Below are 60948 nucleotides of genomic sequence, written 5' to 3'. Positions count from 1 at the left end.
ACCAAAAACACTAGGCAGTAACTTGAAGCTGTATGAAGAAGTAAAGATCTCAATAGCAGTAAATACATGGGCAATTTAAAAAGCTAATATTAATGTAACAATAATTTGTAACTCTGCTTTTTGTTTTCTACATGATTTAAGGACTAGCACATTTAAAAGAATTATTTGTTTATGTTTTGAGGGACACAATGCATAAAGATGTCATTTTGTGATAGCAACAACTGAAAGGGGTGGGGTCAGAGCTGTAAAGGAGCAGAGTTTTTGTATGTTATTGAAGTTAAACTGGTATAAATTCAAGTTAGAGTTTTATAACTTTAGGATACCAAATGTAATCCCCAGGGTAACCACAAAGAAAATAGTTATACACAAAAGGAAATGAGAAAGAATTTTAACATTTCACTACAAAATATCAACTAAACACAAAAGAAGAAAGAAATGCAGGAAATGAGGGACAAAAAGCTATAAGGCATATAGAAAACAAATAGCAAAAGGACAGAAGTAAGTCCCTCCTTATCAGTAACTACTTTAAATGTAAATAGATTAAATTCTCCAATCAAAAGACAGAGATTGGCAGAATGGATAAAAACATATGATCCAACTATATGCTGTTTACAAAAGACTCACTTCAGATCCAAAGACACAAATATGTTGAAAGTGAAAGGATGGAAAAAGATACTTCATGCAAATAGAAACCAAAACAGGGCAGGAGTGGCTATACTAATATCAGACAAAATAGATTTTAAATCCAAAAATGTTACAAGAGACAAAGAAGGACATTGTATGTTGATAAAAGCTTCAATACAGCAAGAAGATATGACAATTATAAACATTTATGCATTTAATAGCAGACCATCAAAAGCCATGAAGCAAAACCTGATAGAATCAAAGAGAGAAATAGATGGTTCTACAATACTAGTTGGAGACTTCAGTACCCACTCTTCCTTACACTTAGCTGAATCCACCCCCCTTCCCCCCATGCAGAGGCTGATGAGGCTTGTCTTCAACACAGAGGATGCTTGAGGCTCAACCTGGTTCAGCATAATGAGTCTTAGTCATGGGTGTCATCAGGATTTTGTTTGCTCTGAATCTACAATCATAGGGCAATCCCAATATTGAGAAATTACTGTTTATGATATTTGGTGGGGGAGGGGCGAGCCACTTTTATATTGCTAGTAAGGTGAGGTGGGTTTGGGAGGTGATAGCTAAAGGGTACCAGGTTTCTTTTTGAGGTGATGAAAATGTTGTAAAATTGACTGTGGTTATGGTTGCACAAAACTGTGAATATACCCAAAGCCACTGAATTCTACACTTTAAATAGGTGAATTGTATGTTACATGAATTATATTTCAATAAAGCTATTTTTAAAAAGGTGAGTTCACAGACTTAGAGAACAAACTTATGGTTACCAGTGGGGAAGGGTGGGAGGGAGGGATAGATTGGGAATTTGGGATTGACATTTACACACTGCTATATTTAAAATAAAATGCCTAAAAATAAAAAAATAAAAAGGTGAGTTCGCAACACCAAGGTGCATGGGATATACTGTGTAAAGATATGTATTAAAGATGATTCAAACAATGTGGGGGAAGGTTTTGAGAATTCCATAAAATGTCCCATTTATTGGGGGAATGGCTTTATTAATATATTTTAAAATAATTCTGATAGTTTCCCATGATATTTGACTCAAATCGGTAGTGACTTATTCATGACTTTGCATATTACCCTGTTATCTCTACAGATATACATTACTGGAGTTGGACACGTTTCAGCTTAAAATGTATGTCTCAGTAAAGAGCAGTCCTAACATTGAATAGCAGTGGGCCCCTGCTAAGCTGGTGACTGGCTGACTACCTGGGCCCACGTTGTGCAGTTCACTGGTCTTTGTGGTTTTTACCTTGCATTTTCTGGCTTAAAGCTTTTCCCTTCTGAAATCATGAATTTAGATCTACAGTCAAAAATCTTTTTTTTTAATTGAAGTATAGTTGATTTACAGTATTGTGTTAGTTTCAGGTGTACAGCATAGTGATTCAGTTTTGTTTGTTTTCCAGATTATATTCCATTATAGGTTATTACAAGATATTGAATATAATTCCCTGTGGTATATAGTAAGTCCTTGTTGCTTATCTATTTTATGTATAGTAGTTTATATCTGTTAAACCCATACCCCTAATTTGTCCCTCCCGCCCTCCCTCTCCCCTTTGGTAACCATAAATTTGTTTTCTATGTCTGTGAGTCTGTTTCTGTTTTTCATATACATTCATTTGTATTATTTTTAATTTTTAAAATTTGTATTTATTTATTTGTATTTTTGGCTGCATTGGGTCTTCGTTGCTGCGTGCAGGCTTTCTTTAGTTGCAGAGAGTGGGGACTACTCTTCCTTGTGGTGTTGTGTGGGCTCCTCATTGTGGTGACTTCTCTTGTTGCGGAGCACGGGCTCTAGGCGTGCAGGCTTCAGTAGTTGTGGCTTGCGGGCTCTAGAGCGCTGACTCAGTAGTTGTGGTGCATGGGCTTAGTTGCTCCGCGGCATGTGGGATCTTCCCGGACCAGGGCTCGAACCCATGTCCCCTGCATTGGCAGGCGGATCCTTAACCACTGTGCCACCAGAGAAGCCCTGTATTATTTTTTAGCTTCCACATATGAGTGGTATCATATAGTATTTGTCTTTCTCTTTCTGACTTATTTCACTAAGCATAATATTCTCTAGGTCCATTAACCCCTAGTTGGCCTCATCATTTGCAAATATTTTCTCCTATTCTGTAGGTTGTCTTTTCATTTTGTTGAAGGTTTCCTTTGCTGTGCAAAAGCTTGTAAGTTTAATTATGTCCCACTTGTTTATTTTTGCTTTTATTTCTTTTGCCTTGGGAGACTGATCTAAGAAAATATTGCTACAATTTATGTCAAAGAACGTTTTGCCTATGTTCTCTTCTAGGAGTTTTATGGTGTCATGTCTTATATTTAGGTCTTTAAACCATTTTGAGTTTATGTTTGTATATAGCTTGAGGGAGTGTTCTAATTTCATTGATTTAGACGTAGCTGTCCAGTTTTCCCAACACCACTTGTTGAAGAGACTGTCTTTTCTCCATTGTATAGTCTTCTCTCCTTTGTCATAGATTAATTGACCATAGGTATGTGGGTTTATTTCTGGGTTCTCTATTTTATTCCATTGAACTCTATGTCTGTTTTTGTGCCAGTACCACACTGTTTTGATTACTGTAGCTTTGTAGTATAGTCTGATGTCTAGAAGGGGTAGGCCTCCAGCTTTGTTCTTTTTCCTCAGGATTGCTTTGGCAATTCTGGGCCTTTGTGGTTCTATATAAATTTCAGGATTATTTATTCTAGTTCTGTGAAAAATGTTATGGGTATTTTGATAGGGATTGCATTAACTCTGTAGCTTGCTTTTGGTAGTATGGCCATTTAAACAATATTAATTCTTCCAATCCAAGAGCATGGAATATCTTTCCATTTCTTTGAATTGTCTTCAATTTTCTTTTTTTTAAATTAATTAATTTTTAAAATTTCTTGGTTTTCTTTTTTTTACAAATTTATTTATTTTATTTATTTATTTTTGGCTGTGTTGGGTCTTCATTGCTGCGTGCAGGCTTTCTCTAGTTGTGGCGAGTGGGGACTACTCTTCGTTGCGGTGTGTGGGCTTTTCATTGCAGTGGCTTCTCTTGTTGTGGAGCATGGGCTCCAGGCATGTGGCCTTCAGTAGTTGCAGCACACAGGCTCTAGAGCACAGGCTCAGTAGTTGTGGCTCACGGGCTTAGTTGCTCCGTGGCATGTGGGATCTTCCTGGACCAGGGATGGAACCCATGTCCCCTGAATTGGCAGGTGGATTCTCAACCACCGTGCCACCAGGGAAGACCCTCTTTCTTTTTCAAGTTTTTATTGGAGTATAGTTGATTTACAATATTGTGTTAGTTGTCTTGAATTTTCTTTATCAGTGTTTTGTAGTTTTCAGCATATAGGTCTTTTGCCTCCTTGGTTAGGTTTATTCCTAGGTTTTTTGTTTGTCTGTTTTTGTTTTCATTTTTACTTTCTATGCTCAAAGATCTTGAAGGGAATCATTGAGGTGTCATTTCTCAGTCCATTTGGAAGTATTGCTTCATTTAAATAGTGAACAGCTTCACTTCTAAGAAACATACAGTATAGAAATGCGCAGAGCTTCTTCCCTCTTATGATACTCGGAATGTGAAATTTTGGAACTGGAAGGATTCTTAGAGACCTTGTGCAACTCTCTGTTTTTACAGCTGAGGAAACTGAGGCCCAGAGAAGTGAAGTATTGATATAAGGAAATCACCAGGTATTGGGCAAGCTGAGACTAAACCTCCTGACTCATGGCTTGTTTCATATTCTATACCTTCTGGTGCCTATGAAAGCTGAAAAGAAAATAAAACCCAAAATACTCATCTCCCTGGTCTCCCCAAACCCAAACTCAACAACCTGTTTCTAAAATCAAGTTGTAACAGTTTCTGAATCACAGAGCAGGGGTAGCCCCATCCTATCACTGAGGAAGTATGACCCTCTCAGCAGGGAAGCTGCTGCTCTGACAGGTGAAAGGACCCCAATTACCCACCAGGGACCAGCCCACAAGCTCCTCCTTCACAAGTGACAGAGGCTGGAAGAGTGCTCTCTCCCTCCATAAAGTAGGCTAATTGCGGCTTCCTTGCTAGCCTCCACACTCGCTCTGTGCCAAGCTCTGGCTCCCACCCAGCTCCTCCTTAAGGTGGAGCCAAACCCCAGACTCCCTTGTCCCAGGAGCTGGTCCAGAAAGGACTTAGAGTCAGCAAGAGGAGCTCTATACCACAGCCTGGGGGACCCTGGCTGCCCAAGCTCCAGCTTCCTGGGTGAGTGGCCAGACCTCTCCTCTGTAGAGACCTGCCCCAGCTCAGCATAGAAAGGACAAGGTAGGGAAAGGACAGGTTAGTAGTGTCACTGAGGAATATATAAATATACCACTATACCAATTTAATGAGAATATACTAGTGCTGGAAGTAAGGTGTGAAGAAAGAGAGCTTGCTCTGGCTGACCACTCCTTCTTCTGACACTGGGAGGAATTCTGAGTGTCATGTGCCTTAAGTTCAGACAAGAAATAAGCTCCTGGGATCCTGGGACCACACAACTGACGCCTGGGCCTCTGCACTCCAACAGGTGCTGCTGGATTGGGAGAGTATGAGCAGGTGCAGGTGACTTTTCTTCACAGGGAGGTTTTGCAAGGTTTCTCCACTCTTCCCTTCCTTGGGAGGAGCAGTGCCTGGTGTGTCCAGCGATGGCCTCTCTTGTGCTTTGAGATTTATTATCAGAATTGCCAGGATGGGTTGGTCAATTCTTTGATTACTTATGGTAGCTTTTTCTGGCCAGTTTTCAAAGGGAAGGCAGGACATGTGGGATCCCACCTCTTTCTGTAGAAGGCCTATGTGTACCCCAGACACAGGTTCACCCCTCAACCTTTGAGCCCCCCAAAATGAGTCACCGTCAAGGGCAAGGTGACACTCATTCATTCCCTGCAAGCCTATACTTTCATATGTTGTAGCAACATTTCTCAAAATGAAGAACTCATGGATGCCCAAGCTATGCCTGCAGACCCCTAGGGGATGCCCAGGCCTAGTTAGAGAAATGCATTAAGTTAAATTCTTTTCTTTCACTTGATCAATTAGCATGAACAACACTGTAAACACAAAGAGAAACTCGGACCCTGAAGACAGATGGCACCACGTGACTATAGGTAGTCATCCCTATGTGACTCAGAAGGTACTGAGGCTGATTTTGATTTTTTTTTAAATTATTTATTTATTTGGTTGCGCTGGGTCTTAGTTGCGGCACGTGGGATCCTCTTTGCTGAATGCAGGATCTTTGTTGCAGTGTGTGGGATCTTTAGTAGCGGCATGCAGGGTCTAGTTCCCTGACCAGGGATCAAACCCGGGCACCCTGCACTGGGAGTGCAGAGTCTTAACTGCTGGACTACCAGGGAAGTCCCTGATTTTGATTTATTTTTTTTTAAGTTGTCAGAATGAAACAAAAATTTAAAAACTCCTTTTAGAACTCATGGACTTTAACCCACTCCAGCTCCCCCCTGCTCCCCCAGAACTTTCAGGGATTTCCAGATGCCATTTTGAGGAACAGGATTGTAGAAGAGTCTTTCCCCTATCAAGCAAGGCCTCCCTCTAAGGAAAGAGCAAGAGGTGGCCTGGTTTGAGCTGTGGCCCTATAGCAGGATCACACTAAACAAAGGAAACCCACTGACCACACAGTTCTGAGTTGGGAGGGCCTTGGAAACCCGTTCTTCAAAGGCCATCTGATTCATGACTCTATTGTCAACATCCCATTCCATTCCTGGACAGTTCCTGCTAATGCAATGTTTTTGCAGCCAGAGTTGGCTGATCTAGAATTTTCACTGATTGGTTTTGCTCTTGACATCTGGGACCATGTTGAATTTTTTTAAAAAGCCCCCAAAATATTGGGGCAGAGGGTGCGTAGGCCTGATTTGAGCTCCTTTCTTTTTTTATATAAATGGATACAAGAAGTTCATTGGAGCAGCCAATGAATGTACTGATTTGCTTCTGAAAAATGTACAGATGGGTGAGATGGGAGTTTGGAGAAGTACAGATGGTGAAGTCTTTTCATTTGGATTTGTCACTGAGCAGAGACCTGGAGTTGCTGAGCGTGTCGAGACTCACAAATGCAAACACAGGGAAGAAGAGTGATAACAGACACATGGCAGGCACAGCCAGCAGGGAATGTGTTTCTGTAGGGTTCAGACACACAAAGAAGGACACAACCAGGGGTGGGGTAGAAACTTCAGCACAAGTCCCTGGTGTCCTCCCCTGGGGACAGAGCTGAGTGCTCAGGGATGGTGGAAGACTCAGTGATGTTTCCAGATGAAACTGCTCCTGCCGCCCCCACAACCCTTAAAGAATGGGTCCTGTCTCTGCCCTTGGGTTGCTGAGCCAGGCTTTGCTCTCTGAAGTTTGCGTGGGGCTTGAGCAAGTGAGTGTTTCAGTACTGTTGCTTCTTTTGAAATCAGTTTTCTTTAAGGTGCCACCTACATGTAGATATTGTAACTTTGCTTTTCTGGGTTCTCACTATCGAAAATTTAGTACAGAATTCTAAGCACAAACGTACGTCTACAGAGTCTTATTTTTATAAGCATCTGCTGGCCTCTGTCACATTGTTTTCAACCAAAACAGCTTTTTAGGGCCGCTAAGTGATGTGGTTAGAGTCTTCAGGATAAACCAATAATGAGATTCCTTGGCCACTAGATTGTTATGTAAAATATTTGAAATTTGTAAGCTTTTCTGTTGGCCCATGAAACTCAATCATCACGTGAATTTACATGCCAGCGGTATATTTGAAAGGCATACACGGGATAGGTGTTGACTTTTTAGAGGCGTGGTGGGTTACTTGTGCCTGGGTAACCCAGGTTCCCTTGGCTACTGTTGATAAGATGGAGACACACCTGGCTGGCCTCGTGGTAGAGCACCCTTTGGCTGCCTCAGTGGGGAAGCCTAAGGTGGTAGAACGTTTTGGTCCACACCATCATTGCACCCCATTCCTTCAGCGGCTTGAGGCTCAGAACCTCCCACTGTGCTGTGACCTGTGGAGAGGGGAGAACCCACAATCTTCTTTGGCTGGGGATCCTGCCTTCTTCCCTGCTGTGTCTCAGATGGACAGGAGACAGTTCCACCCATTCCTTTGGCAGGGCTGAGTTCTGTGGGTAGGTCCACCTACTTAGTGAAAAAAGAACCTGCTTCTAGAACCATGCCTCATACTAGAAAGCGGTCCTTCATCAGACAAGTACACCACCACAGTCATTGAGGAGGACTCTGTATGTGAAAATTCGGCTACGGCTGGGCTGCTTGCTGCCTGGTGGCAGGTGGGCAGGGAGGAGCCTGTCACCCATAGCTTCCATGGGCACTGCCTAAATGACCAGTGACCTCCCCAGCCCAGATGTGCACAGGGCATCACTGTTCTGTCCTCGGGACTGTGAGAAGGGGCTGGGCCACGTTTGTCAAACATGGAGACAGGGGCAGACTTAACTATTCCCTATTCCCCACTGGACATCCTTCCTGTGAAGTAATTTTGAATACTGGTGGCTGAAGAACTTAACAGGATACTTTATACTGATGTTGACATGGGAGCCAGTTGTGGCTGAATGGCCACAGCAGGTTCAGTGGCCATCTTTTCACACCCTCACACAAACCATCTCTGCTAGAGAGAGGCCATGGGGTGGGATGAACCATGGGGCTGAGCTAATATAGTATTTTTGCATTATCATCAGATACAGGAGAAGCATAACAGGACAGGAGGTGATGATGGAAGGGCAAATCTCTTAAGGTGGTGTCCTCCAGGCAACATTATAAGGCATTAAATATTTTGTGTGAAAGCGAGGCTTTGAGACATTCAGAGAAGGCGGTCACAGTGTCCATGAACTAGCTCCCCACTAACCAGGGGCACAGGCTCCACCCTATACGTGCTCCCCCAGGGGCTACTTTCCCTGAGGGACTAAGTGCAAAGCTCTTACTCTTCATTGTCTTCTTCCTTTCAATCCCATTATTCCTAACACTGTATCTAACTCCAAGGAATTTGATTTTTGAATCACAACTCCAAAACCTCTTATTTGAAGGGTAATTTCAATTTATTAACAAACCAGAGAAAACAGCACAGAATGACTGTGAAAGACCAAGAAAGATGGATAGGGCTTCGTTCTGCCCAACTCTCCTGCGTGTGCCAGCATAAACCTTCCCTGTGCCTCCCGGATGGTGCCCCTCAGATGGGGAGAGGCCAGCCCTTCAGGGGCAGGGGGAGCACAGTTCTTCTCTGCTTCTGCATGATGGGTGGGAAACTCTCTCTCCACTCCCCCCCCCCACAGAAAGTTTCCCTCTGCAGGACCATAAACCTGCACATCTAAGACCTAAAAAACACAGCTCTTGAAAAATATTTTTCCAATTTGCAGCTATACTTTTTCACACCTTTGGATTCATTTTTATTTTGTTTGAAACAGCACATCTAGAGACAAATTGCTAACCCAGCCCATTAGAAACTATTGTTCTTTTCTCTGCTGCTTAATAGTCTAGATCCAGGTTGATCCCTGCCACATGCCAAAGAGAAACTAGTAAGACCTTTTGTTAGAGTTTTTAAAAGCATGAACATAATCTCACTTGATCCTCACAGCAGCCCTGGGAGGTAGGCAGGTGGGCATGATGGTTCCAGGATCCAGAGGACAAAATTGTAACTGATGGAGCTGGGAACCAAACCCATGTCCTCTGACCCCTGGTCCAGGGCTCCTTCCATTCCACAAGATGAACTGGGCCCACCTAGATGAGCAGGGCAGCTTTTCTGCTTAGAATAGATGAGACGTCCTTTGGGCTTGCAAACAAAGGAGATTTTAAGTACAGACCTCAGCAGAGAGCTTAGGTGACAAACACACCCGAGCTCAATCTAGCATCAACATCGGAGGGATGAACAGGACAGAACATGGGCATCTTTGACAAGGGTTTCTTCTTGTTTTCCTGATTCTCACCTGGAACACGCTGGGTTCTGTAACATGAACGCAGCCAAGTCCAGGAGGAGGGAGGGCATTCAGAGGACTTTCTCATCTAGCAATTTATTGATTCCTTCACACATCCTCTTGAGGTTGGGCCTACAGTCTCCATCCAGGCTATAAAGGGTGGAGAGGAACTCCATATCAGCAAAGTGGTTGAAGACATGGTTGATGCGCCCGTGGGTCCTGGGTGTCAGGTGCCTCTGTACCAGTTCATGCACCAGGTCCTTGCACTCATGTAGGAGCTTGGAGAGCACATTTCTATCGAAGGTGTATTCTACCTCATAGAAGCTGACGATTGTCATGGCCGTCTGGTTCAGTTTCTTCCTGAGCTTCTCCACGATAACAACCTCCTCCTGGCTGAACTGGTTGTTCCGGTAGAGGATCCCAATTTTGATCGCCACCTTGATTAAGTCTTTCATGATCTTGTGGGCTTCCTTCTTGTTGTGTGTGTGCTCTTTGGTGACTTTGTAGAGCTCATCAAAGATCTCGCTGCTGGTGTCATCAATCAGCATGTTGGCCACAGTTTTACTGGCTATTTTGCTCAGAATCTTCTTCTGGGCTTGAAGGGCAAGGTTCTTTGAACTAAAAACATCAGGACCTATGGTAAGAAAAGAAATAAAAGTTATAGAAATACTGGAACTGTTTATTATGTTTCTACAAGTGAAACATACTAACTTGAACTTATGTTCTTACAGCAAAAATTCATGCCTTCATACCCCACAACTCTTTTATGAAACCCCACCCCAGCCTGGTTACTCCACTGTGCTCGCCACATGACATGCTTGTTTACCGTCTTGAACCTTTTAAATTGTGCTCTTTCCTCTCTAGACGTGGTCTCCTCATGTCCGGGCCAAATCTCACGCTTTTGACTTACTTCATGCAAAAAGCCTCCTTAACTCTATTTGCTCACGAAGAACTCCCTACAATGATTATTGCACAGGAAACTATTCAGTTTTGCAAATTTACAGGAGGAAATTATTGCTTAATGATAAGAATGTAGCACCAATGCCAACCCCATTCTTAGGACAGACCTGGGTGGTTGATCATGGTAGTATTTTTTGACTGAGTCTCAGAATTCATATTTCATTGAGTCTAAGATGTATTTTTTTTCCTGTTTGATATCTTGGAAATTGGGATGTGCCTCATAGTCACTGTTCCCAGGTGGTAGTTGTGCTGTGGTTGCATTACCTGTGTGTGCATCAGTTTACACAATAGGTGACAGATTTGGAATAAAAGCCATGAGTAGTCTTGTAAGAAATGTTGCTCACCAGTGTTCTCGATGGCACACAGAACCACATTTTGTGGGTAACACAGACATCAACAGTTCCAAGCAAAGATGCTTCAGCTGAGTACAGAAGTACCCTGAATGTGAGGAAGCTTAGAAAAACCAAAGCCACTTTATTTCCCCGTTACTTTCCACTTTATGAACGAATGAGAATATATGTTAAAAGAAATAACACTATGTACACGTAAGTCTAAAAGGGATCTTTCAATAAGTATAAAATAAAAATTCTAAGCAATAAGAAAGCAATCATTTGCAGTTTAATTGGCAGCATTTTCTTCTTTCTTAAGAGCATAAAAGGCATCTTATAATCAATGGTGTCTTAGATTGGATCGAATACTCCATGAAGTCACCAGTTAGCTGGAACTGATATTTGACAGTCAGCAGTACGTGTGTGCATCGTTCTTATCTTCTCAAGGACATTCAAGTCGCTGGAGGACAAAGACAACATCTCCTAGCTCAGTTCTGGGTGCAGGGATGGAATGGTGTTTGTTAAGTTAAATGCCAGAGTAACACTGCAGAAGAATAAATTTTCCTTTGAGAACTGATGGCTCTAGGATCCCTAGAGTTTTTGTCCAGTGCTCTGTGGCAACATGGAAGTGACAGGCAGCATGGACAGACAGGTGGCCACACATACTAGCTTTTGCAATCCTGTCTGGCCCCTCCCCAACTCATATCCCATCCCCTCTGCCCACCGCAGACCCATCCCCTCAGTGGAATGCCATTAATCCCTGGTGCTTAGATCTTGCAGACATGGACTCAGTAAACACTTAAACACAATTCAGACATACGACCCAACACTTCCTCCACCCGCATATCCCCTCATGGACTGACTCCCTCCCTCCCAGCCCAGCCTTGCTCCCTCAGCCCTGGGTCTTTCCAGGACAGCTACTTCTGCTCACGGACCTCTCCCAGCTGTAAGCTGCAGGGTCATGGCCTGGAGTGGGGTCACTAAAGTAGGATCAGAAGAACTAAAGCAGCAGGCACCACAGGTCTCCCACAGCCCCAGGAAGCTCTCTCCTAAAAGCCCGAGACCATAGACTCTTTAAGCAACTTTGGAGCAAGTGACCCTGATACAGCCAGGATTTTCCCTTCAGCTTCAGTGTGAAGGGAATAAATAGTAATTCTTGACTTTTCCTTACGGTGAGATTTATGCCCTTTCAGAGTTTGAGACAAATAATATTTCTGCCTGGTCTGATCATCTACCGTGGTCAGCCAGACCTTTGTGTAAATAACCTTTGTTCCAAAAACATCAAATTCCTCCTCCCCAAACAAATATTTACCAGCATTAAGGATGTTTAAAAGATTGTGCTGTATGCTTTGAAATCAGTTCCACAGGAGAAACTTAAAGACTTTGAGCTTTGGCCCTGTCACCAAAATAAGTGTATGCCTCCTGAGGTGATTATTTTGATGGGAATCTACATGGATCTGTTCTGGAGTATCAAAAAATGAGTCATTTCTTTGTAGACACAACTCCTAAAAACTGCTTGAGAAGAAGGTATTTGAAGAGGTTCTCTGGAAATGCAGCACACATGCATTTACACAGAAGCAACGGATCAACTGTGTGTCCACTGGAATGGAAGCTCTGTGGGAGCAGGGATTTGTGTCCAAGCCCCACTGGACATCCCAAGCCCAGTGCATTACTGGTCCATGGCAGCTGTTGTTGAATGAGGAAGCACTGGCTCTGTGCCAGGCACTTCATGGCTTTAACCCTAAGAGCTGGGTGAAGCTGGTGTTTTTAACCAAGGCTTCCCTGCTAGCCGGATTCCAAACCCTGCTCTTTTTACCACCAGCATTCCCAAAAGTTTTCTCCAGAACAGTGGTCATCACACCTTTTGCTCTTACAGCCCCATAAGAATTTTGAAAAGCTAGTACCTCCTTGCATATTTTTTAACTTGACAGAAAGTATTTTTCACCTTATGGTTAAATAGTTAGAATTTCTAAGTAGATTAAATGTCTAGATATTGTAAGTATTGATACTTTAAAATCAATGTGTTAAATTATTCTTTTAAAAGTGTCCAATGTACATACCACATACCACAGTGATACAACATCCATTATTGCCCATTTTAAAATGACAGTAGCAAGCTCTCCTTTAAAAATTAGAGCTGCTGGGGCTTCCCTGGTGGCGCAGTGGTTGAGAGTCTGCCTGCCGATGCAGGGGACACGGGTTCGTGCCCCTGTCTGGGAGGATCCCACATGCCGTGGAGCGGCTGGGCCCGTGAGCCATGGCCGCTGAGCCTGCGCGTCCGGAGCCTGTGCTCTGCAACGGGAGAGGCCACAACAGTGAGAGGCCCGCGTACCGCAAAAAAAAAAAAAAAAAAAAATAGAGCTGCTGCCATAAACAAGACAAAAAGACAACCTTCAGAATGGGAGAAAATATTTGCAAAAGGAGCAACTGACAAAGGATTAATCTCCAAAATATACAAGCAGCTCATGCAGCTCAATGTCAAAAAAAAAAAAAAAAACCCAATCCAAAAATGGGCAGAAGACCTAAATAGACATTTCTCCAAAGAAGACATACAGACTGCCAACAAACACATGAAAGGATGCTCAACATCACTAATCATTAGAGAAATGCAAATCAAAACTACAATGAGGTATTACCTCACACCGGTCAGAATGGCCATCATCAAAAAATCTACAAACAATAAATGCTGGAGAGGGTGTGGAGAAAAGGAACCCTCTTGCACTGTTGGTGGGAATGTAAATTGATACAGCCACTATGGAGAACAGTATGGAGGTTCCTTAAAAAACTAAAAATAGAACTACCATATGACCCAGCAATCCCACTATTGGGCATATACCCTGAGAAAACCATAATTCAAAAAGAGTCATGTACCACAATGTTCACTGCAGCTCTATTTACAATATCCAGGACATGGAAGCAACCCAAGTGTCCATCGAAAGATGAATGGATAAAGAAGATGTGGCACATATATACAATGGAATATTACTCAGCCATAAAAGGAAACAAAATTGAGTTATTTGTAGTGAGGTGGATGAACCTAGAGACTCATACAGAGTGAAGTAAGTCAGAAAAACAAATACCGTATGCTAACACATATATATATGGCATCTAAAAAAAAAGGTTCTGAAGAACCTAGGGGCAGGACAGGAATAAAGACACAGACGTAGAGAATGGACTTGAGGACATGGAGATGGGTAAGGGTAAGCTGGGACGAAGTGAGAGAGTGGTATGGACATATATACACTACCAAATGTAAATAGATAGCTAGTGGGAAGCAGCCACGTAGCACAGGGAGATCAGCTCAGTGCTTTGTGTCCATCTAGAAGGGTGGGATAGGGAGGGTGGGAGGGGGATGCAAGAGGGAGGGAGGGGATATGAGGATATATGCATATGTATAGCTGATTCACTTTGTTATAAAGCAGAAACTAACACACCATTGTAAAGCAATTATACTCCAATAAAGATGTTAAAAAAAAATTAGAGTTGCTACATTATTCTTTTTTCTCCTTGAAATTGTATCTCTATTCTATGACATCCAGAAACTTTAACTTAATATCTGTTTTTATGCTTGAAAATGTTTTATTTGATCAATCCGTCATAATTCTCTATAACCAAAGGATCCATACATATTGAAATTTAAATTAAAAGACGATTCCAGTGATCAAAATCTCCAATCCTTAAAAAAATGCCTTCTGGAGTGAGTTATTCTAATTATCTTGGGTACAAGTATTAAACTTTTGATAAATACTAAACATAAAAAATAAAGTTTTATTGGAAATGTACCTCCAAATGAGATGGGTAGGGGCAGGTTATGGAGCTTTGATTAGGAGAGGCATCACCAACACCAAAGCTTCACATCATCCCTTTGTCTGACCAGGTTTTCCAACCCAGGAAAATGTATTTGTCCCAATAAGGTTCCTTATGGGCGGGAACCCCATGACTGAAACATTGGAAAGAAGGAAGGTTCACCACCCTTTGACCTCAGATTGTTGCTCTGACAGATGAATTTAGAAAAGAGTATTGCGGCTTCCTTGGTGGCGCAGTGGTTAAGCATCCGCCTGCCAACACAGGGGACACAGCTTCAAGTCCTGGTCTGGGAAGATCCCACATGCCACGGAGCAGCTAAGCCCGTGTGCCACAACTACTGAAGCCTGCGCGCCTAGAGCGTGTGCCCCACAACGGGAAGCCACCGCAATGAGAAGCCCTCACACCGCAACCAAGAGTAGCCCCTGCTCGCCGCAACTAGAGAAAGCCCACACGCAGCAACGAGGACCCAATGCAGCCAAAATAAATTTATATAAGAAAAGAGTACTAAAGTGACAAAGAGGAATTGGATTTATAAATCAATTCCCCCAAAACTCTCCTTATCTGCTCATCGCATGGAAAGTCTCTGGTCTCTCTGTGGTGCACACACCAGTTTGAGTCCTGCTCTTCTGTAAGAGCAGCAGCATTCCATGAGATGTTAAGTGGTGTTCTTTGGGGGGATGGGGTGGGGGAGGGGAGTAAAGAGGTTTTTTTTTTTTAAAGGTTATACTCCATTTATAATTATAAAATATTGGCTATATTCCCCATGTTGTACAATATATCCTTGTAGCTTATTCTTTTTTTTTTTTTTTTTTTTTTTGTGGTACGCGGGCCTCTCACTGTTGCGGCCTCTCCCACCGCAGAGCACAGGCTCCGGACGCGCAGGCCCAGCGGCCATGGCTCACGGGCCCAGCCGCTCCGCGGCATATGGGATCCTCCCAGACCGGGGCACGAACCCGTATCCCCTGCATCGGCAGGCGGACTCTCAACCACTGCGCCACCAGGGAGGCCCGTAGCTTATTCTTTGCATAATAGTTTGTACCTCTGAATTCTCTACCCCTATCTTGCCCCTCCCCTCTTCCCTCTCCCCACTGGTAACCATTAGTCTGTTTTCTGTATCTGTGAGTCTGCTTCTTTTTTGTTATATTCACTAGTTTGTTGTTATATGTTTTAGATTCCACATATGAGTGATATCATACCGTATTTGCCTTTCCCTGACTGACTCATTTCACTTCTCATAGTACTCTCTGAATAAAGTTTCTTGATCAAATAAGCTTGGAAAACACTGGGTTAAGCAACATTAAACAGAATCTTGTAAGACTTTAAAAATATTTCTTTAGGGCTTCCCTGGTGGCGCAGTGGTTGAGAGTCCGCCTGCCGATGCAGGGGACACGGGTTCGTGCCCCTATCCCGGAAGATCCCACATGCCGTGGAGCGGCTGGGCCTGCGAGCTACGGCCGCGGGGTCTGTGTGTCCGGAGCCTGTGCTCCGCAACGGGAGAGGCCACAGCAGTGAGAGGCCCGCGTACAGCAAAAAAAAAAAATAAAAAAAATAAAAATAATAATAATAATAATAAAAAATATTTCTTTAATTGATTAGGGTGTTTTATCAACTGTCAGAGAGGCGTGGGTATGGTAGGCAGAATCATGGCCCCCAAAGATGTCCACATCCTAGTCCTGGAACCTGTGCGTGTGTTATCTTATCTGGTAAAAGAGACTTTGCAGACATGACTAAGTTAAGGATTTGGGGATGGAGAAATCACCCTGGATTAGCCAGTGAGTCTGATGCAATCACAGGAGTCTTTATCAGTGAAAGAGAGAGAGAGAGAGTCAGAAAAGGAGATGTGGTGATGGAGGAGAGGATCGAAGGGATGTAAAATGGCTGGCTTCAAAGATGGAGGAGGGAACCACCAGCCAAGGAACACAGGCAGCCTCTAGAAGCTGAAAAAGGCAAGGGAACAGATTACCCCCTAGAGCCTCCAGAAAAAATGCAGCCCTGCTGACACAATGATTTTCAGACCTGTATAACTCATTTAGGATTTCTGATCTCTAAAGCTGTGAGATGATAAATTTATGTTGTTTTAAATCACTGAGTTTGTTACAGTAGCTCTAGGAAACTAGTTCAGGTGAGTAGAGTGTGGTAAAGCATTTCCCAATTTTATCTGGTCAGGAAACTCTGGTTTATTCGTTGTTGCTTTTTTGTTTTTTGGCGCACTGCAAGGCGTGCGGGATCTTAGTTCCCTGACCAGGGATTGAACCTGTGCCCCCTGCAGTGGAAGCACAGAATCTTAACCACTGGACCGTCAGGGAAGTCCCAGAAAACTGTGTTATTTATTTATTTATTTTTTGTTTGTTTTGCGGTACGCGGGCCTCTCACTGTTGTGGCCTCTCCCGTTGTGGAGCACAGGCTCCAGACGCACAGGCTCAGCGGCCATGGCTCATGGGCCCAGCCGCTCCGCGGCATGTGGGATCTTCCCGGACCGGGGCACGAACCTGTGTCCCCTGCATCGGCAGGTGGACTCTCAACCACTGTGCCACCAGGGAAGCCCCCAAAACTGTGTTTTTTGAGTAGAGTTACCAACTGCCCTGATTTGCCAGGATTGAGAGGTTTCCTGCATGGTGGACTTTCAGGGCTAAAATTGGAAAAGTCCAGGCAACTTGGGACAAGTTGGTCACCCTATTCCTGAGTGCATATTATCATTGACCTAAAAAATGAAGAACAGGGAAGTAACAAAGGAAAAATTCTAGAGGGAGGAAGATGATACATACCTAATATTGAAGATCCTATCATCTCAGCAGGGTAAGCTGTATATTCTTGTTGCCACACTTACCACCCTTCTCTACTTTTTAATTCTAGAGTCAATCTTAAACGTTTTTTTTTTTTTTTTGGTCTCTTTTGGGCCAAGATTTCTTTTGTCCCTTGGTTGCTCTGCAATTATTGAGCATTTACTGCTTGTTCAACTCTGTAAGGAGTGCTATGGGGGACGTCCTCCCCCCTCCCCCAATATTTAATTGGGTCCTACTCTGAATATGGTCCTGCAGGGAGGCGAGATATAGACAAATGAAACAAAATACTTAAACATGTGAAACAGCCCAAATTGCCATGAGTGAGAACAGCTGGGGGAAGCTCTATGGGCTCTGAAGGTAGACTTGATGTGGATAGGTGGGGATGGCTACAATGTCAGGAAGTGGTTTCTAAAGTTATCCAAACAGGCCAGCAATTTCCCCCAAATCACAAAGGCCTTGGGTGGTTTCCCTCATATGTTCTCAGCGATTTCCCTTGTAAAAGAACATGTTATTTACCTACAAAGGGACTTGAGGTACAAGCTTCTATGGTGAGGGCTCAGGAGGGTCACAGGTATCAAATCTCTGAAGCCTAACAATCAAGAGGCTAGAGCAGAGGAATTACAGATCATCAAATTATAAGGGAAGCTTTAACAAAAAACAACAAGCAAGTAGATTCCCACACTTACTCCAGACTGTTAGTATCAAAATCTTTAGGAGTAAGGCCAGTAATCACAAGCTCTCTAACATTCAGCATGATTCTGACATGCTGAAGGTAGGGCCCACTGATCACGGCATGCCCCAATGTGTATCTTACAGAATACTAGTCCCATCAGATGTTCCAGGGGAGAAGGTTTTGTGGTGAGCTAAATGAGTTTGTAGATGACTACACATTGTGGCTGGCTTTTCATGGTGTGCCATACCAGGTAGCTTATTAAAGGCTCTGAGAAGTCCTGTAGTAAAGATACCTGTGTAGTTTTGTTATTTATTTGATGAAATAACATCAAGACACCAATCTGGTCAACTCTGACAACTCCCAGGGGGAGGGCTGGAGAGCCAGTAAGTACTGTTTCCAACACACACACACACGATTTAAGGGAGAGTGTGTGCACTGAGGGAGAGCTGGGTGGGGCAGACTTTTTGTAGATGGAAATCTTGGGCTTGTTTCCTTCCATCCATCCTTCTGTCTCCACCTTTTGCAGAGCGACCATGTTGGTGACCCATCAGGGAGAAACACTACGGGCTGAGAGGAAGAGTGTGAGCTTTGGAAGCCAAAGTCAGGAGTGCAATTGGGATACCTGGGGAAACAGGCCTAACTGGCATGCACATGTTTGTTTGTGGGAAACACCGAGAAGATCTAGGATAGGTTGTGGCAAAAACTATTCTCTTTTTCTTGTGTACAAGCCTTAAGAAGGCTCTTTTAGCCAGCGATGATTCTCTTAACCATTTTTGAACAAAAGTTCCCATTTCCCAGCCATGAAAAAGTAAGGGATTGCTTACAGTAGCTTAGAATCCTGAGAATGGAAATAAAAACATGATTATGCAGCTATTATTATGCAGCTCACCTAACTAGCACAAAGAGAGGAGTCTGAGGAAGCTGCAAAGTTCATCCTTGTAGGGAAAAACAGGGGCTTCCTTAAACCAAGTCTGATGGAGGAGCTCAGATGAAAGGATTATGGAGTCAGTGCTCTGAGAATAAGCACCCTTGGAACATTACAAGGAAAGAAAAAGTACCAGAACTGTGTTGGGAAAATGGAGTGACAATGGGAGTGAACTAGTTTGAAGACAGAAGACAAAAGATAATTTACATGGGCCCTTCACTGCATGGAAAAATGCTGGGGCTAGCCTGAGCTGATGCTTCTATAAATGATGTTCAGCTGTAGCACAAGTGATGTTTCCACGTTTCTAGAAAACACTAAGCTCTCCCGGATGGTGAAATGCCAAGCTGATGGTGATAAACAGCAGGAAGATCTTACCAAGCCAAGGGTGCGTGGGCAGAAAAGAGGCAGATGAACTTCAGCATGGTAAGGGCAAAGTAATACATTCTGGGGAAAATAAATGACGGTTATGAAAGATGATAGGCTCTCAGCTGTCAGTTACAGCCCAGAGAGGAGCTCTGAGCATCAAGCCAGGATGGATTGTGGCAGAGAGGGGCTAGGGGACAGACTCAGCTCTTCTCTCCTTACTCTCAGGACTTGGTAACTTCTCTACCTCAGGTTAAGGAGTGTGCGGAAAACTTGCATATGAGGATGGACAGCTGTTTCAAAATTATAAAGTTATCTGTAGTAGCACTCACACAATATCACTTCACTTCTGTAAACAGCTTAGGATAATGGCAAGGAAGAGAGTTAGCTAAAAATGTTAAGTAGAAGTTAGGGGTGGAGACGGTACCCTGAGAAAAACCATCTGTGGTGTTTAATAAGCACCATCTGTCAAAGTCAAAGGTCCAGAGTACAAGGAAGGTGGGAGGGGAGTCTCCAGGGCATGGGGAGGGGAAGACCTTGGCAGAGGGTGATTTGTGGTAGTCCAAGTTTCTGGCACTCAATCACTTACATTTAACTGTTGGAAATAAAGTTCAAGCAAGCTTCCTTGAGACGGAGCAGCCTTACAAACTATTTTGAATGTGAACTTTCACAATGAGCACCTATCCTTCTGCTCACCTGCACATGCACCCAGAAAAGCTGATTGGGCCAGTCATGTCCCTTAAGCTCCATCCTTCACAGCCAATAAGGGGCCAGGAGCTGGGGGAGATTAACACCCTCCCCCCTCCCTTCCTGCTTCCTTGTCGGTTCTCTGGATGAATGATAAGGAAGGGGTTGGCTCTGGGGGTGAGGTGGTCTGCAGGATGGGATATCCATGACAAGGATACAACACCTTCTAGAGAAGACATTGCCTCTGCTTAAGTTCTAGGTCCCTATGTAGCTATGGGAACAAAACTACTAAGGAACCTTAAGTCGTTTTTTGAAATGCAAACCTAACACTGTTACAGTTTCCAGAAAGACTAATTGAGGTGTTGCATCTCAAGTGGAGTCAAACTGGAGAACATTTTCCTTCCCTTGTATATATATAAGACTGTGGTTTGTATACTGCCGGAGTATTAAAGAAAAAAGACGGCACCGGAGGAGGTACAATGAAGTGAAATGGTCAAGGGATGGTAGGATCTTTGAGTTAGAGACAAGCAAAATCTTGATCCTTCCCTCCCCCCACAGAAAATGATCAAAGCTTGGCAGCTCATGAAAAATGCCTTTTAGGTCTAATCCCTTTCATACTTCATACTTGAATGAGATGGCATTTTCTAGGCTTAAGAAAGGTATTTTGGGATAATTTAAAAGGTAATCACAGTAAAACTCAGATGACCTAGGAGGGATAGGAAATAGACTTTTCTGACTGGGGGTTAATCCAGCACACCCTTGAGGCCCTCTTAGGTTTGGTCTCTTCCCCACCCTCCGAGAGAGCCTTGAGGACATGTCCCCTGGGCTCACCCCTGATGCTGAGAAGACCTGAGGTCCCCAGATTTCCACTGCCTGCAATAAGAAGCAAGCAGCTTGTGGGTCCTGTGAGTGGGTCACCGTGACTTGAAGGGCAGCAGCTTCCGCCAGGCACCCTGAGGGCGTGTGCAAAATGAAAACATTAGAACCTTTATTTCTGTTTCCTTGTTTTCTAATGAGATGGGTTACGCTTTACTAATATTTAACATTCAGGCTAACCTTGGGACCCACTGGTGTGTGGCATTCTAAGGAAAGAGGGGAAGATCCCCCTGTTTCCCCGGGGGTGGGGGAGTATTTTAGTGTGTCTCTCTCATTTGTTTGTTCCCTTTCAGCAGTTCTGATTTTTTTTTGTGGCATGTTTGCGTGTGCTTGGTTAAATAGACTCACTGATTATATTATTTAGTTCTAACTAAACTAACCCTTATGAAATGGACCAATGATTTCAAAAGATTCCTGCAAGAAACAAAACTGAGGCCTGAAGACAATACACTAATCATGCCAACACAAGTGAATGGCAAGAAAATGGCAGAGCTGACGATTATCCTCCTCATCATAAGAGCTCTTCTGCAGCCAAATTATAAGGTAAAAGCAATGATCTAGTCAGATCAAACAAGAAATGGGCTATAAAAATTTCAAAAATTCTAATAAGATGATTTGAAATATGGATTTTACACACTTTTACTTGCCTCGAGATATTCCCCAAGGCAGCAGGAAGCCACAGCAATTAGCAAGACAGACATACTGTGATTTTGATCTTAGCTTGTCCTGTGGGTGATGGGGAGAGGCAATAAGGAACAGACTATGTGACTTTGGGGGAGAGGGATGCATCAGAGGTGATGCTGAGTGCTTCTACTAGCTTGGGAGATGTGGGGTGAGGAACACTAGGCAGCACCAACTGAAACAGGCATCTGGGAGCGTGTGTGGGGAAGATGACTTCAGTCCTGAGCACGCTGAGTTCGAGGGGTTCCGGGGGGGCATCTAGGTAGAGATGGTCACATGAGCCTGTACAGTAGGCACCTCCAACTCAACATGTTCTACCCTGAGCTCCCCATTTCCCCATTTAAACCATGTCCCTATCCATCAAGCAATAGATGGTGAAAAGACCTAGTTTCCCTAAATAATTAGCCAATTAAAGACGCAGACGTAGAGGATGGACTTGAGGACACGGGGAGGGGGAAGGGTAAGCTGGGATGAAGTGAGAGAGTGGCATGGACATATATACACCACCAAAGGTAAAACAGATAGCTAGTGGGAGGCAGCCGCATAGCACAGGGAGATCAGCTCGGTGATTTGTGACCACCTAGAGGGATGGGATAGGGAGGGTGGGAGGGAGACGCAAGAGGGAGGGGACATGGGGATATATGTATACATACAGCTGATTCACTTTGTTATACAGCAGAAACTAACACACCATTGTAAAGCAATTATACTCCAATAAAGATGTTAAAAAAAAAAAGATCCCGAGGGATAAACAGGTTATTCCTTTAAGATGCAAATTCCTACTTCAGTGGTTAAAATGTACTCTCTGTTCAAAGCTTGCTGGGGATCAAGTTAGTCAGAGCCACACGGTAGCCCTCCTAGGGCTTCTCTCTCCCCTTCGTGGCCCACCACCAAATCGCCCCTCCTTCCCCACCAAGAAAATGGATTATTTTAAAATGAGGGTAGGAAGTGAGAGGCCGGCTTGGGTACAGTAGGATTGGGGTGGAGGGTGGAAGGAGGAAGGACTGAATTGCTAGAGACAGCCAAATGCAGGGGAGGGGGTGTTGCATTAGCCAGTCTTCACCACTTTGCATTCCCCTTCATGTGGCCAGTCGTCCTGCCTCTAGCTCAGGCTTGGGTGCCCCTGAAATCTTGCCTTTGGGTCAGGCCTGGGAACAGGCACAGAGTTTTGCTTTGCCCTGGGTGGCTGGCTGCTCAGTCCTAGAGATTCATTCATCCAGCAGTCAGGAGTGAGGATTTGAGTGTTTTGGGGGGACCAGATATGATGAAATTTCCTAGCTAATACTGGATGTTTTAGGGTGCTGAGAAAGGACATACAAAAGCAATAGTAGACAAAACAGGGTGTTTCTTATAGGAAAGCAGATTCAGATCATTGTGACACCTTACAGTGAGTAATTACACTTTAAAACCAGCATTTGATGACCTTCAAGATGAAGACTTTTTTTTTCATTTCAAAAAACTTTCCTGGGCCTTGAAATAACATCGTTTCAGGTGAAGTGAAGAAATGTTGGCAGGGTCAGCTGTAAGACCTTCCAGCTCATTATCTCATTTTGTCGTAGATGCCCCCAATCCACCCATCCATTCGCACTGAGGGATTCACAGTTCAATTAATAATCATGTCAGAGATGTTAACTACTGAGCACAGATTATGTACCTGAGGCAGTATACACTATGTATTTGATCCTCACAAGAGGTCTGCAAAAGAAAGACTGTAACAAGTTCCATTTTATAGATAAGGAAACTGAGGAACAGCAGATTTAAGTAATTCATTCAAAGCTACCAGGCTAGTAAGAGAGCTGCAGTTGAGCCAAATCAAATCTAGACAAAGCCTGCAATCTTTCCCTTCCTGCATCTGCTTTTAGAAGATTTTCCCTGGCTCCCTAATGACTGTGATTTCTCACTTATTTGAGACATTAATTATGCCTCAATTCAAATTCCTATCTAGCAACAAGATTTACATTTCATCATTTTTTTCTTAAATACGAAAAAAGCCAGTCTTATGATGTGATAGAACAATACTACCGACTCATCAGAACTTGCAGGTAGATGCAGCTCTCATCTTTAGAGGGCATATATGCTATATATTTGAACAGAGTTGCAGAGTGGTTTTGTTTTTCATATTGATTTTACAGCTAGCTCTGAAAAGTGAATGAGTGATAATTTTACTTACCAGAGCTAACTGAAGCAGATACTTGTGAAGTCACTGTGTGGGGGGGCGGGGGGCGGGGTGAATCATCTCCAACTCAACAGGTTAATTTTGGAGATCTGAGAGATATTTTTGTCTCACTGCAGTAGAAGAGCAATCATCACTAAAAACAACATCTACTTACATGATTTCTTTAAACAAAGCTTATTCATCCCCTCCCCCACTCTCTTTTTTTTTTTAAAGAACGCTTTTTTTTTTTTAATTAATTAATTTATTTTTGCTGTGTTGGGTCTTAGTTTCTGTGCGAGGGCTTTCTCTAGTTGTGGCAAGCGGGGACCACTCTTCATCGCGGTGCGCGGGCCTCTCATTATCGCGGCCTCTCTTGTTGCGGAGCACAGGCTCCAGACGCGCAGGCTCAGCAGTTATGGCTCACGGGCCTAGCCGCTCCGCGGCACGTGGGATCCTCCCAGACCAGGGCTCGAACCCGTGTCCCCTGCATTAGCAGGCAGACTCTCAACCACTGCGCCACCAGGGAAGCCCCCCCCACTCTCTTTTGCATCTAAAAAAAACTAGTTTCTCTCTGAATAGTAGGTCATACTCAGGCATAACAAAATAAAAATAGTCTATGTATACAGTGCATTATGCACAGTAATTCATTGTATCCTTGCAACAACTTAACGTGCATGTACTAGTATCACTACCACCACCATCATCATCATCATCATCATCATCATCATCATCATCATCATCAATTTACATCCAAGGAAACCACGCAAAGGGAGATTAAGCAGCTTGTTTAAAACGACCATTTAGGAAGCGGCAGAGCTCGATTCGGACCCAGGCAGGCTGCCCCAGAGTCCCGTGCTTCAACCCGCCACACTAAACTGCCATTCCTGAGGTGATAAACATCAATTAGTTTGAATGTTTTTTTGAATTATTGCCCATTTTAAGATGGAGATTGAGCTGGTTTTTTCCTCAGAAGAATTAATGTTTTAAAAAACCAGGAAGCATTTCAAATATACAGACACAACAGAAGATAATATAACAAACTCTACTTGTATGGCCACCACCCAGATGGAACAAATCTTAATATTCTGCCCTCAAAGACAGAGGCGGGGGTGAAGCCCTCTTTGTTTTCAACTCCCTTTCTTTTGTTTTCAACTCCCTTTCTTTCCCTTCTATCTCCTCAGATCTAATTGCACTTCAGAAGTCGAGGTGTCTTTTTGCCTCATCCATGTTTTTATACGTTTGCCTCATGAGTATGCATGCATCAGCATTATATTGTTCAGGGTGTTTGTAAACTTCAGATAAAGGTGTCACATTGCACAGATCCTTCTGCATCTCTTCATTCAACATCTTTCTTGCAAGATTTATCTAATTAGTCATTTCATTGCTTATATGAATATATTCTTTATCCATGTTTCCTATTGATGGACATTTACATTATTTCCACTTTCTGCAAGCAAATAAGTCCACAGTCGTGTCTCCTTGTGCACACACACAATAGCCTCCCAGGTTCCACACCTAGAACACAACTCCCGAGTCCTGTAGCACAGCTGCCAATTGCTTCCAGCGAGATTGCACTAATTTTCACTCCCAGCAGCAGTGTGTGAGTTCCTGTGGATCTTCTTCCTCATCAACACTTCAGATAGTCCACCTTTAAAATTTTTGCCAATTTGCTAAGTACAAAATGGTATCTTGTTTCAATATGCCTTTTCCTGATTGTTACTGAGATTCAATATATTTTTGTGTATATTGAGCAGGCAGGTCTTTCTCATCTGTGAATTGCTTATTCACGTAGTCATTTCCCCCTAATTGGATTGTATGTCTTTTTCTTGTTAATTTGTAGGAGTTTTTATGTATTATGGATTCTAATTCTTTGCTGATCACATGACTTGCAAAAATCTCCTCCCAGTCTGTAGCATTACCTTTTAACTTTATTTATCGTGTCTTTAACTGTATAGAAATTAAAATTTTTACTCTAGTTAAATTTAACTAATTTATCAGTCTTTCCCTTTATGGTTAGTGGTTTTTATATTTTGTGTTAAAAGAATCCTTTCCTGCCATGAGTTGATAAATGAGTCTTAAGTTTTAAGGTTTTGCTTTTCACATTTAGGTCTTTAATCCATCTGGAAATTATTTGGGGATGTTGTAGGAGGTACATTTTTCTCCTCATAATTTATTCAATGTATTGAATAGTTCATCCTTCTGCTACTGATCTGTTAGGCCACCTTTTTCTTAACAAGTTCCCTTACTGCATGGGTCTGAGTTTTTTACTCTATTCTATTGATCAATTTGTCTATTTCAGTACCAACACCACACTGTCTTAATTACTGTAACTCATAATAAGTCTTGATTGGCCATAGGGAAGTCCCCCCATTTTATTCTTCTTAGAAATTGTTTTGATTATTCTTGCCTTTACTCTTTCAACTGAATTTTTGTGTCATTTGACCAAATGCCATGAACACCTTGTATTAATCTGAGGTAAGCTGGTATCTTTATGATAGTAAGCTTCCTATCCATTAACATGATATATCTCTCCATTTAGTCAGAACATCTTCTCTGTTCTTCAGTAATGTTTTATAGTCATCCCCATAAAGCTCTTGCATATCTTTCATTATTGTTACTTCTAGGTACCGAATAGTTTTGGTTGCTACTCTAAGTGTAATTTTTTTCTCTTATAGTTTCTAAATGTTTATTAATGATGTATAGGAACCCAACTGATTCCTGTATATTTATCTCCAATTGAAAAATTTTGCCGAGTTCTGTTATTAGTCCTAACTTGCTTGGGTTTTTTAATGTGGACAACTACACTGCCTGCACAAAATGATTGTTTCCTTCTACCTCCCATTTCTTGCCTTATTGCACTGGTGGGAAACTCTAGTACAATGCTGAATAGTAAGGGTGCTATTTGGGATCCCTGTCTTGTTCTTGACTTAAACAGGGTTGCTTCTAAAATTTCCCCACCACGTATAATGTCTGCTGTAGATTTTTGATGGATACTACTTATTAAGTTAAGGAATCTTCCTTATGTTCCTAGTTTGCTAAGGCTTTTGTTTGTTTTAAGGTAAAAATGTGTATCTAATTTTATCAAACACTTTCTTTGTACCTACTGAGATGATTATATGGTTTATCTCTCTTAATATGTGAATTTAACCAGTTATTAAGAGACTTTTCATTTAAATCATCATTGCATTCCCAGGATAAGCCCTACTTGATCATGTATTTAATATACTGAAGAATTCTATTAGTAAATATCATATTCAGCATTTTGCAACTATGCTCAAAGGTGAGATTGGTCTATAACTTTCTCCTAGTACAGTCCTTGTCTGACTTTTATGTCAGAGTAAACTAGCTTCATAAAATGGATTAGGTTGCTTTTTCTTTTTCTATTCTCTGAGACTGTATGTGTTAGACAAAGATTAACGGCTTTATGAAAGTTTAGTAAAATGCGTCCACAAAGCCACTTGTGGCACCAAGTAGCCACTCTTTAGAGCTTAAAATCTAAAATCTTTTTTTTTTTTTTTTTTGCGGTACGCGGGCCTCTCACTGTTGTGGCCTCTCCCGTTGCGGAGCACGGGCTCTGGACGCGCAGGCTCAGTGGCCATGGCTCACGGGCCCAGCCGCTCTGCGGCATGTGGGATCTTCCCAGACCGGGGCACGAACCCGGGTCCCCTGCATCGGCAGGCGGACTCTCAACCACTGCGCCACCAGGGAAGCCCAAAATCTAAAATCTTAATCTAAAATCTTTAGATTTTTATTTCTTTCCCTAGAGTATCTACAAAGTAGGTAGTCACTCTGAATGGTATATCACTCTCAGGAATAGATAACTCCTGAGAATTATCTCAGGAATTGAGATAATTCTGAGAATCTATGCCAGTAGATGCATATCTAGTAGATATGCATCTCCTGGCATAATTAAAAAATAATAAATTTATTTATTTTTGGCTGCGTTGGGTCTTCGTTGCTGTGCGCGGCCTTTCTCTAGTTGTGGCGAGCAGGGGCTACTCTTCCTTGCGGTGCACGGGCTTCTCATTGTGGTGGCTTCTCTTGTTGTGGAGCACAGGCTCTAGGCGCACAGGTTTCAGTAGTTGTGGCACGTAGGCTCAGTAGTTGTGGCTCGCAGGCTCTAGGGCGCAGGCTCAGTAGTTGTGGTGCACAGGCTTAGTTGCTCCACGGCATGTGGGATCTTCCCAGACCAGGGCTCAAACCCATGTCCCCTGCATTGGCAGGCAGATTCTTAACCACTGCACCACCAGGGAAGCCCTACTGGCATAATTTTTAATTATTTAATTTTAATTTTAATTTTAATTATTTTAAGAGGGGAAACTGAGGAGCTATTTCTTTTTTTTTCTTTTTTTTTTTTTTTGCGGTATGTGGGCCTCTCACTGTTGTGGCCTCTCCCATTGCGGAGTACAGGCTCCGGACGCGCAGGCTCAACGGCCATGGCTCACGGGCCCAGCTGCTCCACAGCATGTGGGATCTTCCCGGACTGGGGCACGAACCCGTGTCCCCTGCATTGGCAGGCGGACTCTCAACCACTGCGCCACCAGGGAAGCCCCTGAGGAGCTATTTCTCAAAATATTTTCTTTCTTTAGTAAGTTTATTATAAAAAATGATACATGAGCACTGAGAACAGTCAGAAAAGACAGATAAGCTAAAGGAAAAAAAATGAATATCCCATGATCCCACCATGCACCATGGTTAGCATGTATATATTCTTCCAAACACTCTCCCAGGCATATGCACTTTAATATTCACAAACATGGGATCAATGAACACTACTTTCTAATCTGCATTTTCAGTCAACACTCTGTGGATATCTTTCTCTGTCAATAAATGGATTATATCATCATCTTGATGATATAATTTCCTCTCCCAATTCCCCCATTTCCTCTCCTAATCCTCTCCCGATAGACTTTAATTTGTTCCCAGTTTTTGCTATAAAGGGTCTGGGGACAGTAACAAATAACCCAGCACCAGCCTGCATGTAGGGGGAAAGGGTGTGCAAAGGTGTCTCTTGGCATATGGCAGTATTCCCTCCTAATGCTGAGAGGGAGCCCCACAGACAGACCCCTTGGTTCCACCTAACCCCATCCCAGCCCTCCCACCAGAGGCCTGCTTGTCCATGTCAGTCAGAAGTCATACTGAAATCAGAAGCCAAAGGGCGGCTCACCCCTTCACAAGGATGGCTGTGCCCTAGCCAAACTCGCCAAAGATAGTCAGACAGATGAGAGCCAGATAGTACCAGCAGGGCCTCTCATGCCCACAGGTGAATCCAGTGGACCCGTGCCTAGGTAGAAGGGGCACAGCCACAGCTTGTCTGTTCCAGCTGAAGGCCTCCTCCCACTGTGAGCCCATGGCCATCCCTCACATCCTTCTTCCCGGGCACAGTGGCCCTCGCACCCGACTCCAGCGCAGTCCTTTCCCCATGCTGCTGCACTGTGACTGGCGCTGGGTTCTCACAGGACCAATGCTTGGGGGACTTGTGAACCCTCACAACTAGGACAGTGTCCACCCAGTAGAAGTAGTCCAATAAATGTCTGTTAAATGAATGACTGAATGAATGATTTTCTCAGGCCTTGAGGCCCAGTCTATCTGTTCAGGATACATACTGGAATGAGGTGTGTATTCACAAAATGTAGACTGAACCGAACACACTAAAAAAAAAAAAAAAGTGTACTGAACTCAGCATGAGGTCCGTCCCTTGCCTTCCACACAGAGCTGACTGTCTGTGCCCCACAAGCAGCAGCATCACCTGGGGGCCGAGATGTATCACCCCGCCCCACCCTCAGTGCTCAATTCCATCAGGAACACTCTCTCCATGGCAGCAGCATCCATCCCTCCCCATTCACGTCCCTTCATGCTTACAAGCTATTTTAAAACTCAGGGGCTGTTGGGGATCAGAATAGCACAGGCCACGTCTGTCTCTCTGGGTGATCCTCTCTCTCTGTTGGCAGATCTCAAACTGTTCACTATGGCAGGTGCTCAAAAACTCAGGTTTAGGCCACCAGACTGCTAACAAGGATGCCAGCAGGATGCCGAATTCAGAGCTGTGGGAGGATGCCAACTTGGTAATACGTGAAATTAGTAAATAGACTGATGCAATAGAAATGTCAGTCTTTGGAATTCTCCAATTTTGGGATAGATATAAAGCCTAAAATGTTTTTTTAAAAAAGCAGGCAATAAAATGGAACAAACTCTAATCTATATTTGCAAAAAATAAACAAAATATAGCCTGAGACAGTGGGTGTTTAAGCCTAAAGATCTGAGGCTCTTGGAAGGTGCTGTAATTAGATTAATACAGTAATATGTTAACCCTCAGTTTAGCTTTAAAAAAAGATAAACGGTTAGCTGTACTAGGGAGGTTGAAACACATGAGGGAGAGGAAACCAGAAGGTACTTCTGGATGGGAGATGATTTGGCAGCCAGCAGTATGCCTTGCTCAATGTTCTACTTAATTTCTTTTTAGTGAAGTAAGAATTTTGTACAATGACATTCTTGGATTTCAGTCAGTACGAGAGTGAAACAACAGGAAAGGGGCATATGTAATGTATCACTTATAACACCCCTTACCTGTATTCTATAGTAACTGTTTTTTGTTCTTGTTGTTCACGCACCTGAGATCTGAGACGTGAGTAAGACATGGTTTGGATATCCACTGGTGCCATGGTTGTATCTGGCCCAGTTTGCAAATGGGAGGTGGGGTGGCGGATAGCTTGCTCTCCTGCAAGGTACCCTGAGGTTGGGCTCCTTAGTTCTGCTGGGAGCCTTCCTCTGATGGAACCACTCTGAATAGGGGAGTAGCTGTGGAAACTTGCCTCTCTGTAAGTTGCCCATAAATGTGTCTTTCTCTGAGGCTTCCTTTCTAAATTAAACTTTCCTCATACTCGTCTCAAAGGCAGTAAAAGCTTCCAAATAAAATTCTTTATACTTCATGGTAATATAAGACAATACCACCAAAAGTTTCACCGTTTCAAATCAAGTCTCTGGGTGCAGTCACTCTAAGATGCTGATAATGGCTGTCCTGGAGAATCAGGATGCCAGGGCTGTGGCCATGGAGTCGATCTCCAAGTATGGGGAAAACCCCCAATACAGGGAAAACTGAAGAGCCAACCCCTGGTCCTGACTCTCACCACTGAGCCTACAGCAGGGGGTGAAGGAGCCCACCACCCAGGCCCGCCCCTGCTGCCCCCCAGGGCGCTCACTGTGTGCGCTGGGCCCAAGTCTTCACCTTCCTGGTATCTTCGTCTATTATATTAGGGAGTTGGACTAGATGATTCCGCTAATTTGTTTTATATTCTCAGTTTAATAATAACCTCTTCTGAATCAGAAACTGAGTTTTTAAGTCCATAAAAAAAAAAAACAACACACACACACTGGGTATTGATGAGATGAGAGCCCATGTCAGTGGGAGGGATTCTCAGCTTTCCTTCTCTCACACTGATTTCCCTCCAGCCACCAAGCTCCCTCCCAGCTCTGCAAATGCCAGTGCTTCAGCAGTGGAATGCTTCCTGCTTTTCCCTCCTTCTGAAAGCCTGGGGCATTGACCTTGGAGCCTCTAGCTTTCCTTTTCTTTGGCTTTCCTCCAAAATGCATCCCCCCACCCCCTGGCTTCCTGTGGCCCTTGACTCCTCTGTCAGACGTCAGCCTGTGCTTGCCACAGAGCAGCGGTCAGCAGGCTCTCCCCAAGGCTTCTCCCTGTGCTGACCTCAGCACCCACAGACCAAGCTGCAGATGGCCAGCCCCAGCAGGCTGCCCTGTGCTGACGCAGCTCCATACAGGAGTTGTACTCAAAACCCTAGGACCAGTTCTTCTCATCAGGCTTCACATCCCTGTTATCCCACTTCTCTGCCCCCAAGAGAAAGTGGCTCATCCTTTTCCTGGTCTCACCCATTGCTTGGTGCATGTTCTCTCCAGGCCCAAGCACCCCTTGCTGTCCTCTTTCCCACCCCTTCCCTGAGCCCTCCATCTATCCAGAACAAACTCTTTACTTGGGGCCTGTTCAAGGACCTCCCACCTGGTGTCACCTGTTTGTTCACTGCAAGTTCCAGGAGAGGGGGACCTGGACTGCTGTGTCCACCATGGTGTCCCTGGCACATAGAAGGAGCTCAATAATATTTAGATTTAAACCTCAAAACCCAACACTGACTGGTCAGCCCAGGAAGTGATGTCATGGGGAAAAGAATGGGGATTGAGGAGAGGAGAGCCTGGGGGCCCAGGAAGAGGCCTGAGGAGGGACGGCCACAGTAGGACAGAGGAACTGTGGTCTTGTCCTTCCCTGGCTTTCACCCCAAACTCAATGGCAATGGCTCTCACAAGGTCACTGAGTGCCTTCTAATTGTCCATGAGGAGTGTTTGGAAACATGGGAAGACATTTTTGTTGTCACAGCACGTGAGTGGAGGGTTCTATAGGCATTAGTGGGCGGGGCCAGATATGCTAACTATCCTGTAATTTCTGGGACAGGGAATGCCAGCAGCACCCCGAGACACACGCCTGGGTCCTTGGCTCACCTGACCTCTAGTGGCACTCGAACCTCCCTCGTTCTCTGCTTTCCTGATCTCCCCTCTTGGTCCTTCTCAGCCTTTGCCAGGACTCCTTTTCCTCTGTCCATGCCTGAAGTCTAGGTGTTCTGAGTTTACTCAGGCCCCTCTTCTTTCTTGCCACGCACTGTCCCTGAGTGTGAGATGTCACCTCTTGCCCACCCCCACAGGTTACTGCTTGCCAGACCTCTCCACCTAGACTCCCACAGACCTCTCACCCTCCACATGCTCAAAACTTCCCTCATCCCCTTTCTCCCACTCCCCCTGCACCCTCCTCCTTGTATTATATGTGGCCCTGCCACCTGCCCAGTGTCCGGACAAGAACCTGGGGGCCATCCTTGCCTTCTTTCTCTCTCACCTCCCACATCTAATGAGGCATCAGACTGTCAATTCAGCCTCCTTCACATCTTCAATTGTATCCACCTTTCTGTCTCACTGATACACCTTAGTACTGACCCTCATCATTTCTCACCTGAATGATTGTCCATCTCCTCACTTACCTCTCTACCGCAGCTTCCATTCTAATTTCCATACTGGGGTGAGAATTGGCTTTGATGATGCTACTCCACCACTGAGAACACTGACTGGCTTCCCATGGCCTTGAAGACAAAGTTCAGACTCTTGAGCATGGCATGCTGGTTGCTGAGCTGATAATCTATCTTCTGTTCACCTCTCCAGCTTCATCTTCTACAAACTCTGAGCTCCTGACTTCAGGCCACACACAGGTGTCACCTGTCCTGCTCTGTTATGCCTGGGTCCCCTCTGCACCTGTGCATATTCTGTTCCCCTGTGCTTGGACATTGGCTCCCCCCTCACCCTCCAGGGCTCCCTTGAAGGACTTCTGACCACTGAGGGACTTTTCTCTGCAACCACCTTTCCCTCTGGTATATTCTTATCACCATGGAGAGCAATCATCTATTGGCTGGATGAGTGACTTTATATCTCACCAGTCTGTGAACTCCTTGAGGGCAGGAATCATGATTTATTCATTGCTGCAACTTTAGCCAGGGATTGAAACATAGAGACTGTTCGTTGCATGAACGAATGGCTAACAGTCTTGACATTTTATTGAAATGCACTCACACTCATGTCAGGAACAATAATGATAACTAGAGCTGGCGGGGCCTCGGGATACTAACGCCTACTTCCTCCACACAGGGGCCTGAGGTCGCCCCACTGTGCCCCTTCCCCACCTGGGCATGGTCGCCCTGGGCTGACCAGTCACTTTTCTTTTTCATTTTATTTAAAAAAATCTATTTTGAAAGTAATATTACATTATTTAAAAAGGTACATTATTTAAAAAGTCAAACCATTCTATAAGGCTTATAACAAAATGCAGCATCCTCTGGCCCACTTCTGATGCTGGCTCTTTGGAGGCAAAACACTTTAAATTATTAGCTGTTGCAACTAATAATTACCTCTACATATTTAAATTACATGCTTATACTGTTAGTTCTTGATTTTATTTGCTTTTAACTTCCTATTAAGGAAGGTGAGAATTTAGCTCTCTTCTCCATTCATTTCTCCTTCCACCTTCCGATTTGATTCTATTTCAATATTTGGTTAAATTAAACTTCAATGATTACATTACTGGGATTGAGATGCCATTCATAGCTGAGTCATGTATGTTCTATAACTTGCATGACTGCATTTCCTTTCTTATTCATCTTGTTTTCCCAGGCGTTAAACACTGCCTTGTTTTTCTTTTGATTAGTTTTCTATCTAATTCACTCTCAAAGTTCTAAGCAGAGTATAAGGTTCTTCTCAAAAGGTTCAAACATGTCCACTAATCTACCACTTCAGTTTTCTTTCTTGGAGACTCTTCTGGGAGCGCTCTGTGCTCTGGCGCAAATCTGGGTGCATTTCCCTCTAAGCCTGCTCCAGGCTCTCAGCCCGGTTCTCCCTTCCTCCTTCATCCCTTCTCTCCTGTGTCCATCTCCTGCTTCTTAGGTCTCATGGCTTCCTCTTTCTTAACTTGCTCGCCATTTCAGTGGAACACTTTGTCCAGCACAGGCATCAGCAAACTACCTTAAAGGGCTAGAGAATAGAGGGCCCAAAGTATCAAAAGGTACCTATAAAACCATTTATAATGTAACCATTAAAAAAAGTAAAAATGCTTTTAGCTTGTTGGACATACAAAAGCAGGGAACAGGCTTGACTGGGCCTGGGAGCCTCAGTCGGCTGACTCCTGACCTGGCAGCTCCCTGAGGAAGGGTACACGGTAAGGTAATTTTTTTGAGATCTAACTTATCATACAATGACTTTAGTCCAGGGGTCCCTAATCCCTGGTACCAGTCCATGGTCTGTTAGGAACCAGGCCGCACACCAGGAGGTGAGCGGCAGGTGAGTGAGCAAAGCTTCATCTGTATTTACAGCCGCTCCCCATCGCTTGCATTATTGCCTGAGCTCCGCCTCCTGTCAGATCAGCAGTGGCATTAGATTCTCATAGGAACGCGAACCCTACTGTGAACTATGCGTGTGAAGGATCTAGGTTGCACGCTCCTTATGAGAATCTAATGCCTGATGATCTGAGGTGGAGCTGAGGCAGTGATGCTAGGGCTGGGGAGCGGCTGCAAATACAGATTTTCATTAGCAGAGAGGTTTGACTGCACAGAGACCATAATAAATCAATTGCTTGCAGACTCACAGCAAAACCCTATCAGTGAGCTAGTGGGAAGCAGCTGCATGGCACAGGGAGATCAGCTCATTGCTCTGCGACCACCTAGAGGGGTGGGATAGGGAGGGTGGGAGGGAGATGCAAGGGGGAGGGGATATGGGGATGTACGTATGCATATAGCTGATTCATTTTGTTATACAGCAGAAACTAACACAATATTGTAAAGCAATTATACTCCAATAAAGATGTTTAAAAAAACGCAAAACCCTATCAGTGAGTGGCAAGTGAAAACAAGCTCAGGGCTCCCACTGATTCTGCATTATGGTGAGTTGTATAATTATTTTACTATATATTACAAGGTAATAATAAGAATAGAAATAAAGTGTGCAATAAATGTAATGCGCTTGAATCATCCCGAAACCATCCTCCCCCCCGACCCCCACCAGGTCCGTGGAAAAATTGTCTTCCACGAAACCGGTCCCTGGTGCCAAAATGTTGGGGACTGCTGCTGTAGTCTAGCCGCACACTTGACTGATGGTTTGACTGGGTTCAGAACTCTACATCACCAGTCATTCGCCTTGAGAATTCAAAGACACTGCACCACTGTTGTTTAGCCCTCGGCGTTGCTATTTGGAAAACTAGTGCGTTAAGGGCCTGGTTTTTCTCTCTGGAAGCTTTAAAGATCTTCGCTTCATGACAAGTCTCCACTCACAGCCATACTTCTCCATCTCCAAGTTTCCACTGCCTTAGTCCCTCTAGCATCCAGGAGGGCTCGTGTGATGGGTGGGGGGACCAAGGCAGAGGAAATGGAGAGGAGCACCTGGGTGCGAGGGGCTGCAGGGAAGGGAGGCACCAAGGATGAGGCAGAGATCTGGGGCCAGGGAGACGGGCTGGAAGGGAGGTCAGGAGAAGGACTTGCTCCTGGGGTGGAGGTCAGAGGTCAGAGGGCCCCTGCTGGAAGCCAGCTTTTCTCAAAGTTTTGGACTCTTTAATATTAAAAGGGGCTACTCTCCGGGTGGAGAGGCCCAAGAAGGCTGGGGCAGCTGTGACTGGCAGACCTGCTGCAGGCCAAGTGACCCTCAAGAGCATGGGCCTGGCCTACAGCCCCTTGCCCCTCTGGCTTCCCTGCCACATGACCCGACCCCCTGACCAGCTGCACTTAGTCCTTGCCTGGCCTGCATCCTGCCTGTATGACAGTCTCAGCCCCTAATGATCACCAACCTTCACCCCTTTTCAGACTTGGCTCAGACCTCAGCCACTCTCTTTGGGTTACAACAATATGGCAGAGCTATATTTATGTGGAGAGGTTTTTTTTTTTTTTTTTTTTTAACAAAAATGAAACAAAGAAAACCAAGGATGGTTGGAACCAGACTTCTTCATACATCAGCATAGCCCATCACTGACTTCCCTCCTGGGGTGAAGGGAAAGCTGGGTGACAACTCTCTAGAGATAACGCCTGGGTGCTTACTACACCTGCTGGTCTTAGGATGTACCATCCATCATTCTCAACATAAACATCTGCTTTCTGTAAGAATTTACTCCTATCTCAGTTATTCTGCCTCTCATATCCTCTTATCTCTCCCTTAAAAATCACAGTGGTTGGGCTTCCCTGGTGGCGCAGTGGTTGAGAGTCCGCCTGCCGATGCAGGGAACACGGGTTCGTGTCCCGGTCCGGGAAGATCCCACATGCCGCGGAGCAGCTGGGCCCGTGAGCCATGGCCACTGAGCCTACGCGTCTGGAGCCTGTGCTCCACAACGGGAGAGGCCACAACAGTGAGAGGCCCGCGTACCGGAAAAAAAAAAAAAAATTCACAGTGGTCATATTCACCCACTTGCCATTAATAAGACAATATGGCTGCTTAATAAGGAAACTCATACTGCTTTCCACTTGAAGATTAAGAAAGTGATTTTTTTTTTAATGGAAGGAAGAGCTTTTCTGGAAGGGTTGAAAATGCATAGTTAATATAATGTTTTTAAATTTGAAAAGGGGTAAAATAATTATATTTTATAATATAAATCAAGAAAGTAAAGATAGGGCTTCCCTGGTGGCGCAGTGGTTGAGAGTCCGCCTGCCGATGCAGGGGACACGTGTTCGTGCCCCTATCCCGGAAGATCCCACATGCCGCGCAGCGGCTGGGCCCGCGAGCCATGGCCGCGGAGCCTGTGTGTCCGGAGCCTGTGCTCCGCAACGGGAGAGGCCACAGCGGTGAGAGGCCCGCGTACAGCAAAAAAAAAAAAAAAAAAAAAAAAAGAAAGTAAAGATAGACAAAATCCTGGCTGATGGGGAATATCAATCATTAAGGGTGCTTGGGGCTAATTTAAAACTAGGTTAGAAACTCTGATAAATGTGAGTCTAAAGCGTAAGCACTTCTGTTTTCTACAAGCTTCCTGACTGGGCTACCCCTATTTTTTTTTTTTTTTTTTTTTTTGGCGATATGTGGGCCTCTCACTGCTGTGGCCTCTCCCGCTGCGGAGCACAGGCTCCAGACGCGCAGGCTCAGCGGCCATGGCTCACGGGCCCAGCCGCTCCGCGGCATGTGGGATCCTCCTGGACCGGGGCACGAACCCGTGTCCCCTGCATCGGCAGGCGGACCCTCAACCACTGCGCCACGAGGGAAGCCCGGGCTACCCCTATTTGATGGACTAGAGTGAAATAAGGTGGAGACAGGGAGGCAGTGAAGAATACTGGGATCATGATATCTCTTATCTTCAGCTCCGAGATGCACAAGAAATCCTCAATACATTTTCTCTTTTTAAAATTGAAGTATAGTTAATTTACCATGTTGTGTTAGTTTCAGGTGTACAGCAAAGTGATTCAGTTACAGATATTCTTTTTCAGATTATTTTCCATTATAGGTTATTACAAGGCCTCAATACATTTCTGTCTAATTCCTTCAGAAATAGATACATATAATATTATCATATAGCTTTTCCTTTTTTTAAGGAATTTTATTTATTTATTTATGGCTGCATCAGGTCTTAGCTGTGGCACGCAGGATCTTCATTGAGGCCTGCGGGATCTTTCGCTGCGATGTGCCGGCTCTTCGTTACGGTGTGCGGGTTCTTCGTTACGGTGTGCGGGCTTCTCTCTGGTTGTGGCGTGCGGGTTTTTTCTTTTCTCTAGTTGTAGCACATGGGCTCTGTAGTTGTGGCGCATGGGCTCCAGAGCGCATGGGCTCTGTAGTTTGCAGCATGCGGGCTCTCTAGTTGAGGGGTGTGAGCTCAGTAGTTGTGGCATGTGGGCTTAGTTGCCCCTCGGCATGTGGGATCTTAGTTCCCTGACCAGGGATTGAAACCCCATCCCCTGCATTGGAAGGTGATTCTTTACCACTGGACCACCAGGGAAGTCCCTCATATAACTTTTCAATAATGAGTTTTTTTGGAAAGACCAAACTTGGGGGTGGCAGACCAATACCTACTAAAAGCAAATAATCCTGTTATAACAGAATTTTAAATGCCCCCCTCTTTTTTTTTTAATTGTAAAAGTAATAAAGACACAAAATCAATGTGTAGATGAACAAGTGGAAAGTGAAAGTCATTCATGTTTGGGATGGGGGTCAGGGAGGGAGTGAGCATCAGGGATGCCAGCTACACACACTGCTGGTCAGTGAGCAACAGTAAGGCCACAGTCTAGAGCCAAAATGGCGGAGTCAGCAAGCTCACCCAGCAGGTCTGTTTGGTCGGTGAGGCTCTGGTGCCCTTGGCCTCAAACCTATGAGCTCATTATCCACCTTGACTATTTACACTTCCTCTACCTGGTGTGAGGGCCCAGGCCAGGTGGGCTCAGAGGGGAGGGTGTGATGAGGTGGAGAGAGAGAGAGTGCAGAGCCGAAGCCAGGGCAACGGGTGAGTAGGAAGAGGGCCGAAGAGAGAAGCCTGGAATCACACCTCCACCAGCGGGTGGGCAGGAAGGACCCACTGAGGCCTGGCCCGATGCGGAAGTGGATCACAGAGGACGGAGGGAAGAATGAGTTTCAAGAAAGAAAATAGAGGGACTTGGGACAAAACTGCAAGCAAGTCAGAAGGATGACCAGTGGATAAGTCCACTGAATCTCATTCGGTGGTTATTTTTAAAATAATAACCTGCTGGGGCTTCCCTGGTGGTGCAGTGGTTGAGAGTCTGCCTGCCGATGCAGGGGACGCGGGTTCGTGCCCCGGTCTGGGAAGATCCCACATGCCGCGGAGCGGCTGGGCCCGTGAGCCACGGCCGCTGGGCCTGCGCGTCCGGAGCCTGTGCTCCACAACGGGAGAGGCCACAACAGTGAGAGGCCCGAGTACCAAAAAATAAATAAATAAATAATAACCTGCTGAAAGTTATACATACTCATTGAGAAAAAATCTGGAAGGAAAGCACAAAGAAGGAAATTAAAATTGCCTATAAACTCATCATATAGAATGGTTAATTCTGTTCCAGCATTAAAAAAAAAAATCATGTATGTGAATGTGAGGGAGAGATTTTCCTCCCCTTCTCTCTATAAAAAAGGGGTGTCTGATCTACGAAACAAAAACAGACTCACAGACATAGAGAACAGACGTGTGGTTGCCGGGGGAGAGGGGAGAGGGATGGATTGGGAGTTTGGGATTAGCAGATATAAACTATTATATATAGGCTGGATAAACAACAAGGTCCTACTGTATAGCACACAGAACTATGTTCAATATCCTGTGATAAACCATAATGAAAAAGGATGAAAAAGAATATATATATGTTTAACTGAGTCACTTAGCTGTACAGCAGAAATTAAACACAGCATTGTAAATCAATTATACTTCAATAAAATCTTTAAAAAAGGGGTGTATGTATATATAGGTATGTGGGTATATATGTATGAATAAATAAATACATGTGTATATATATATATATATATATATATTTTTTTTTTTTTTTTTTTTTTGCGGTACACGGGCCTCTCACTGTTGTGGCCTCTCCCATTGCGGAGCATAGGCTCCGGACGCGCAGGCTCAGCGGCCATGGCTCACGGGCCCAGCCGCTCCACGGCATGTGGGATCTTCCCGGACCGAGGCACGAACCCGTGTCCCCTGAATCGGCAGGCGGACTCTCAACCACTGCGCCACCAGGGAAGCTCTATATATATTTTATCAAGCTTTCTTCATACATTATAATGCAAACACCTATAACATATGTTTTTCAAATTAATTTTTCTTAACAGCTGAGTAATATTCCTCTGTGTGGAAATGTCATTATGTATTTAGTAATTCAATAACTATTTAAATGAATATTTACCTATATGTTTAGGTTGGATATTTAGATTTGTTTCTGCTCCCCCTTTGGGGGGAGCAGCTTTAAATAATGAAAATCTACCACTTACTTTGTGATTTGGGGTAATCTCTGTGAATCTGTTTCTTTATCTGTAAACTGTAAATAATACCTGCTTTCTCCATGTCCTGGTTTTGCTATGAAATCATGTGTGTAGGATATTTCATTGTTCTTATGACTTCACAATTTAACTTTGAATGACTTGGCAGCTGGTGAGGCCACCAGAGGAGTTGAGAGAAAGTGATGGAAAGTTAACAGTCCGGGTGTAGCTGTGCTGAGTTGATGTGTCTCTTGGACAGTGAGAAGATGATGTCCAGACGACTTTGAAAGGTAGGATTCTTGCTCTGGAGAGAGGAATGGGTTAGACCACAGCTTTGGGAATCTTTAGCTTCATGCTGGAAAAACTGGTGGTCTTTTCCAAATGAAAGTGTATTGTTAGAAAAGAACAAGGCCAAGAGCTCAGCCTTAGGAGACACAGGTAGGAGAAAGATATTAATGAGGGATGCAGAAGGAGCAATTGAGGAGGGGTTCAGGGAAACCAGGATTATACAAAGTCAGAGAAATCAAAAGGAAAAAAAAAAGTCAAGAAAATTCAGGTTTAATTCCCATCAGATACTGCTCTGGGCTCGCTAAAAGTTGACTCTGTATTAACTTAGCTCTGCCTGCTTCATGTGACTGCGATTGAATCACTGAATTAAACATTAAGGGTAAGAGAGGCTAACACAGATGAACAAATTTCCCTCTTTCCTTACAAAATAAAAAATCAATTTAAACAAAGATTAAAAACATAATTGGAGAACTAGAGGCCAATAAATCTATTCCTGAAGCTGGAAGCTATTAAAGTAAACTAACCTTTGCAATTGTCACTGTGCATCTGTAAAACCTACCAAATTCCTCTCGGGTATTAAAAAAATGTAAGAATCTTCTGAGGGCTCCGTGTAGGGCTCTCCTGACCTGGAAAGTGGGCTGGGTACATGGGAAGGGCCTGGTGTGGGCCTGTAGTGTCTGACCTCTAGGCAGCTGTGCTGGGAGGGAGAAAGCTCAGGAGAGGAAAAGGGGGGAGGGGTGTCAAGAACACAGTGGAAGGTGTCAGAAGGAAACATAGCAGGGGTCCTTTAGATACCCCAATACCCAGAATAACTCTGATCCTTTTAAAAAATTATATATGTTTTGGGGGAACGATAGAGGAGCCAGAGTGTGGCCTCGAATTCTGGTTCTGATGCTGCCTGGCAGTGTAGCCAATGTTCTTAGTGTCCCCAAGTAAATATTTCAGAAGGGGTTCTCTTGTTTTCTTACAAAACCCCTTCTTCCCCAAATAAAGGTCTCTTGCATCTTTTCAGGATTGCTTTTGGACTACATTCTTCTGGAAAAGCACATCTATTCTTAGGGCTCAATCTGATTTTCCTCTTTGTACTGTTTTCACATATTCTACCATGAGCTTGCATGCCTTTGGTGGAAAATAAATGTTACTAAAAAACAATACGTTAGAGACACCACTAAAAACTCAAATCCCAGTTATCCAGCTCAGAATTTCAAGTTCTCTTCATTGCACTACAGTCTCATCTTCGAGTTTTCTCTTGCCCTTGAATCCAACTGGTCACCCTGTCCTAGGGATTCTGTATCTGGAATGATTCTAAATGCTGGAGTGGAAAAAGTACCTTAGGACCCAACCTAAGTACACTCTGATAGAGGGAACGTTTGTTTGCCTTTGCACCTCTCTTGACTCTGCTTCTCAACCCTTCTCTCCTCTTGGGGTTTGCCACATTCACTACGCACCAGGTTCCCAGGACCCTAGACATGCACGTGGCTGCAGGGTCCTCCCAGGACCTTCTCTCTCTGACAGCTGCTTTGTGCTGCTCCCCTGATCTTCCCTCCCAAACCACCCCTCACCAGCCCCTGTTCTGGAGCCTGTGACAGCCCATCCTTGCCCATGTGTTATTGGGCCACTGAAGGTAATGTCTGCAGTTTAAAGCAGGGCTTTCTGGAGATATAATGTGCTAACCTACCAGAAGGAGCCTAATGAAGGAACTTAATGGTCTGAAGGGCCCTGTGGGAGCTGGTGGGGGATGTAAAGGAGCCTGGTGGCATCCATCGATCTAACTACATAGTCTACCTGGTAAAGAGCACTGCTTTTGGAGTTAGTTAGACTGGCTTCATATCCACTGAGAAGCTGCACATCCCTGGGCAAATTACTTAATCTCTCTGTGCCTCAGTTTCCTGGTCTATAAAATGGGGTTATTTATAGTACCTAGCCCAGAAGGCCTATATAAGGCTTAAATACCATATAAACAGTTAACCCAGTCTGAAATACATTGTATGTGCTTAATTAATATAAAATTAAATAAAAATTCAAAACATCATTATTATTTTACATTCAGTACTAGCCCTCTGGGGCTGGACTCTGGCTGGCAAAGACTATCCTCACAATTTCTCATCTTGTTTGATATATGCACAACTTCTTAAACCTAGTTTCTCTACCCTGTAACCTGAACCCCAGCCTTCTCTCCCTGACTTTCTTAACGTTACTCCAAGGAACCAGACTCAAACGTGGTAGGAAAGCTGCTGCAGAGGCCAGCAGACAGCCCCCACCACTTCCCTCCCATATTATTCACTGAAAATCTGTTTACCTTCCCAGGCCCCAAATCAGGGATGCAGGACATGTGTGCTCACCAGAACAACCTTTTACAGAATTTCCTCCTGCACACGAAACTGGATGCCTCTACCATACAGATATCAACTGGGAGTTTCCATGAAGCTACGCATCACCAAAATGCTTCCTTTCGGGGCTAGAAAAGTTTCCCGGAAAGCATATTTTACTTTCCAGAAGACAACCTAGAAGCTAGTAGCTGCTGCTGTGGTTTTTCAACTGTTTAAACCAGTATTTGGACACCACCAAAGTGTCTCCTTTTTTTTCCTGGAGAACTGAATTACAAAATACTGGTTTCTATTAGGGTGTGTCTAGCACTTTCTGTGCTGCCAGGCTTCCATGTTTATAGTCTGCACACTAGATTTTCCATGAACAGGCTCAAATTTTTTCCCAGGCAATGATGTTTAGGAAACCCAATATGAACGTGAAGATTGTTCTAAAGCAGTTTCAGAATTTGTGTTATGCAGTTGCCTAAAACGAGCATGTCTGACGTATAAAAAAATAATATATTTTGGGGCATGTCTTAATTAATATATGTTGGGGAAAAGGTACTCACTCTCATATGTTTTCTTGGATTGAGGTATCACAGGAAACTTATTTTTTAAATTCTTCTTCTCTATCCTTTATTTCTATACTTGTACAGAATACAGCCCAAACACCCACCTACACATGCATTTTACAGAAAGAGTTGGAAGCCAAGTGACTGAAAAACAAAACAAAATTATGTATATAGTGTCTTTAAAGAGATTTACATGTGAATTCAAATGGGAGCCAATGGTAACTCTGGAGGACAATGAACCAGTTAGAGAAAAGTGCTAATGGGAAGTGTGACTATGATTTGGTTTTGATGAGAAATAAAAAAGCAGGCGCTGTGTTTTTAGAGAAAAATAAAGTAGGAAGTAGAGCTTTACATTTACACACACATTCTGTCTCCAGCTCCCAGAAACTTACATGCTGGCCACAATCACCACAACATCCAGTGTTACGTTTTGAGCAGGTCCGCCCTCTCCTCCCTTTAGCCCTCTAAGGGGGCCCCGCTGCTCCAGGCCATGCTTCTCACAGGCTCCTGTCCTTGCCACCTCCTCTGTTTCCCCTGACTTGCTCTTCTCCCCCATCTAAATCCTTCACTCCTTCCAGGCTATCCTCAAGGCCCATCTCCTCCATGAAGCCTCCCCACCAGAACCCCAAGTCACGATGCCCCATGCTCCAAAGCCGACACTGTTTATTGCTGATGCTGCCCAGTCTTGCAGATTCCTTTTGGGTGGGTGTTTTCTCTCCCTATGGCTGCAAGCCTCTTGAGGGTGGGGCCACACCTAATTCCATTTCGGTGTAACTGAAATACCATAGCACCTCCACACACTGAACACAAAACAGAGGATCAGCCAACATCTATTGGATCTGTGAGGTCTAAAATGGCTAATTCCATCTGGCTATCTAAATTGCCCTAATGAGGTCTAGATAATGTTTATAGCTCAACAACTATCCCCTGAACTCTGCCCGTATGCAGGGCTGCCATCCATCATGAAACATCCCTGAGGAACTCTGGAGGCCATCTGTGGTGAATGCACGATGTACGATGGACGTAGGGCCCAGGTTCCCTTCCGGAATGAAGGACTAAGCACTTCACAAGCTGCTGGTAGTGATGCCTGCAGACAGCCCTCAGCTGAAGGGAACAGCTTCGCCCAAGGTGCAGGGATGGCATGAATCTAGTGACTAATCATTATGTCAGGGGATATAAAGGCCTGGCCCCTCACCCCAATTCAGTTCTTTTTTCTTTTTTTTTTTAACATTTATTTATTTGGCTGCACTGGGTCTTAGTTTCAGCACATGGGATCTTTAGTTGCAGCATGTGGGATCTAGTTCCCTGACCAGGGATCGAACCTGGGCCCCCTGCATTGGGAGTGTGGAGTGTTAACCACTGGACCACCAGGGAAGTCCCCCAACTCAGTTCTGAAGGGTTTTCCAGCTCCAGAGCTCGAGGCTATTGTTGGGTCTGCATTGCAGCTCAGCTTCTCACTCTGCCCAGTCTGGCATCCCTCCCCTCTCCTTCTCTTTCCCAGGTATTGATCCCAAGAGCATCCCCAAATAAGCACACTGCATGCTAACCTCCATCTCAGAGTCTGCTTCCTGGGGAACCAACCTACAACATCATCTATACATCCATCCATCTATCTAGCCAGCCAGCCAGCCAGCAAACTACCACTGTGTTTAGGGCATGCAGGTGGTGTTTGTGGGTGCTGATAGAGGTGAAAAAGACCCAGTCTTTACCCTTAGGGAGCGAAGGCCAGTACAAGAGATGAGACATGTACAGGAATAACTGTGAAGCACACAGTGGAAAGTGGATGGTGTCAAGAGAGAACATATAAACAGAGATACAGCCAGGGTATAATCCCAGGGCAAGGGGGTGAGAGTCTTCAGGCACTGGCTTAAGATATGACCATCGGTATATGCTTCCTAACTCTCTATCTGGTCCCAAGCCCTGGAGACAGGATGGACTGTGTCCTTATCTCTCTTTGCACTTCCCATACTTCCCAACACAGAGTCCCAGACAGTACAAGAAATCTTAAAACACTGAAGCAGAACACTGAAGGACAGCGTTGGCAGTTCTACTTTATAGGACAGGTTTCTGGCTGCCTGTCTGGCCTTTTAGTGCAGAGTTCTCAGGAGGCTCCTCAAGATGCTCATTCATTTATTATGTCCATAAAACCTTGGGAACATGAAAGCACAAGACAAGGCCCTGACCCTCAAAGCAGCCCACTATGTGGATGAGGCAGAGGCCCCTGAAAATGTCCACAAATAAGAACAAGACCTGGGACTATGACTAATAGCCAAGTGGTACATCATCCCCAGGGACCAGGTGGTCCCTGCCCTTGGTCAGCCAGTCCATCAATCGTCAAAGGTCACTCTGTCAGTTGACAAAGGTTACTGAATAGCCTCCACGAATAACCCAACAATGAGAATCAACAAACTCCAGAACCTCATGATCCTCCAAAACCAATGCCCCAGCATAATTTACTGTCTACAGGGGAAAAGCACCTTTAAGAAAATTTAAGTCATCACTATTAAGTGTCTGATGGAAAGAAAAGAAGCACTGGCAGGGTGGGGAAGCCAGTCTCCTGCATTTCCCTGCCTTAGCCCAACTCAACATGCCAGTCCCCTTCCACTCTCCCTCTCCTTTTACTGCTTTTGTACAATCTGTCACCAACTTCTGTTGTTTGTTTCTCTGAAATGGCATTTGCATCCTTCCTCTTCTGCCTCGCTTAGTGCTACCATCCCCTCCGATTGTGTGGCCACGAGGCCCCAAGCCTAGGCCATCCCTGCGCTTCATGTCTGTCTGATGTGGCTTCTGAAAACCCAGATCTCAGTCGGTCATGTCTCTGCTCTACTATCAGCACAACGGGGGCTCCTTTGGCACCATCAGGTACTAGTTATTAAGACCCCCTGTTGTCAGTGGCTCTCCCTACACTCACCTAACTTTACTTCCCAATACTCCTTAGTATATGTCCTGCACTCCAGTCACCTCCCTGTTTATCTGTGCCTTTGCTCAATGGTGTCTGACTTCTGAAACACCTTGTCTCCTCTTGACCAACTATTGAATCCTACCCACTCCTTGCCACTTTGTGGCAAGCTTAGGACCGAGGTGATGGGAAAGACAGGAAGGACAAAGTCAGGGGCCTGCTGTTTTCCTACTTCTTTTATTATTTTGAAGTTTCCCTACCACATCCTGATTCCATCACACAGAAATGCTTTTCTGTAGCACCTACCCAGCCACAGGGATGCTCCATCAGCTTGACTGCCCCAGACCACCTAGCTCTGGGTGGAAGGAGCTTGTCATCTTGAGCTGGGTAGACTATCTCTGTCTCACAAGTCAGAAAGGGAAAAAGCTGACACTGCTAATGTTTACTCGCTTGTTATTTCCTAGGAAAGACTCAAATCATTGCCGAGTTAATACACCAAGCTCTAGGATTTCTGAGAGATGGATGGTGGGTTTGTCAAAGGAGAGACTGCCAAATTGGGTCTCTGGAAAGAATCCAGTGTTCCATAAACCCTGTCTCTTTCCTTACCATAGAAAGAACCATAAAATGACAGAAAGGCAGAGGAGAGCTGCAGGCAGCAGAATGACTTAGAAGCACCATCCTGTGCTTCCTGAAAAACAGAAAACGCAGATGAAGACAAATCTCATCCACACACACCCCCTTTACTTCCTATGCAGGGTACTGCTTGATGAGAGAGCTGCACAGCAGATACTGGGGAGCTCTTTGGAAAAGTCTCTTGAAAGGGGTACAGTAAAGAGTAGGTGGTGCTCAGAGATTTCCTCACTGCCAATTTTTGACTGGGAAGGCTACGAGATGGGCAAAAATGGAGAGGAGAATGGTGAGTACCTCCCATTCCCCTGTTACCTTGAAGGGAAAAGGTGCACCAGTGTGTGGGGGGCAATTAACCCCTCTTCTTCTATTGGAAGTGGCATGAAAGTGGCTAATCTCCAGGTTATCAGGTGGACTGGGTAAGGCCACCTTCTCTACTTTGTGGAAGTTCTCTAGAGCTGAAAGAAAAGGATGGTGAAAGCAGTAGTTTTGAATGTTCCCATCTTTATGACTTCAGCTGGAAGATGATGTGGATGAGAAGACGTACCTTAAAAATAACTTTCCCCAAACAAACACATCTGCGCGCACACACACACACACACACACACACATGAGAGAGAGGTGGGGGGAATGAGAGAGTGAAAAGGATAAAATTCAAAACAAATCTCCTTAGGCAGTTACATTAGTGTGATAATAATGACAATAATACTAATTGTTTTACACATGCCTAGTGATTTACATTTTACAAAGCTCTGGGGTACATTATTTAGCAGTATTCTTACAACATAATCCAATCAGGTGATAAGAATAGCAGCTGCAATTTACTGAATGATTACCAGGAGGAACACTTTTCATGTGTTATTTAATCCTCACACACACACACCCCGCCTTGTACTATTGTTATCCCCATTTTACAGAAGGGGAAACTGAGGTTTAGAGATGTTAAGTAACTTGCCTGTCAGGTAGAGATTGAGACCTGGGTCTTTCTGATTCCAGAGTCCAGGCTCAGGACCTTAATAAGGTCTGTCTTATGGCAGGGCTTTTTCATAAGTTCAGGAAGGGGAGGGCACTGAGGAGGAAGCAGCCCTTCATCTTATCTCCCTGTGAGGTAGGTACACACAGACACACACATTAATACTCCGAGAGATCCCACTTCCTCTGCTGTGCTTCTCAGTTACAAACCCATCCAGCTTGCACAGATACAGGTCCACAGATGAATGTCATGTTATTACAGGGACAATGGTCAACTCCTATGGATAATTTAACCAGTATCTGAAGCTGCAACAGGAGTTTCCATTTGATAGTATGCAGCCATAGCAAGACGATGAATTAGCAACTAGTTTTGAAGCTTTGTCACGAAGAATACTTTAAGACTGAAAATAATGAGGGAGACTGAATGCCATTTAGCAGAATGGCTTGTGACATTCAAATAAATGTTCAACCTGAGATTCAAGCACACAGAGGAAGAAGAAATGACTGTAGAAAACAGTAAGGCACAAACAAATGGTGACAGCTCAGAGAGCTGGCTGCCCTATTCTTCATCAGACCCATCTGACCTCAGGAGTCACAACTGCTGTTAGTTGTGCAGAGGTCTTCTGACACAAACACACATGAACACCCTGGGATACTCCTTGCTGGGCAGGCTGTGGGGAGAAGCAACTGGACCCTTAAGAACTCCTTCCCTCCCCTTTCATCCAAGTACCAACTCTTCTGTCTCCTGCCACCCCCCCTTCCCCTCCCCTCCTCTTCATTATTATTTTTTTTTATTTTTATTTTTGGTGTGTGGTATGCGGGCCTCTCACTGTTGTGGCCTCTCCCGTTGCGGAGCACAGGCTCCGGATGCGCAGGCCCAGCGGCCATGGCTCACGGGCCCAGCCGCTCCGCGGCATATGGGATCCTCCCAGACCGGGGCACGAACCCGTATCCCCTGCATCGGCAGGCGGACTCTCAACCACTGCGCCACCAGGGAGGCCCTCCCCTCCTCTTCAAAGCCTCCTTATCCTCCTCCCCTTCTCCATCAACCGGCATAAAAGATCTGAGGGTGAGAGCAGGGAGAGCATGTTAGTTCCTCGGATTTTGAGAGAGTAAAGTGTCAGTGTCAATGTACTCACTCCCCCTCCTTTTGAGCTCTAGAGATATACTTAGATAGACACAAAACACCCACTGGAACTTTTAAATGATGTGAAGAGATCCACAAGCCACCTGTGAAACAAAGTCTTGGTGCTTCACAGTCACAGGAACATACAGGTTCGAGAAGGGCTCATGTTTATTACTTATGTCCACACATCCCTACACCAAGCAGGTGGCCCTTGCACACACACAGGCATCTTGACGATGCCATCTTTCTTTTCCTCCATTCTCATCTCTTCCCATCCAGCTGTAGATGTTGACCACAGCTGCCCTGTGAGAGGCTGAGGGGTATGATGCAGTAAAAAGGGAGTCACTCCGCCCTTGGCTACTCCCTGGCTCTGATTCGTGGGTAAGCCACTTAGCCTTTCTGAACCTTTGTAAAATGGAGATAACAACCACCTGGCTAGGTGCTGTGAGGATAAAGGAGAATAATATACGTAGGGCCCTTGGTACAGCTCCTGGCGCTGTCCCGCCTGGTTCCTGAGCCTGCCTTCCTACACCCACGCCTGGGCTGATGGTGCCTCCGGTCACCGGGTCCCCACCCTCAGGACACTGGTCTGACACTGGGAAGATTGGGGACTAGTCCGGGCCCTCAGGTCTGTACCAGGAGGGTCCCAGCTCTCAGGTCACAGGTGTGCTGGCCAGGGCTAGCCTGCAGGGCCACGCGGGCACAGGGAGCCACGGTCACGTGGGAGGGCCATAGGTCTCCCGCCCGTGGACCTGCAGGCGGAGGGCAGAGCGGGCTGGTGGAGGGGGGCAGAGCCCGCGGATAAGTCGACCCAAGGCTGTGGGTGGCTTCCTCCTGTTGCTCAGTATTAGGGAGAGGCGGGGGAGGACATTCATTATTTCCTAAGTAAGCATCCACCCGTCGCTTCGATAACTATCGATTGTGAAAAGCTGGCGGCGCCCCTTAAAGGCGAAGCCGGGACCCCGCGCGCCGCCGCCGCGTCTGTCTTCCCGGACCCTTCGTGGGGACCTCCTCCGCGCATGCAGGGCAGCGATGGGCCAACGCTTCTGCATCGACTCATCTAGCAGCTTCGGGAACTGCAACCACGAGCTGTGGTTTGACTCCTGCCCGCCCACCCGCGGGGGCCTTTCCTTTCCAGAGCGTCGTGTCACGCCCTCGGAGCGGGTCACCTGTTCCGCAGCGTCCCTGGCGCCCGGGGTTCGAGGACCGGGCCGGCGCTCGGAAAGTTATTTCCAAAAGCAGATATGCAGCAACCCTCGCTGCAGCAAACTACAGGACGCGGATTACTCGAACCCTGCCCCACCCCCACCCGCCCGGCGACCGGAGCCCGCTGCCGGAGTCCCGCACCGCCGAGAGCCACCCGCAAATGCACCTACTCTCCCTCCAGCGCCCGAGTGCAATGGGGAGAAAGCCTCAAAGCAAACTCACAGCGCAGAGCCATCCCAGTCCCGGCCCGGAAGGGATCGGGCTGCTGGGGATTGGCCTCCCGCGTGGCCGCTCCGCCCGAGAAATACTCGCGATTTCCCGCCCCGGCCTCCCCTCCTCTCTGCCCCAGCCTTCCCGACTGGGCTGCTGCGACCCCTCGTACCTGCGGCGGTCCCGGGCTCGCCCTCGCTCTGCTCGCCGGAATCCGAATCCATGCTGCCGGCCGAGCGTCCACAGCCGCCCGCCCGTCCGCGGAGCGCACGGGACCGGCCGGCGTCCGGACTCGGGCTGCCGCGTCGCACTCCGGCCGGGCAATGCGCGGCGGCCGCGGCCAGGGGGCCGCTCGGCAGAGGCTAGCGCCGCCCGCGCCCCGTTCCCCGCTCCCCGAGCCCGCCGGCCGGTGCCTGCTTGCCAGGCGAGCGCGGGGCGGAGGGTGGGGCGCGCCGGGAGAGCGCGGGGAGGAGGGCGGGGAGGCGCGAGTGGGGAGGAGCAGGCGCGTCCGGCGCCCCGCGGGCTCCAGCCTCGGGTTAAATACCCGGGGGGCGGTGCCGCTCCTCCACCCGCGCCCCCATCGGGCGCCCGGAGCCCTGAACTTGTGGAGCCGGGCGAGGTCGTGCGAGTCGGCGAGGCTGAGCCCCTTCCCTTGGAGGTGGCCAAGTTTGGCGAAGTCTTAGGTGAAAAAGCGCCTCTACGCAAGTAGGAGAAGGGGAGGTTCAGAGTGGGCGTGCTGGGGCTGCCCGGGTTCGAGTCTAACTCCACAGTTCGGAGACCTTAGCCGAGTGACTTAACTTCTCTGTACCTGTTTCCTCACCTGGAAAATGGGGACAATCAGAGTTCCCTTTTGTCCGGGAGGTTGTGAGGGGAGTATATAAATTATGCGTGTGAGGGGCCGACAGCAGGGCCTGGAACTTAGCGAGGAAGTAAACGACGCGCGGAGGCAACGCTGACGCTGCTGGTTCTTCTCCCGGTGCGGGCGGGGGCGGGCAGGTTGGGCAAGCAGCTGTGGAGCGGGTTTCAGGACGGGGAGCCCTCGCGGGCGCCCCAGGCAGGACCGCCCTGCTGCCAGTCAAGGAGCCAGGCCACTTCCAGGCCCCGACGCAGAGGCAAGAACGGATCTTAAAACCTTTACTTTGTCTTTAACACAGAGTGCTAAGCTTCCTCAATATCCCCTCCTTCCACTTTCTAAAAAAAAAAAGAGAGAGAGAGAGAGAGAGAAGCGGCTGTATATTTATTTAGTAATTAAGAGACTAAACTAGGGGGGAAATGCACGGAGCAGTAAGGCCTGAGGGGATCCTTTGTTGTTAATTCGTGATTATCCACGCAGTCTTATTTTCTCCCTGAATTATCAGCTCCAACACTTACATAACTTTAGACCGGCTTCTCAACATACAAATTGTGGGCAGAGGATACAAACACACTTTACTGACCTGCGCAAAATGAAATTGGGAAGAGAAAAGTCTACCAAAAAGCGCCGTTTATTGTTTCCTGTGTGCACCCATTTAATCTCTACAACGACCTAGTGAGGAATTTAGGTCGAATGATTTGAAAATGCTTTTTTGGAGGTAAAAAATGGTTGAAAGTCGGCAGTTTCGTAGAATTTAACCTATATTGTTATCTCCATTTTGAGATGTGGAAGCTGAGTCTCAGAGTAGATAACTTTCCTGTGGTCTCAGGTCCAGTATGTGGGTGAGTTGGGCCTTGAAATCTGGTCTGATGTGCGGACCTGCTACTGACCGCTAGGGTATAGTGTTGCAAGTGTGTTTGGCCTCTTGGCTACCTGAAGTCTACCTCCTTTGGTGAAGGTATGGGCTTCTCAGAGTGCACATACAGCTCTCCTTTGTGTTCTCAGAAAACGTTTTTTGGATGGCCAAACTCATGGACTTTAGCTGGTAAAAGTTGGATGGATTGGAAGGGTCAGAAGAACCCCACGCTAGAAGTGTGATCTTGGGCAAATGGCTTGACCTCCCTCAGTTTCCTCAGGTGATGGCATCTTCTTCATAGGGTGGTTGTAAGGAAGTGAATGAAATAATGAGTGTGGAATCTAGTACCCAATGTCTGGCACACAGTTGATGTTTGATAAATGGAAAGAATGTTCTTAGATCTAATGGGTCCCATTTAGAAAAACAAAATATTTTAAAATCACATTTTTAAGTGAAAAGAAAATAGTAGCAGCAACATTTGGATAAAAGTTGACACTCAAAAAACAAATAGCTGGGATCATTTAAAAAGTTTGGCATCATAGCTTTGTAGTCTTGAGGAAAAACAACGATGATAGCGTCAGAGAACAGAGTGTATTGGATTGAAAAGTCATCCAGCTTCCTCTAAGAAGTTGTTGCCTAGGTTCAACAACAGGAAATGTGAAACTTTCACTTTTCGCTTAGACCTCCTTTCCTGGCACTTGATGGAAGCATTTTTGTTTTTGTTTGTTTGTGTGTTTGTTTTAATGGACAGGTGGTCTGGGTTGAAGACAGAAATACCACTGAGACCTCTGTGTATCTCAGAGAAAACAGGGAAGCTCACTACTGGAACTTGATCAACAGTAAACAAAGTACTGGGAGTGCAGTTCACGATACAGATATGTCCATCAGTCATCAGATCTTTACTGAGTACGAAGTACACTTTAGACCAGAAATAAAATTCTGTGGGCAGAGGGAGGGGGAGGGCTAGTCACAGTGCTCCTGAAAAGTCTATGGGGTGAGTCTTTAATAAACAACACCTATTCATTTATCTGTCCCTGTGTTCAGTCATAGAATATTTCTGCAAAAGGAGGCAGACGTAGAATGAAAAATTGAATGTGGAATTAAACAATGGAGAAGAGAGATCCAAACTAAATAAGATCTCCATTCCAATTTCCTATGATATTCAATCTGTTGTCATGGGATAGCAAGACAAAGGGAAATGACTGCTGGCACGCATGTGTGTTTAATGAAGAACATTAGTGGAACATACCTTATCTGTCCTCCCAGTGTGGAAAAATCTGTGTAAGAGAAGGAAGTCCTTAAAATAGTATCCCACGGCCGTCACCCCCACGAAAACAGTGAAATCTGAGGTGGTGAATCTCCTTTACAAACCAATCCTAGTATATTTCTTTAAAAGAAAGAAAGAAAGAAAGAGAAAGCTCTTAGAAAAGAGGAAAGGACTTCTCTAATTCCTCTGTGTATTTTTAGAAGAATGGCATCGCTTTGCAGACTTGAATCTAGAGTCTGAGGGTTATAAACTGCTTTCCTCAATGTTTCCACTACATCTTTTCAGCCTGGCTACTCTTCAGACACAAAAATTTCTCTTACTGGTCATTTCTTAGCTTCAGCTAATGAAATCAGTGGCTTTTTAAGGAAATTGTCTGTCTGGTGGGAAAAGCATATTTATTTGTAAGGCGTCAAGAAACAGATCATAAAATAGATCCATTTCTGCTAACACAATAATACTCCTTTGATCCAAGCCAGTGCTATGACTCATCTGCCTGTCTTCTCTTGTGGGATGGAAAGGGAGCTGTCTGCAACCTTCGGCAGACAGCCGGGAGAAGGGAGGGAGGGAGGTTCCTCTCACAAACCAGGGCTGTGGTTCTACTTCGAAAACCCACAGGGTTCTGGAACTGCTGTTTTTCTGGGCTGAAGTGGCCCTTGGTACTTTGGAATGAGATCTTGGCCAGGATAGCCCATTTTTAATAATTTGTCTCAAGGTGAATATTGGCACCAAGGAAACTTCTGCCCAGAGCCAAGGTGACCTCCATGGGGCTCCAGGCAAGCTGGACAGGGGGGGTCTGAGCTGGCTTCGTGTCCATCTGGCAGAACAAGATGCTGGGAGACAGCCTTGAAAGAGGGGGCTTTTCCTATTTTTTTTCTCCTGGCTAGCAAAAATAAGTTTTATTGCCCCCCCACCTTATTTCAAAAGCAATGCACATCACTGTAGAAAAAAATGGAAAGAAACAAGACAGAAGATTATAGCTAACGAAATAATTGCTCTATCTATGCTGAGACATTAAGGTTATCACGATTTTTTTTTTTTTTTTTGCGGTACGCGGGCCTCTCACTGTTGTGGCCTCTCTCATTGCGGAGCACAGGCTCCAGACGCGCAGGTTCAGCGGCCGTGGCTCACGGGCCTAGCTGCTCCACGGCATGTGGGATCTTTCCGGACTGGGGCACGAACCCGTGTCCCCTGCATCAGTAGGCAGACTCTTAACCACTGCGCCACCAAGGAAGCCCAGGTTATCAAGAATTTTAACGAGTGTGATCCCTCTCAGCAGACGGTGGGTTAGTTGAATTCATGCTTGAATTTATCAAGCATTGCTTGAGCCCAGAGGGCGTTCCTATAGGTTGAAGAGAGAAATGGAAAACATCCTTCTGCATTTTTTTGTGGGCATTATGTCCTCTGCAAGGCCTATCCACATCCAGACACCTGGGGGAGGTAGGGGTGGGAGAGGCTGTCAATTTGGGCATCAGGCTGTTCTCCCAAGCTTTTAGCTTCTGCCCTCATGGGCTGCCTACAGGACAGCTTCCTGAGCAGTGAATGCAGTGATAGTGACTGTAAAGCACTGATTCAGAGGGAGGGGGAAATTGAGAAAGAAGGAAGAGGGAGAGAAAGAGGGAGAAAGAGGAAAACTCTATGGGCCCAATCCCTGTTGTGCTTTGGCTCAGCTTCCTATGGGGTTGTTTGTAAGCCTTTCAAATTGTCTTACAAACAGGATGAGGATCATAGGTTCAGCACCGCTGGGCGTCTCCCCATTTGCCGCATATGGTGTCTTGGGTCCCCTGTGGCATTCACTCTGGGGCTGCAGGACGTGACTATGCTGTATTGGAGCTGTTCTTACAACCATCCACAGGGCTTGTATGTGGGCACCCTAAGTGAATGTTTTAGCTGTGCTCTATGTCTTCCCATCTTCCTGGATCCTTACACAGCTCTGTGGCGTGGAAACGGTCAATTTATTCCTACTGGGGAGAAGAGGGACTCAAGACCCATGAGGCTCAAGCAGCAACTAGAGTCCTGACAGTTTAGGAAGATAAGAGAGTACTCAAAGGCTGGATAGGGGCAATATTGCTCCAGTTCTCAAAAGTAAGAAAGGAGTGGATTTCAGGAATAACAGATTGGTGGCCTTTTTGCCACTCTCTAGCAAAAGTCTGGAACAAACAGGTTTATAGAGGTTTAAAGAAGAAAGCAGTGATCACCAGCAGCCAACATGGGTTCATTATCATGTCCCATTAAAATGACCATGTTAACTTTCTTTAAACAGATAACTTTATTCAACTTTGAGGCAGCAAGTATTAGTTAAGCCCCCTCTGTGCTTCAGGTGCAAAGTGAAGGGAACTGACTGCCACAGATATTACATGTTGTGATTTAAGTAAAGAATTTGATGAAGCCTTATGTAGAGAATGGAGAATGGACTTGAGGTCACCGGGAGGGGGAAGGGTAAGCTGGGACAAAGTGAAAGAGTAGCATTGACATATATACACTACCAAATGTAAGATAGATGGCTAATGGGAAGCAGCTGCATAGCACAGGGAGATCAGCTCAGTGCTTTGTGACCACCTAGAGGGATGGGATAGGGAGGGTGGGAGGGAGCCACAAGAGGGAGGGGATATGAGGGTATATGTAATGTACAGCTGATTCACTTTGTTATACAGCAGAAACTAACACAACACTGTAAAGCAGTTATACTCCAATAAAGATGTTAAAAAAAGAAAAAAAGAATTTGATGAAGTCTTAACATAATTCTCTTGCTGTTAGGTAGATCTAGAACTCGTTGAACAACCCTACCCAGTGAGACTTGATTCATGGTTCTGAGTTAACTTGGAGGGAGGTCTCCAGTGGAGTGACACAGAGCTCTGTCTTGGCTCTGGTCTATTCTGTTTTGTTTTGGTTTTTTTTACTTTTTTTTAATCAGTGCTTTAGAGGATGAATTTGGTTGTGCTTATCAAATGTGTAGCTGCCCTGCTAGGACAGGTCAGGGAAGACTTGGAATCACATGGAAAAGGTATATGGGTCTTGACTGTCCGTGAATTCCACGAGTCCACAGTGGGATAACAGCTGCATTGCTCCAAGAAGGGCAGGAATAGTCCTCTGTATTTGAGCTGGTATTATGGACACCAGGGGTCTTGTGAACATCTGGTGCCACATTTTTTGTTTGTTTGTTTGTTTGTTTGTTTTTTGCGGTATGTGGGCCTCTCACTGTTGTGGCCTCTCCCGTTGCGGAGCACAGGCTCCGGACACGCAGGCTCAGCGGCCATGGCTCACGGGCCCAGCCGCTCCGCGGCATGTGGGATCTTCCCGGTCCAGGGCACGAACCCGTGTCCCCTGCATCGGCAGGCGGACTCTCAACCACTGCGCCACCAGGGGAGCCCTGGTGCCACATTTTAAGGAGACATACCAGGGAGCTCCCAGAGGAGGGGAACCAGAACAGTGAAGGAGGTTTGGAAAATATTCTGTATGAGGAGGTTTGAGTGTCAGGCTTGGGAAAGAAAGGAAACAAGACATGACCAGATGGATGTCCTCAAATGTGTGAAGACCTAGACTCAAGGCTGATACAGAACTGATAGATAGATGTTATAAGAAAGCAGAATTTGGATCTAGGGCCAGTCTCGGCCTGCTGGTCCTCAGATCCATCCGTGCCCTTTCTCTGCTCTGTATGGAGGAAGGGCTGACCCTTGCAGGCTGCGTTTGCCATCCTGTAAGCTAGGTGCCAGCTGGATCCAGCCAATGTGAGGCACTGGCAGAAGATTGGAGGCCAGGGCAAGGGAGAGCCAGGATATTCTCTTCAACCCTCTATCCCTCAGTTCTGTGATAGTGGCTGCATCTCCTCCGTGGCTCCAACTCCTTCCAGATGGACCCACTGTAGTTCCAGCTTCCATCAGGTGACCATGGCTTCTGGGTTCCAGTAACAGCACCTCCTCCCTTGTGTCCCTCCAGCCCAGGGTGGCAGTGGCTTCCTGCTGTTGCTAACATCTAGGTTGCATTACTGTCCTCTGGGTTCTCAGCTTTTCTGTCACCTCATTAGTCGGTTCCCTGTGTTACTCTTTTGAAAATTATATATTTTCAGAGGTAGGATTAGAACTCAAGGCTCCTGACCCGAGATCAGCACTCTTTTCATTTCACGTTGGCTCTCTCCTCCTGCATATATCTTTATTAACTATCCACTCATGGATTATATTAATCACTCTTTTGATCTATAGGAGGGAAAATTGAGTCTCCTAAATCCTTTTTAAAAAAATTCTCTTCTGATTATGTGACAACCTAGTTGAATAATGCTTACTCGCTAGTTATTTTACAGAACAAATACTGCTCGCCAAGTGTTACTGGAACCTTTTTTTCCTCCCTTCAAAGCATTTTTTACTTAGAAAAGCTAAATACATGCTCCAATCTGGAATATTCCATTTATGTAAGTCTCTGATTTCATAATGTCTATGTTGAATCAAGAGCTGTAGAAAAGGGAAGGAATGCTCGAGGTCACTAATCCCTTCACTTTAGATATAAAGAAACAGGTTCAGAAAGATGGAGTGGCTTGCCCAACATTAGGGGCAGAAGTGGGGCTAGAACCCAGGTCTCAGGCCTGAGTTCAGGATACTCTTCATACTGCCATGCTCCCATAAGGGAGCTCCAGTGATCCTTTATGGGAGCATGGCAGTATGAGTTTACTGTTTACTCTCCTTCACTACATCCAGTTTTCCATCTGCTTCTGCCTTCGGTTCCCAAAGCTCTTCCCCAATGCCGATCTTTCCCCTCTTTTCAACTCCTGCTTACCAGGAGTTTTAGTAGCCCATCTCCACTTGGAATGGGATTATCAAAAGCAGGACTTGACCAACCCCTCTTTTAAATTTCTTTATCTCATCAACAACTTCCTTCAGTTCCCTACCTTTCCCTCCTTTCTCCTCCCCTCCCCTTCTTTTCTGGATTTTCAGACTTTCCATTCTTCTCTCTTCTCAAGCCAACATTTTCTTTCCCACCAAGTCTTCTCTTGGCATTGTCCTTTAATTGATCCCTCTTTTGTGTTCAAAGCCAATCTGCCCGGGCTTCCCTGGTGGCGCAGTGGTTGAGAGTCCGCCTGCCGATGCAGGGGACACGGGTTCGTGCCCTGGTCTGGGAAGATCCCACATGCCGCCGAGTGGCTGGGCCCATGAGCCATGGCCGCTGAGCCTGCGCGTCCGGAGCCTGTGCTCCGCAACAGGAGAGGCCACAGCAGTGCGAGGCCCGTGTACCGAAAAAAAAAAAAAAAAAAAAAAAGCCAATCTGCCCAATTGAAGCCATCAACACTTCTAAGGGAGGAATCTTTCAAACACTGGATCTGATTCCTGGTTGCCATAAACCTTTGATTATTCTCTGAGGAAAGCCATAAATTAATGTCATCTCTTGGCAGGACTCCTGGGACTATCCAGATTACTTCCCTGGCCTCTTGATTGTGGATGTGATCATCTTAACACCTCAAACACTATGGCATAGATGGGAAATCCTCCCATAGCCAAGAATATAACATTTATTTGAGGTCAAACCATTAACACGTATCATCCCATGGGAATTTCCAGTGTTTCAACAACTTTCTCTTTTGGCTGTCAGTATCAATCTTAGCTGGTTTTTAAATCTTTCCAAATTTGTGTTATCTAGACATTCATGAGTGGTTAGATTTATTGAAGCTCTTTCAGGATAACATCATTACAATACAATATTTGAGTCACAGTGACCTTGTTCAAATGAACTAATCCTACCCCTAGACAGACACATTGACACCATATTTCCAGTTGGCTTAATTATATTCTTCTATCCTTCCAAATTTTGTGTTACTTTCTTCCAATGTGGATTTTGTCAAGTCACATACTTAAGAATCCAGGAACTCAGTTCACCCTTCACATTCCTGTAGCTCACACTTTCATTTCTCTTGATGAAGTTGTTAAGTCCAAGGATCAAGTATTGGATTTCTGTCCCAGAAAACAAGTGTGGGGGACACCCACCACCTTCCTTAGTCCAGGTGATAGTGCTGCAAGAGTTAGCAGGAATGGGGAGTGGCCCAGAGGAAAGAGGGCAGCCTTGGACACCAGGATCTGAACTGCATCATGTTCTCCTCTCCTAGATAGAGTGGAGGGTGGGTCACAGCAATGCTAACTCTCAGTTCCAAATAATCACATCTTTCCAAAATCTCCATAGTTACCCAAGGTGCCAACAGCCTCCCAGTTCCCCAGACTTGTAATCTTCATATTAGTTCTGTGATTTTTTGGGTCTTACTTCCACTGTGGCGTTCACTGTTCTATCAAATTCTAATGCTATTTCTTATACAAGTGTCTTGATTTTTCCCTTTCCTTTCCAAATCCACAGTCTCCCTCCTCCCAGCTCTTCACCCGTATCTTGATTGCTGCAGCAACACTTCTCCAGCGTTGCCCAAATCTCCCTACACCCAAGCCAGAGCTCAGGCTCCCTCAACCATCACTCTTTTTCACTTGAGAGCTTGTGTCTTTACCATCCTTCTCTGTTCCCTATGCACAGGAGAGCCTTGACTGTGTATCAAAACAATGATGGGTTCATCCCAGTCCATCCCATTTCAGTCTCTCCCTGCTTCCTCCCTTAATTTCTCTGGCTCTCTGTTTGCTGCAGCTCCATCCCTGATGTGCGGGCTCCTCCCACTGCCTTCCCCTAGCACAAGGCCTGTCTCCTTCCTGCCAGCCTGGATGCTGTGCTGTGATAGTTGTAGGTTTTGACTCTCTGGCTTGGCCTCAGGCCCTTGTCCCCAGAATTATCCTCTAGGGAACTTGGGGCCATTATGCCCTGGTGTTCCTGGAACCCACATCTTCTTCTTGGCTTTGCTTCTGGACCACTAAGTGTTGGGTAATTTCTGGCATGTTGGAGTGAAGACACCTGGATTTTTGTCCTGGCTGTTCATGAACTCAATGTGTGAGTTTAAATAAGTCAGGGCTGTGTGCCCCAGCCCTCTTCAGATGACAGTTCTGAGGACTTTCAGCTTGTCATCTTGCATACCTTGAACATATCCCACACTTCCCTGCTAATGCCTGAGTCTGTCCTGACCAATTCCCTTTCCCCCCACAAGATGAGGAGGGGGATGAGTCTTGTTTGTAACCTGGCATTCAGCATACCCTGGGTCCCTGCTTATTCACTGACCCACAGTTTCTCCCTTGGATCTGTCCCACAGACTGTGTAAACCAATGTGCTTTGGTCTTGTCTCAGTTTCCCCATTTGCACTCACGTGTTCTTCTTGGGGTGGTGGCCCCACCTTCGACACCGACTCTGAGGTCTGGCCATTTCCTATTACTTGAGGTAGCATAAGCAAGGCAGTTTTCATCTCTAGAGAGTTTGCCCAGTACAAGCTACTCTTTGTAGACTCTTACTTTGCTTCAAAAATTAATTTTTTTTTTTTTTACTTTTTTTTTTTTTTTTTTTTTGCGGTACGCGGGCCTCTCACTGTTGTGGCCTCTCCCGTTGTGGAGCACAGGCTCCGGACGCGCAGGCTCAGCGGCCATGGCTCACGGGCCTAGCTGCTCTGCGGCATGTGGGATCCTCCCGGACTGGGGCACGAACCCGTGTC

The 60948-nt window shown here is 45.4% G+C and overlaps 1 protein-coding gene across 1 annotated transcript; it reads right to left on the bottom strand.

The window, feature by feature from the left end:
• Positions 1 to 8629: 8629 nt before the first annotated feature.
• TNFAIP8L3 (TNF alpha induced protein 8 like 3) lies at positions 8630 to 50837 on the bottom strand. The gene is made up of 2 exons (XM_081227266.1): positions 50596 to 50837; positions 8630 to 10142 (listed from the first exon to the last, which is right to left on the bottom strand). Exons 1-2 carry the CDS (start codon positions 50645 to 50647, stop codon positions 9580 to 9582), a joined length of 615 nt encoding a protein of 204 aa, XP_081083392.1. The 5' UTR covers positions 50648 to 50837; the 3' UTR covers positions 8630 to 9579.
• Positions 50838 to 60948: the final 10111 nt, after the last annotated feature.

The sequence above is a fragment of the Mesoplodon bidens genome, assembly GCF_964165515.1.
Source record: "Mesoplodon bidens genome assembly, chromosome: 3".
In the NCBI taxonomy this organism is placed as follows: Eukaryota; Metazoa; Chordata; class Mammalia; order Artiodactyla; family Ziphiidae; genus Mesoplodon; species Mesoplodon bidens.
Note: the sequence above shows the minus strand (reverse complement) of the source record. Positions and strands in the feature narration are given on the sequence as shown.

Bases quoted from the DNA above. Each gene is read 5' to 3' on its own strand.
- TNFAIP8L3 (XM_081227266.1), bottom strand. From the start codon at position 50,647: ATGGATTCGGATTCCGGCGAGCAGAGCGAGGGCGAGCCCGGGACCGCC. The intron at 10,143-50,595 runs GTACGAGGGGTC...TTCTTACCATAG, and splicing joins CGAGCCCGGGACCGCCGCAG to GTCCTGATGTTTTTAGTTCA.